The 64952-nt window shown below is 60.6% G+C and overlaps 4 protein-coding genes across 4 annotated transcripts in view; 2 read left to right on the top strand and 2 right to left on the bottom strand.

Moving 5' to 3' along the window:
- Positions 1-10925: 10925 nt before the first annotated feature.
- Positions 10926-28830, top strand: ANO9 (anoctamin 9). Its single transcript, XM_079928321.1, is given in 28 exon segments — positions 10926-11042; positions 11252-11326; positions 12578-12652; positions 12762-12887; positions 13077-13222; positions 14352-14398; positions 14513-14571; positions 14653-14726; positions 14960-15094; positions 15493-15589; positions 15704-15764; positions 15851-15933; positions 16066-16109; positions 16111-16156; positions 16237-16377; positions 16380-16400; positions 16486-16522; positions 16753-16811; positions 16815-16864; positions 24383-24440; positions 24541-24638; positions 24781-24908; positions 24983-24990; positions 24994-25135; positions 25866-26158; positions 26446-26666; positions 26738-26831; positions 26951-28830. Coding segments are annotated over 27 exon segments (2625 nt in total). The 5' UTR covers positions 10926-11042; positions 11252-11317; the 3' UTR covers positions 27224-28830.
- A 3220-nt stretch (positions 28831-32050) lies between these two features.
- On the top strand, positions 32051-36933 carry SIGIRR (single Ig and TIR domain containing). The gene is made up of 9 exons (XM_079929226.1): positions 32051-32374; positions 33250-33448; positions 33958-34091; positions 34191-34331; positions 34729-34872; positions 35162-35264; positions 35329-35479; positions 35667-35856; positions 36156-36933. The coding sequence occupies exons 1-9, from the start codon at positions 32368-32370 to the stop codon at positions 36317-36319; spliced, it is 1233 nt and encodes a 410-aa protein (XP_079785352.1). The 5' UTR covers positions 32051-32367; the 3' UTR covers positions 36320-36933.
- A 647-nt stretch (positions 36934-37580) lies between these two features.
- PKP3 (plakophilin 3) lies at positions 37581-45921 on the bottom strand. Its single transcript, XM_079928140.1, has 14 exons — positions 45708-45921; positions 44235-44430; positions 41985-42061; positions 41248-41879; positions 41036-41159; positions 40431-40635; positions 39967-40141; positions 39432-39549; positions 39187-39357; positions 38919-39104; positions 38470-38623; positions 38092-38284; positions 37913-38000; positions 37581-37741 (listed from the first exon to the last, which is right to left on the bottom strand). The coding sequence occupies exons 1-14, from the start codon at positions 45786-45788 to the stop codon at positions 37706-37708; spliced, it is 2436 nt and encodes an 811-aa protein (XP_079784266.1). The 5' UTR covers positions 45789-45921; the 3' UTR covers positions 37581-37705.
- A 6894-nt stretch (positions 45922-52815) lies between these two features.
- B4GALNT4 (beta-1,4-N-acetyl-galactosaminyltransferase 4) overlaps positions 52816-64952 on the bottom strand; it is a 12261-nt gene continuing 124 nt past the window's right edge. The window contains exons 1-20 of the mRNA XM_079929850.1: positions 64665-64952; positions 61635-61738; positions 61163-61258; positions 60989-61084; positions 60823-60913; positions 60646-60746; positions 60414-60481; positions 60142-60220; positions 58874-58940; positions 58607-58741; positions 58410-58519; positions 58191-58291; positions 58013-58113; positions 57041-57932; positions 54919-55220; positions 54598-54751; positions 54401-54473; positions 54147-54300; positions 53704-53830; positions 52816-53232 (exon numbers count right to left, since the gene is read on the bottom strand). The exon at positions 64665-64952 is cut by the window's right edge and continues 124 nt beyond it. Of these exons, the coding sequence (XP_079785976.1) occupies positions 53109-53232; positions 53704-53830; positions 54147-54300; positions 54401-54473; positions 54598-54751; positions 54919-55220; positions 57041-57932; positions 58013-58113; positions 58191-58291; positions 58410-58519; positions 58607-58741; positions 58874-58940; positions 60142-60220; positions 60414-60481; positions 60646-60746; positions 60823-60913; positions 60989-61084; positions 61163-61258; positions 61635-61738; positions 64665-64815 (3126 nt within the window). The 5' untranslated portion in view covers positions 64816-64952 and the 3' untranslated portion in view covers positions 52816-53108. The remainder of the gene's footprint in view (positions 53233-53703; positions 53831-54146; positions 54301-54400; positions 54474-54597; positions 54752-54918; positions 55221-57040; positions 57933-58012; positions 58114-58190; positions 58292-58409; positions 58520-58606; positions 58742-58873; positions 58941-60141; positions 60221-60413; positions 60482-60645; positions 60747-60822; positions 60914-60988; positions 61085-61162; positions 61259-61634; positions 61739-64664) is intronic.

The raw sequence follows: 64952 nt of genomic DNA, 5'->3' as shown, positions 1-64952 counted from the left end.
ACAAGGAGAATCCTGCTCACCGCAATGAAGAGTAGCCACCACTTGCCGCTACTAGAGAAAGCCTGCGCGCAGCAACGAAGACCCAACGCAGCCAAAAATAAAAAATAAATAAAATAAAATAAAAAAAGTCCGGCAGCTGCTCAAAGGGTGAAACAGAGAGTTACCATGTGACCCAGCAATTCGTATATACTCAAGAAATGAAAACATATGTCCATGCAGAACTGTACATGGCTATTGTCACCTTTAATAATAAAATAGCCAGTTATTTCACCAGCAAAGGCAGGCTTATTCAGGAATAGCAGAGGAATTGCAGCTCAATATCTCTGACCCCTGGTGGACCACTGGCAAATCCAGAGAACAAGGAGGGGGAACGTGCTATTATAGGGAAAAAAGGGAGCTGGGAGGGGCTGTGATATCCAGAGCCCATTGGAGGAGCTGGGGGTCCAAAGTAAGGAGGCTTCCCATGGACTGGGCCACTGCAGTCTCTGATTGGCTGGGCTGCCGTGGGAGGAGAGAAGTTTCCTTCCTCCGGCTGGGTGGTCCGTAGAGATGCCTTCCTTTCGGAGGTGTAGTGGGGGGGTTCTATTTCTGTTTGCATTACCAATGAAAATAAATATACCATTCGTTTTGTTTAATTTTAGAACTGCAGTCCTCCAATTTAATCTTAAGAAAAACGAGTTTGGGGAGATCAAAAGTTTCCCATAATGGCCATTGTAATTCTGGATTACTTTGGCCCACTTAGTTAAAAAATAGTCATGTAGGGCGGTCCCTAGATTTTAAACATGAAACCAGCTGGAGTCCCCAAAGGAGAGCTGCCCTCAGAGCATTTAGATGGCCAGGATCCCATTTCCCTAAGTCCTCCTGAAAACCCAAGAAAGTTGGTAGAGTCCTAACCCAGATTCCAAAGGGAATAAAACAAAACTCTTAGATCCCAATTAGCTCAGTCCCCAAAAGAGAACCTTGCTACCGTGCACCCCGGAAAACAGCTGAGTACTCACCAAGGATGAAACCACACCCCTGAAAGGACAAAGCCTCTGTCCTGAATAAAGTTGGAGAGCTCAAAACGCAAAAAGAGCAGAGCTCAGAATCCGAGAGGAGACTCACCAAACCAAAAGCTGGTGGCGACTCACAGAAGCAATAAGCACAAAGGGCTTGGTGCAATGCCTCAGTCAATTTCATCCCTTGGGGTTTGCCTCCAGACCCCACTACTGACACCACATGTGTCCACTTCAATAATATAAATACCTAGTTATTTTACTAGCAAAAGTGAGTTTATTCAGGAATAGCAGAGAAATTGCAATTTGAGATACGTGAACCATGGTGGACCACAGGCAAATACAGAGAACAAGGAGAGGGAACTTGCTTTTATAGGGAAAAGGGAGATTGGAAGGGGCTTTGATAGAGTCCACTGGAGGAGCTGGGGGTCCAAAGTAAGGAGGCTTCCCATAGGTTGGGCCACTGCAGTCTCTGATTGGCTGCAATCAGAGTGAAGCAGAGAGAAGTTTTCTTCTTTCTGCTAGGTAGTTAATAGAGATGCCTTCCTGTCAGAGGTGTAGGGGGACATCTCTTACTGTTTGGGGGTCATTGATGATGCATTGAGGGCATGAGAGCTTCCCCTACAGGCCTGTCCCCACTCCAGCTTTAGCTGGTTTCTTTCATTAGTTCCACAATGTTCATAGCAGCGTAATTCATGATAACCAAAGGGGAAGCAACTTAATGTCCACCAACTGAGGAATGCAAGCAAAAAACTGTGGTATATCCATGCAATGGAAAATTATTCAACTGTAAAAAGGAGTGAAGTTTTGACACATGCTACAACATGCGTTGTACATTATGCTTGAAAACTTTGTGCTAAGTGAAAGAAGTCAGTCACAAAAGACTATATACTGGGCTTCCCTGGTGGTGCAGGGGCTAAGAATCTGCCTGCCAATGCAGGAGACACAGGTTCGAGCCCTGCTCCGGGAAGATCCCACATGCCATGGAGCAACAAAGCCCGTGTGCCACAACTACTGAGCCTGTGCTCTACAGCCCGTGCTCTGCAACAAGAGAAGCCACCGCAATGAGAAGCCCGCGCACTGCAATGAAGAGTAAGTAGCCCCCCGCTCGCCACAACCAGAGAAAGCCTGCACGCAGCAATGAAGACCCAACGCAACCAAAAATAAACAAACAAATACATAAATTTTTTAAAAAAAGACTATATACTGTATGCTCCACTTATATGAGATGTCAATAGGCCAGAATAGGCAAATCATGGACACAGAATAGTGGTCACTACAGGCTGGGAAGGGAATGTGGAGTGACTGCTCAAGGGTACTGGGCTCCTTTTCAGGGACATGAAAATATTCTAAAATTGACTGTGGTGATGGTTGCATGTATCTATAAGTATACTAAAAACTACTGAACTGTTCACTCTAAATGCAGACAGTTCCCAACAGCTTCACAAATGGTACCTGTTGTGATCTTTACACCCCCAGGTTCTATTTTTATCTCTGGCTTAAAGAGGAGAAACTGAGGCACAGAAAGGTTGGTAACCCACTGGCCCAGCCTGTTCTTCCCCTGGAGCCTCTCCCCTGAAGCCCTGCACTCTGCAGAGACCCCTGCACCTGCAGCTTTGCTCCTGGGACCTGACGTCTGGGTCTCACCTCCGCCTAGTCCCATGACGCTTCACCCTGGACACCTTGAAGCCCCCTCACCCCTCCCACTGCGAGACTTGGAGACAGGCCAGAGGGGGAGGGGCAGGGCATCTGCAAGGCCCACCACACTTTGTGGCCCAGGTGGCCGGGTGGCAGGTGTGAAAATTAACAAAAGGAAACCTCATTTAAAATGGAGTCGGGAAACCCTGAAGGGGGAGCTCTCACACACACGTACCTTACTTTACATTCCTGGGCAGGAAGAAGCTTGCTTTACTACCCAGCAGAGGAAGGAGGTTTTTCTCCTTGCCCAGCAATAGCCAGCCAGAGAGAAGCTACCACCACTCAGCACACGAGAACCCATCACCACCCTGAGCTTTTCTCCATGGACTTCTGGTTCAAAGCAGCCCCTCCCAATAAAGTAACAGCTCCTCTCCTTTGTTCTCCAGTCTTGCCTGTGGTTGGCCATAGTCTGTGTTTCCTGAACAGCAGTTCCTCTGCCATCCCCAAATAAACTCACTTTGCTAGTGAAATAACTGGTTATTTCGTTTTAAAGTTGACACAGGTGTGAGGAGTTAGCAGAACAGCTTTGAGGACATGGCCCGCTGCGGTTCTGAGAACCTGTGGGGCTGCCCCTGGGACCCCATGTGGGGAGGGTGCAGAGGCCGTGACCTTCCTCAGCCAGGGCGGTGACTGTGGGAAGCCTCAGCACACTGGAGCAATTCAGGGGCTTTGACAGTGGCCAATTCTGGCCTTGCTCAGGGATTGCTGGTGTCCTGAGGCCACACCTCAAAGAACCAGGTCAAAGGTTACATGGGAGTGGCCTGGTCTCAGATCCCAAGGTTTCCTTAGGCCTGCAGGACACATTTATGGTGGTAAATGGTGAAAATATTGGCAGAAATGCTTTCCAAAACATTCTTGCAAGGAAGGCAGAGAAAAAGTTGCGAATTTGTAAAAGAACCATGGCTATCCTTTTCCACTGGAGTGGAAAACCTGCAAAGGTGAAGGGTTCCATAGAACTCTGCCCGCCACTCGCACACCTGCCGCCTGGGAGTTTTATCAGGGTTGATGGAAGGATCTGGGACAACAGGGCTGTAAACTCAGCCAAGAACAGCTCTCTGCTCCCTGAGAAAGAAAGCAGGGGACTTTCCTGGTGGCGCAGTGGTTAAGACTCCACGCTCCCAATGCAGGGGGCCCGGGTTGGATCCCTGGTCAGGGAACTAGATCCCACATGCATGCCGCAACTAAGGAGCCCGTGAGCCTCAACTAAGGAGCATGCCTGCCGCAACTAAGACCTGGCGCAACCAAATAAAAATAAATGAATAAATAAACAAATAAATGGCATTCACTATTTTAAAAAAAAAAGAAAGAAAACAGGAGCTGCTGAAATTTAAGGCCCAGAGGCATTGGTGGGGAGCAGCAGGGAGACAGAAGTGTTCCTGGGGTGAGGACATCAGGGGCCTGGGTCCCCACCCCAATGCCATCCTGGTGTGACAGGCACGGGCCAGCTTCCTGCAGACCGGAGGAGCAGAGGCCCAACCTGGGGGAGGGGTCTCTCCTGCAGGGGCCTGAGGCCAGCGAGGTCTATGGCCCAAGAGAGGCTCCATCAGCCAAAGAAGCCAGAGGGGGGTGGGGTGCCTGGGACCAGCCTGGAGAGGACTCGGGAGACCCCAACCTCAGCCGCCCTGCCTGTGCTGCCTCCGAGGAGCAGCCTCAGAAAGACCCCAGAGGGTCTTCGGCCACATCCAGGCCACTGGGGTTGGGAGGACAGATTCCCCCGGTGAGGATGAGCCTGGGGCACTCTTGGTAGACTTGTCATTCTGACCTCTTCCTGGGGGAGGCGCCCTAGAGACAGCGGGAATGGGGGGCCTGCGTCCTGCTGCACTTTGGCAGCAGGATTCACAGGGGAGGAGCTGGAGGCCCATGTGCACCTCGACTGGAGTTCTCCGCCCAAAACAGGGCAGGGTCAGCCTGCGGACAGCCGGGGTGGCCAGGCCACACTGCCTGAAGGGGTGCGGCTTCTTCACAAGATGTACTCGAAACCAAGGCAGAGAGTGAGGCTGAGATTGAACAAAGTTCCTAATAATAGACTTTAATATGACAACAAAGTGCATTTAATAATACAAAGTTTATAAAAGTGATGTGTGTCAAAGAAAGCAAACTGTAGGAAGAAAAGCACAATTCCACCATCCGCACGCAAATATGAATATCAAATATAAAAACTACTCTCCTGGGGCTTCCCTGGTGGCGCAGTGGTTGAGTCTGCCTGCCGATGCAGGGGACACGGGTTCGTGCCCCGGTCCGGGAAGATCCCACATGCCGCGGAGCAGCTGGGCCCGTAAGCCATGGCCGCTGAGCCTGCGCGTCCGGAGCCTGTGCTCCGCAACGGGAGAGGCCACAACAGTGAGAGGCCCGCGTGCCGCTAAGAAAGAAAAAAAAAAAAAAAAAAAAACTACTCTCCTGGTATTTTAATGCATTTTAACTTAGTTGAGATAAAGAAATGTATATATGTTTACAATCTATGTTTTTTTCACTTAACAGTATAACATAAGCATTTTCCTATGCTGTCATAAACTCTTTGAAAGCATCATTTTTAATGACTGCTTAATCAGCATATGAATATACCGTGTTTGCTCAGACATTTCCCTATTATTGATAATCCAGGTGGTTTATAATTTTTGCCTCAAAGGACATAGTAATACATATTTTCAATATTTTGGAGTTTTTCTTAGGATAGTTTAGAAAAAGTTAATTAATGGACCAAAGTATAAACAATTTTTAAGGCTTTAGATTCTTATTGCTGGACTGCTTTCCGAAAGGGCCGCACCCATTTCCTCTCCAGATAGGACTAGATGAGACCTGCCCTTTCCATCCTTCACTGAGAGAAGGGGAGCTTCCACTGTGGGGCGAGGCCAGGGCTCCTCTTCCCGCGCCGCTCCGCCCCCAGGCTGGAGATGCTGCGCTGCCTTCGCCCAAGGGGCCAAGGTGCAAGAGGCTCTTGGGCAGCGAGGCTGCTGGATATAATTTAGGTTCCCTCAGACCCTTGGAAGGTGGGAAAGAGAAGAAGCAGTGTTTCTGTGGCATTAAAAGTGGGAATGCCGAATAAAGACATTGAAAAAGGGAGCAGCTGTGTAGACACTTGGGGGGGAACTAGTGGACTCTTTTCACAGAATGAAAGTGCAAATGCAGACTGTCCTGAGCAGGTTGAGCTGGAGACTGGGGGAGATGGAGAGTCCAGGAGACGGCTGGTCATAGGGATCTTGAGTTTGGATTACTCATGCTCAGAATCTCTTGCTGACTCTGTTTGCTGAGCTCTAACACAGCGTTTGAGGCCCTCTCACCTGTGGCAGAGGCTGCTGGGTGCCCCCAGGGTCCATCTACCTTCTCCCTTAGGAAAAATGATCATACTTCCCGTGCTTCCTTGCAGTAAGGTGTGGCCAGGTGACTGGCCAGGTGACTAACCACATGCAGGATGGAATACCCCTCCTTCATCCTTTGCTCTTCCTGCTGTCTGGAATGTGGATGTGACGCCTGGAGCTTGAGCAGCCACTTTGAACTATGTGATGGGTCCACGCGCTTTCGGTGACAGAGCAACAAGTTAATAACCAGGCGTCTGGTAGGACCGCCTCCAGATGTCATTTATGGGAGAGAGAAGTAAACAGGCTTGTTTAAGCTGCTACTGTTTGGGGTTTCCATCACACCAACCTCAATGCATTTGTGCAGATTTGCTCCATCAGAGTTGCACAGGTTCTGTGCTGCCAGTTCACTCTCTTGTCTTTGCCACTTCGTAGTTCAGTCCCCGCTGCTGTCACAGCCTGCCATGGGGTCCCGCAAACAGAAATGTGGGTGGGGCCATGTTATCCCTGCGGGAACCTAGAGCAAACATGTCAACCATGGGTCTCCACTGCAGGTTTGCCTGGGCTGCACAATGCTGTATCGTGACATCGTGGGTGCCCCCTGTGACACTATGGGTGCCCCCTGCTCTCCTCCAGCTGCCCCCATACTGCTCAGTGTCTCCACCTGTCTTCCCTCCTGGCTCCTGCCCTGTGTCCTCAGCTTCCCAGCAGCTGTCACAGCCTGGATACCCCACCTCCCTATCCTGCAGGACAGTCCCTCTCAGGTGGCCCAGAGCCTCCTCCAGCTGCTGCCCGCTGGACCACAGGATGTCGTAGAACTGCCCTCTCAGTCCTTCATTCCCCACCCAGCCCAGCCAGCCACCTGTCCTCAGGACCCCAAGGGCTCCCCTCCCCCAGCTGGCGTCCACAGAGCAGGGGCTCAGGGAGCTGATTGTTTCTTGCTGGGGTTTGTCTCATCTTCAGTCCTCTGGGCCCGTTTCTCCTCTAAGGGAATCAACACTAGACTTGAAAGGGTCAGAGGTTGGGTGCTCTGGAAGGGCCTGGGGAAGGTGCGTCCTGGGGTCAGGGAGAGTGAAGGCGAGCAGGGAGCTGCGGTCATCATCGGGGAGGGCTCCCCTCCGCCTACCGGATGCCAGTCTAACCCCGTAGCGGAGGGGACACTCCCCTCTGCAGGTGAGGCCTCGGGCCTCGGGGCGGGGGCGGGCGCGACGGCGGCGTCCCCAGGAAGGTGCCCCAGGTCCGGGGGACTGGGGGGAGGGTGTGCCTTCTGGCCCGCGGGCCACTAGCTCCTCCCCGACGGCGCCGGGCGGCACAGGGGCCTGAGGAGGGAGGGGAGAGTCGCGCACGGAAGTCGGGAAGGAGCGCCGGGCGGCTTCGCAGCCACACTCGGGTTCCCACCGGCGCTGGGACTGCCGGTCCCTCCGACCCCTCCGAGCGCGGCGCCCAGCACCGCCACCAGCGTGCGGGTGAGTCCGCTCCGAGCCACGCCCACCCGGACGGGGTCCGAGCCGAGGCCCCTCCGGCCGGCCCTGCCCCCTCACCTGGAGGGTGCCTGGGGCGGCCGCGGGTGGGGTTCTGCCCAGCCCCGGCCGCGGGGAGGCTGGCCGGGCTGGGATTGGGGCGGGACAGAGGAGGGCGGCCCTTCGAGAGTGAAGGGCGTACGCGGGGAGGGCAAGTCCACCCCCTGGGCCCCGAGCCGGGGTTCTTGGGTCCCTCCGGCCCGGCTCTCACACTCACACAGAGTGTGCGGGAAGGCATATCCAGCCCTGGGCCCTGAGCCAGGAGGAAGACCCCAGACCTGCCGCTCTGCCCTGAGGGGAGGGGCTGTGGTCTCTAGGGTGGGCTGACCTGGGGATGGGGAGTCCCAGGGTGGCCAGCTGGGTCCTTGGCTCCCTGGGGGTTCTGCCTAGGCAGGGGTGGGAGCCCGCCGAGGGCTACTGGATTCTGATTCTGGGGGCAGAGCAGGAGGCCGTGGGGGCCCTGGGGAGGTAGGCGGGAACATCCTGGAAAGACTTCCTTCCTTCCCTCCCCAGGGAAGAGGTCGGTCTCCGGGGCGGGGGCCAGCCCTTGGGCAGCTGGCGGGGACCCGTGCTGAAGTGGAGAAGGAAAGCGGCCTCCCACTCAGCCGCCTCAGGGCGCTCCCAGGTGTGGGCCAAGCAGGCGGCCTCTCACTCTGCCCCTGCCCTTCCAGAGCCAGCTCTGGAGCCCCGGCTGCTAAGGCTGGCATGTGGGCATACGCTGGCCTGACCCCGAGCTCCCCTGGCTGCCCCTTCCTCCCATGCCAGCCCTGTGCTGGGGTGGAAGGGAGGCGGGGCTGGCAAGGGTGGGTGGGGAGGAAGCCCCTGGTTTGACTGAGGCAAGAGAATCAACCCTTGGAGAAAGACTGATGCACACGGCAGAGAACTCTGTGGCCCCAGCTGGATCTGAGCACACCCTTCCCTGCTCCAGTCCCTTCCATGGCTCCCTGCTGCCCCCAGCTGAAGTCCAGGCTCCCCAGCCGCTGAGAGGCCCTCTGGTCTGGCTTCTGCTAACCCCCAGTCTCACCTCCCGGCAGCTCCCTTCTTGCCCTTTATGCTTCTGCAGAGCTGAAGTGCTGAGTACCGAGTCCCTGGGAGGTAGCACTGAGCCCCTGGACACCAGTTGCCCGCTGCCCCTCGGGGCCTGTCCACACCACAAGGGCAAGCTCCCCTGCCAAGTAGGCACCTGCTCTCCGGGCCCGTGTCCACTTACACTACGCACCCGCCGTGAGGGCTGCACACAGAGCAAGCTGTGTCTGGGGGTGGATGACCGGACACATGAGACAGAGGGATGGCAGAAGGGAGTGGGTAGGCAGATGACAGGACTCGGAAGATGAGTCAGAGGAGGAAGCAGGGGCTTCCCCGGCGGTCCAGTGGCTATAGGACTCCTCGCTTCCACTGCAGGGGGTGCGGGTTCGATCCCTGGTTGGGGAACTAAGATCCCACATGCGAGGGGGTACGGCCAGGGGAAGGGGGCTGGGAAGGGAAGATGAGGAAGCAGAGCCAGCAGGTGGGGCATCCACTGGGGGGGTGGGGTCGGAGGCCGGACGAGCGAGGGCGGGCCTCTCCCTGTTCATGCTGGGCAGTGGGGCAGGAGGGTGCGGAGTGCCGGCAGGGCTGTGGTGTGACCCTGGGCGTGAGACGGGCCGTGGAGAGTGACGGAGGCCCACGTGTGCCACATGCAGCTGGGGTGGTGTCACACGGGTGCTCCCCGTAGCCCGCAGGGCCAGGACTGCTGGGAGCTGGGTGGCAGTCGCATTCGCCTCTCCGGTGACCTGGAGGCTGGCCTGGGAAGGGACAGACAGGGGCAGGACTCGCCCAGCTCTGGCTCCCAAGGCTGGGAAGGTCTCCCGGGAGCTGCAGCATCATAAGAAGTTTCCTCTTGCGGAGCCAGCGGGTGAGCCCGCTGGGACTCCAGTCTGTACCAAGCCCTGGGTGCATGGCCTGCAGGGGTGGGGGCTGGAGGGCCGAAGGGAGGACAACAGAGAGCCGGGTGCCCAGAGCCTGCCCCCGTCCAAGTGCAGGGACTTGCTGGGGGTCTGCACATGGCAGGGCTGGGATCCCTGAGGCCAAGAGTGCCAGGGTAGCCCCTGTAGGAACCCTGCAGGAGCCCTGGGGATTGGGAGCCTGATGGGCACACATGGCTTCCTGGGGGTGGGGTCTGATAGACAGGGACGCAGGGGCCCCAGACACCTCACTTCGGGTGCACCAAGCAGTCTGGTTGGCTGGACGTGGGGGTGACTTCAGGTGGACCTGGCTCCCATCTGTGAAGGCCTCTTTCCCTGGAGGACAGGTGGACAGATGGACAGCCTGATGCTGGAGGCTGTGTCTGTGACCACGGCCCAGAGAGGGGCCTTGCATGTGGCAGGTGGCCTGGGGATGGGGCTGGGGAGCCCAGAGTATACAGGAAGCTGATGCTCAGGACCTGGTCCCTTTGCGGCTGTGGGGTGTGGGGTGGCTAGACCAGGGCTGGGCAGGGGGCACTCAGACCTGGCCGCTCCTGTGACTGCTCGCCCATTGCCCAGGGGTGACCAGGGCAACCCTGAGGGGTGCATGTACCTTTGCCCTCGGTGGGGGGTGTCTCCCTGTCCAGTGGCCCGAATCAATGGTGGGGGTCAGTGCCCGCAGGACACCTCTGGTCCAGATCACACACTATCCTCCAGGGAAGGTTGCGTTCCCCTTTTCCAAGAGGCTCTGGGTAATGTCCCAAAGCTGTGTGATGTCTCTGGGGAGGGAGGGCTGTCTGGGACCCCAGAGCTGCACCAAGTCCAGCAGCTCAGTTCTGGCGCCGCCTGAGGGCCAGCCTCCCGCTGTCGTCTTGGCGGGTCCCTCACGGGCAGTCTTCCCCAGGCTCCCTCCTGCTGCCTCCTGCCAGGGTGGCTTCCCTGTGCCGTCCCTCCCCGTGCTGGGGTCCCGTCTTCCCGTTCTTCAGCCTCAGGCCGGTGCTCATGTGAGGGAGTCTCTCCTTTCAGCCTCTGTGGGACTGTCCACCAGGGACCCTCGAAGGGTCCTCCTGCAGGAGGTCCCGGGCCTGGGGAGAGGTGGGGCGAGCCCTCATCTTGGGTCTGAAGTCAAGCACGTGAGGATCCGTTTCACTTACGAATTTGTCCAACATGACACTTAGCCCCTAAGGCGGGCAAGTCAGAACCTGCTGTTTGCTCACTGGGAGTAAATGAAGCCTAAAGACCCCCCTCCACTCCCCGCCCCGCCCCCCCACCAACCTGGATGCCAATCCCAGAACCCTCCACTCCACTTGTGCAGTTTTTACAGGTCTGTGAGTTTTCGTAAAGAGTCACAAAGACGGTGCAGGGTCCCCCGTGCCCCGTCGCCTGGGGCGCTGGTCAAAGCTAAGAGCCCAACACGGCCGCCTTGACTCACGTCACCGGCTTTTCCGTGCGTGTCCTCTCCTGTTCCCGGCTCGTGCGGGACCCGCCACGGCATCATCGCCACGTCTCCACGGCCCCTCCTGTCTGTGATGGTCCCTCCGTCCTGCCTCATCCTTGGCCGCCTGCCTCTGGGGTCCGCTCACTCGGGCTCAGGTGAAAGGGCCTCCGGCGTCTTCTGCTGAGATGGGACTATAGGGGTTTTAGGGTGGGATCACGTACTATCGCATCACATGCTGTCAGGAGGTCCCCGACATCTCAGTTACATCACCGTGACCTTGACCTTCATCACCTGGGTGGGGGGCACCTGCCAGGTTTCTCCTCTGTAGGGTGACTCTTTTTCCCTTTCACGCTTCCTTCATTAGTCACTGAGTCCAGCCCACCCTCGAGAGGGCGGAGTCTGCACCATCCTCCGGAGGCAGTAGCATAGGATGTGTGAGGTTTGTTAATGCTGCCGCAACAGTTAACAAAGAATCGGGGAGACTCAGGGGCTCGGCACCATCCGCTTCCCCCTTAAGGTTCTGCCCGCTGGTTTTAGTGTCCGTCTGTCTGTCCGGGACGTGCCTGCAGCAGTCGCTCCTGCACAGTTCTCACTGGACTTACTTTTAGGAAACTCAGTACCGTGTCACACTGGTCCCCAACGCCCTGCGTGCAGCGGTGGCCCTCATGTTCCTGTTGTGTGTGCTCATGGCACAGTGTTTCCATCCATCTGCCTACCGATGGGAATTTGGGTTATTTCCACAATTCTGATATGAAATGTGCTGCTGTGAGCACCCTTGTCTGTCTCCAAAGGTGGCTGGCCCGGGGTGTAGTGTCTGGGACGGTCAACTTAGTTTCCCAAGTTCCAGCACCAATGTGTGAGCCACAGCAACACATGGGGATTCTGCTGAGTCACCGGGCTTTTTTTTTTTTTGACGTATAGTTGACTTACAACATTATAGTAGTTTCAGGTGATTTACAATATTATATTACATTCAATATTTTTATAGATCACCCGGGCTTTTTTTTTTTAATATTTATTTATTTATTATTTATTTTGGCTGCTCTGGGTCTTAGCTGCAGCAGATGGGATCTTCATTGCGGCATGTGGGATTTAGTTGTGGCATGCATGTGGGATCTAGTTCCCGGAGCAGGGATCGGACCCGGGCCCCCTGCACTGGGAGCGTGGAGGCTTAGCCACTGGACCACCAGGGAAGTCCCACCCAGGCTTTTTTTTTGGGGGGGGCGCACCAAGCGGCATTGGGGATCTCAGTTCCCCGACCACGGATTGAACCTGGGCCACAGCTGTGAAAGCACTGCATCCTAAACACTAGACAGCCAGGGAACTCCCACACCTGTGTTTTTAGAGCTGTCTGGCCGTAAAATGTTGGCTACCAAATGGTGGAAGGTGGTGCCTCTTGGTCACCTGGCCTGCGTTTCCAGATGGTTCCCTAGCTCCATGGTTTCAGCTTCTGAGTGCCCCTCTTTTGTGAAGTGTGCCCACTTTAAACTGGGCTGTCTGCCTTTTCTTATGAATTCTGGGAGCTCTTTGTATAGATTTCCAAACCAGCCTCTGCCGGCGGCTTGTGCTGTAGCCTCGGTGCACGCACTTAGCCCCACCCGGAACTACCCCTTTGCTACCAGAGCACCCAGCCCAGGAGGTGCTTGTCTGCTGCAATGAGCCCCATCCTCCGTCTGCTCTTCACCCCCAGGGAGAAGAGAGCCTCCGGATCCTGGTGGGGACCGAAGGGGACAGCCCCCTGCAGATGGACATCAATACCACTGAGGTGAGTCTCTGCTTGAGTCTCTCCTGGGCTTCGTCCCACCTACTGCCCCATGGCCCGCACCTGGCCCGCCCTGGTCCCCAGTCCCAGTCCCCACACCTCTTGCTTCTAGACTGAGGCCTCCGAGCCATGGGACTATGTCGTTGTGGCTGATCACTGCACCCAGAGAAACCCCAGGCAGGTCCAGCGGCAGCAGCAGTTCCTGGAAGAGCTCGAGAGGAAGGGCTTCTGCTACAGGGTGGGCGGGCTGAGGGCCTCGCCTGGGCGCAGGGGTCACGTGGGACTGGGCGGATCCCGGGGAGGTGTCTGGGAAGGTGGGCTGAGGCCTCGTGCAGGAGAAGGATACGAGGGGATAGGCCATTGGCTTTGGATGAAGGGGAGGGTCCCAATGTGGAGTAGAGGGTCCCTTGCTGTCCCCCACCCTCAGGCGAGGGAGGACCAGGCGAAGGTGTTCTTTGGGATCCGAGCTGACAACCGGGTCTTTGACCGGTACGGCAGACTTCTCATGGAGCCCGAGGCTACCGCCCCCAGAGGGGAGCTGGCCAGGCCAACTTCCATCCCAGCCACCACCAGGTGAGAGGCTGGCCCAGAGTGGGGCCAGGAGGACCCCTGCCCACCCACATGCCGGTCCAGACAGGCAGCAAGGCTCCCAGGAGTGGTCCCAGGGTGGAGGGCCCAGGGGGCAAGGGTCTGTGAGTCAGTTTCCATGTCTGTAATACGGGAAAATGACAGTTCTCACCTCTTGGAGTGTTTGAAGGTTACATGTGACTATGTCCCCCAGATGCAGAATAGAAACCAGCCTTAAAGGGTGGGCAGAATTTGGAGAGGCTGAGAGGATCCTCCCAGCTGTCCCTCCTAGGCTCTGAGGTCATCTCCCTGGATTCACATCCTGACTTCTTTCCTCCAGACCAAATGCCCCTCCCTGGACATCTATCCCCTGCTTCCCAGGCATCCAACACCTCCTCTCTCTCCAAGCACCTGCTTCTCCCCACCCCGATCCTCTAGGCCTCCAAGCCAGCCCACCTGCTCTCCCCACAGCCCTCCTCCATCATCTTCCTGGCTCCAGCCCCAGCCCCCTGAACTCATCTGGGGCCCGATCAGGGAGACTAGTGAAGAACACTCCTGGAATTTGGATACGAGGCAGTGGAGGGGGGCTTCCTGTGAACACAGAAGGACTGGCCGGTCTTGGGAGGACACATGAATAGAGGCATCTTGATGGGGCCTGAGAGGAGCAGGCTGTGGGGAGTCCCCTGGACACTCAGGGGGACTGTATAGTCAGATGCCCGAATGTGCCGCTTCCTGGCTGTGTGGCCTTGACCAAATTACTCACTCTCTCTGAGCTTCAGTCGCCCCATAGGCAAAATGGCTCACAGGGGTGCAAAGAGGATTTGTGCACATAAAGAGTGTGCTCTCGACGTGTGGGGGCTCCAGGTGGGACGGGTGATTGGAGGTGGGAGGTCTGGGAGGGATCTGGGAGAGACTACTGCAGGGCTGAGCATCGGGGCCCTGGGAAGAGAGAGACCACCCTGAGGGAGGCCCACCTTGGAACCATGGCACAGCTAGGCCCTGGGAGGATTTAAGGAGGTGGGCCCCCAGAAGAGTCCTGGATTCTGGGCTCTGGTCAGGTGGTCTGGGGGCTCTGCTAGGACACAGAGGACCTGGCCAGATAGAGGGCCATCCTGAGCCAGCTCTTGTGTTCCAGAATCCAAATTGTCAACTTTGTGCTGAACAGCAAGATGGCAGCTGGTGGTAAGGACTGGATGGCAGCAGCCCACCAGGAGGGGCAGTCACACGGGGAGAACGGGACAGGGTCCTCCCTCACCCCTCACTCCCTTCTGACCCGAGAATCCCTGTGACCACCAGACACGCTCCAGGATTTGGTGAAGGATGGGGTCTTTGAGGCCGTGTTTCCCCTACACAAGGTGAGTGGTGGGCCGGCTGGGAGAGGACCTGAGGGCAGGACCTGAGGCAAGAAGCTCTCACTGTCTGTCGCCTGTGCTCAGGGGGAGGAAGACCTAAAGAAGAAATGGGCCTGGTGGAGAAACATGTTCCAAGAGCAGCCAATTGGTGACATCAGGTACTACTGCCCCCCGCGGACACACCTGCGCCCCCGCAGGCAGGCTGCGCCCCCCGCGGTTATACCCACGCCTCCAGCAAACTGCTGTGCGGACTCCCATTTAGACACACGTTTAGATGCCCTCAGTACAGACGCTCCTTGCCCGCCCCGCATGTGGCATGCCTCACCCCGGCGTTGGCGGTGGACGGTCACCCCTGCTGGGAGTGGCCCTGACGGGACGGCTGTGCCCCTAGGAACTACTTCGGTGAGAAGGTGGCGCTGTACTTCGCCTGGCTCGGCTGGTACACCTACATGCTGGTGCCCGCCGCGGTGGTGGGCCTCATCATCTTCCTGAGCGGGTTTGCCCATTTCGAAGCCAGCCAGATCAGGTGGGGCGGAGTCAGGCAAGGGACGGGACTGGGGGGGTCAGGGAAGGGGCAGGACCGGGGTGGCGGAGGTCACGGAAGGGGCGGGGTTACGGCGGGGTCGTGAAAGGGAGGGACTGAGGGTGGGGAGGAGTCAGGGAATGAACGGGACAGGGGTGTGTAGGGTCATGGAGGGGGCGGGGTTGGGGTGGAGTCACGTAAGGGGGTGGGACTGAGTGGGCTGGGTGGAGTCAGAAAGGGGGCGTGACTGGGGTGGGGTCGTGGAGGGGCGGGACTGAGGGTGGGGCGGAGTCAGGGAAGGGGCGGAGTCAGGGAAGGGGCGGCCTGGGGTGGGGTCCCCCAGGGGCCACAGGAGGGGCCACAGGTAAGCGCCGCCGACAACCCGGTCCCTGCACCCGCAGCAGGGAGATCTGTGATGCCCACGACGTCTACATGTGCCCTCGCGGCGACCACAGCCCCAGGTACCAGCGGCTCTCAGAAACCTGCGCCTTCGCCAAGGTATGCGCCGTGGGAGGGGGGGGCACTGCGGCTGCTCGCCCGCGGGGAAGAGGGCCCAGGGGGTCCTCCCAGGGAAGGGAAGGCCGCCCCAGCCCCACGCGCCGCTCTCCCCAGCTCACCCACCTCTTCGACAACGAGGGCACCGTGCTGTTCGCCGTGTTCACGGCGCTGTGGGGTGAGTCGCTGCGGCACCTGGGGGGCAGCCGAGCTCCACACGCAGCGGGGACACGCCGTGAGGCCTCTGCTTTCTCCCGGCTGCAGCCACCGTGTTCCTGGAGTTGTGGAAGCGGGAGCGAGTCCGTGTGGTCCTGCAATGGGACCTGTACGGGTGGGACGAGGACCAGGTGAGGCTGAGCCAGGTGACCAGGCCCAGGGCCCACACGAGTCTGCTGTGTCTGAGGGGGTCCCCATGTATGAATCGCGGTTCCCGTGGGTGAGGAGTCCCGTGTCTCAGGCGTGTCCGGTGCCGTCCACAGGAGGAAATGGTGCTGGGGCTCATTGCCTGCCCTGACTACCAGCCCCGGCTACGCGCGGAGTACCGTCATCCTCCTGCTGCCTCTGTTGATGGTACTCCTGGGGCGCCCCTGGAGAGCAGGTGGGGCGGCCCCCGGAGGCCTGCCCATCCTGGCCTCCCCGACCCCCGCCAGATCTGCCTGATGATAGGCATGGCCCACGTCCTGGTGATCTGCCGCGTCCTGCTCGCTGCCCTTTTCAGCTCCGCCTTGCCCTTCCTGGGAGAGCAGGTGACCACGGCCGTGGTGGTGACCGGGGCCCTGGTTCACTATGTGAGAGCATCCTCGTCATGACCAAGGCAGGGGTCGGGGCAGGGCGAGGGTGCCGGTGGGGGTGCGGCTCTGCTGAGGTCCGAGGTGAGCCCTCCGTCTCCCCTCCCACAGATCAACAAATATGTGGCACTGAAGCTTTGTGACTTTGGTGAGAGGAGGGCCCCCCGAGCCCCTCTCTGGCTACTGGAGGGAGGATTCAGGGCGGGGATCTTGGAGCCCTGGGGTGGGGGAAGGGGGCCTACGAGAGGGCAGGGGCTCGCACCTGGGAGACAGGTGGGGGTCGCAGGTGTCCCGGAGTTGTCAGGATAGGGACAGGCTGGGCGCGGGCTGTCATCGGGGTGAAGGATGGGGGAGGGACGGCCCCACATCTCATTCCAGAGAAGCCCAGGACCTTCTCAGAGCGAGAGAGCAAGTTCACCATCAAGTTCTTCACTCTGTAGTTCTTTGCTCACTTCTCCTCCCTTATCTACATCGCCTTCATCCTGGGCAGGTAAGGGCCACCTGCTCCCACATGCCTCCCTCTAACTCCTTTCTCCCCACCTTGAAAATAGAAATACCTGTTCTTTTTAATTTTTAAAGTAAATCATGCTCAGAACACCTGGAAACCCAGTGAAGAAATATGTGAAGGAAGCCCACAGCGAACCCCCAACTGTCCAATCCTCGTCCTCAGAGATGACACTGTAACTGTTTGTTGGGTCTTCCCAAACTTTTTCACACATTTAAGTACACACACATACACCTATTGACATGAGTGATTTTGTCGTGTAAATAATTGTATCTGCCTTACACTGAAGACGTACTATGGGCATTTTCCATGTCTGCATGGGCGGTAAGGCTTTGCTTTTAAAAACATACTATGGGCGTTCTTTTGTGGGATGCCCTTGAATTTATTTAACCACTTCAGTTGGTGGACATTCGGGTTAATTCCAGTTTTGAGGTTTATAAATAAAGCTGCAGTGGGCATCCCATGTAACACACATGCACGTGCACATGCACACACTTCCCCGCACCTTCCTAATTAATGAAATGAACAGTTTGCGTTCAATCAACATATCTTTTCTTGTCTTTTCTGAAGAAAATAAATCCTCTATGTGTTCTCTATGTTTGTTCAAATGTTGTAAGTTACACATATACTGCCAATTAATCCCAAACTCTCTAGCAGAACTTTATTTATTTGCAAAATTTATTTATTCAGTTATTTATTTATTTTTGGCTGCGTTGTGTCTTCGATGCTGCGTGCGGGCTTTCTCTAGCTGTGGCGAGTGGGGGCTACTCTTCGTTGAGGTACCCGGGCTTCTCATTTCTCATTGCGGTGGCTTCTCTTGTTGCTGAGCACGGGCTCTAGGCGTGCGGGCTTCAGTAGTTGCGGCACACGGGCTCAGTAGTTGTGGCTCGTGGGCTCAAGAGCGCAGGCTCAGTAGTTGTGGCGCACGGGCTTAGTTGCTCCATGGCATGTGGGATCTTCCCGGACCAGGGCTCAAACCCGTGTCCCCGGCACTGGCGGGTGGATTTTTAACCACTGTGCCACCAGGGAAGTCCCTCTAGAAGAACTTTAGAAGAAACCAACTCCTGCCAGTATGTTCAAAGACATCATGAGGTCCTTGGAGACGCCCTCGTGGCATCTGTCCCCTTCTCTTGGGGCTGTGCTTGGCCCTTTCATCCTGGGAAGCCCCTCACTCTCTGCCGTGTAGGATCCCAAGTTTTCCAGTGGCTTCCTGTGAAAGGGTACATGGGAAATCATATGTGCTGAGTTTCCTCTTTATTGGGGGCCTGACTGAGCGTCTGCTGGAGAGAGTTCTAAGTTGGATATGGTTTTCCTCAGACTTCCGAAGGGTATTTTGGTTTCCGGCTTCCAGCGTTCTGTTCCGCAAGTCTGGCGTTAGTGTTCTTCCAACTCTCTGTGCATCTTCTCACTGTCCCCCGTCTTCTGGAATTTCTCAGCCGTGTGACTTGGTGGGTCTTTTTCAGTCGACGTGCTTCGGTAATTCACATCTCTCTCCTCCACACGCCAGCTTTCCTCTCTCTGCCGGCTGATTTCCACCATCACACAAACATGCTGTCACAGTTCTTTCCGGAAGTCTTCTCATCGGCGAACCTGGTTTCTGGTTCTCCCGCCTCGCACTTCTGCCTCCCCGGTACTCTCACTGCCTCCTGGCGCTGACCTTTGCTCTCCTGCTGACCTCGGAACGTCGCCTGGCCCCGAACCCTGGTCCCTCAGACTCCGCTCTTCCCTTGCTCCCCCTCCATAGCCGTCGCCACCCAGGACGTGACGCACATTTATGTGTTCACTGTCTCTCTCAGAAATGGCAGCTCCCCAGGGCGGAGGGTAGGGCGCTTGTCCTTTGCTGAATGCTCAGCTCCTGCAGCCGGCCACGCGTGCAGAATCAGTGCTGGTCAAATGGAAAGAAATTACCGGGTACTCACTGGGCCTGGAGCCTCAGGGCCTTCAGTTTTGAGAGATTTTCTCATGTACCTGATAGTCTCCTGCTTCAGCTCCCTCTCCTCCCTTCTGAGGAATTCTTTTTGTTTGGAAATTGGACCTTCTGAATTGATCATCTACTTTTCTTGGCTTTTTTTCTCCCATTCTGTTCCAGTTTCTTGGAGTTTTTCTCAGCTGTTTTCCAACCCTTCTACTGAACGCTTCACTTCTGCTTATGTTCTCAATTTCAGAGCACTCCTTTTGACATGTGCAGATTCTTCACAGCCCCCTCTTCATGTCACCTGGACACCAGGGCTTTGCTTTTCTGAGGATGTGGCCTCTCTTTTTCCCTTCTACTCTGGCATTTCTTCTGTTCCTTTCGAGTTTCTTTGATGCTCTTTCTTTGATTGGTCTCTGATTCTGGTGTTAGAGACCCCCCGCCCCCGCCTGAGATGTCTTTTATTCTTGGCCACCTGTCTGTAATTGAGAAAGGCGTGTGCCAGTGGCTTTGCTCTGGACTATGTGTCTCCTGTCGGGACCTCTTGCTGTGTCGGTTCCTGAAGGGGAATCCCTGGTCTCCTGCCTGGAGGCAGAAGGATGCCCGTCAGTATGCTGGGAGCCCAGCTGGGGAAGGGACACTGTGGGGTCTCAGTGTCCATTGGCCCAACCCTGTGATCTGAATCTTTGGTTGTTCAACCCCCTAGAAATGTCTTTGTCTTCTTGTGTGTGTCTCTTGTGTGTGTGTGGGGGTGGATTAGGGGTTGGGTAGGAGGCCCAGAGGTTCAGCCGGGCCTGCCTCCCACCCAGTGGGTGCTCCCAAGCTACCAGAGGTGCCCAAGTCCTGGGGTGTTCCAGGCTCTGGGCAGGGTTGTGTTGCTATTCAGACGTCTTCCCTGCAGGCTTAGATCCAGCCTGATGTCTCAAGTGGGCCGCAGGCCTCCCCAGTTCCCCTCCACCTCCGGGGTGATGCCTGGCAGTGGGTGTGGGCGGCCACAGCCGTTTTAACTGGGAGTCGGCAGTGCACATTTAAATTGGGAGGCGTTGCTAAAGCACCCCCCAAAATGCTGTGCTGACTCACAGAGCCACACACTGTGTGCGCGACTGCACACTCCACGTTGGTCTGATGAACAAAGACCTTAAGGGTGCGTTATTAAAACCTATTAGTGAGAACCCAGCATCTTTCCAGATATTCTTTGGCCATTACGTTTCTTTTCCTATAAGTTGTTCATATCATCTGAGCATTTTTATAACATCAAGGTCAAGTGGATTCTCCTCTGACTCATCATGTCACACTTTACTGTGCTTATCTGACCGTTTCTTTGTTGTGCAGCTCTTTATTTTTCCTGTTGTTTTTAATTGCCTTTTTTCCTCCTTGCCTGTCTTTATCTTATCAAGGTTATCCAGCCTCTCCATGTCAAACTGCCTATCGCATGGCGTCCCTTTTCTCCCAGAGACCCTCCATTCTCCCACTGGGCTGGTGGCGCTCCGTTCCGCCTGCATACCTGTCTCCCTGGGACTTCGATCTGCTGCTTTCCTGGGTTAGGGCCATCATTTCCTGGACTCCCAAGCCTCCTTCTTTCTTGATTTTTGCTTTCATTTATTTTGAGAAGGTATATCGGAGAGGTAAACTCTCTGAATTCATGTATGTCTAAAGGTGTCATGTTCTACTGTTGCACAAGATTGACATGGCTGGGTATAGAAATCTAACTTCAAAACACTTTTCCCTTCTAGAACTTTAAAGACATTGCTCCGTTGTCTTTGAACATGCAAAATGGATGATAAGAAATGTGCAGAAAATCTGATTTTTGTTTCTTCCTAGTTGACCTAGAAGCTTTAGGATCTTCTCTTTAAACAGGGGAACAATCTAGGGCGGGTCTTTTCTTCACGCACTGTGCTGGGCAATTGTTGGCACCTTCCGATGAAACAGCCCGTGTCCTGCTTAGGCTCACTACGTTTTCTTCTGTTTTTCCTTAGGTTGTTTTTAATTTTTATTGGAGTATATGGTTGGTTTACAATGTTGTGTTAGCCTCCACTGCACAACAAAATGAATCAGCCATACACATACAGATACCCCGTCCCTTTTGGACCTCCCTCCCATTTAGGTCACCACAGTGCATTGGGTAGAGTTCCCTGTGCTCTGCAGTATGTTCCCATCAGCTGTCTATTTTATACATAGTGTCGATAGTGCGTATGTGTCAGTCCCAGTCTCCCAGTTTCTCCCACCCCACCCCTTTCCCCCTTGGTATCCATACATTTGTTCTCTACGTCTGTGTCTCTGTTTCTGCTTTGCATATAAGATCACCTATACCATTTTTCTAGATTCCACATATATGTGTTATCATATGATGTTTTTCTCTTTCTGACTTACTTCACTCTGTGTGCCACTCTCTAGGTCCATCCACGTCTCCACAAATGACCGCATTTCATTCCTTTTTATGGCTGAGTACTTTTCCATTGTATGTATGTACCACATCTTCTTTATCCATTCCTCTGTTGATGGACATTTAGGTTGCTTCCGTGTCCTGGCTATTGTAAATAGTGCTGCTGTGAACATTGGGGTGCATGTGCTTTTTTGAATTGTGGTTTTCTCTGGGTATATGCCCAGTAGTGGGATTGTTGGTTCAGGTGGTAGTTTTATTTTTAGTTTTTTTTGGTTTTTTTCCTTAGGTTTTTAAAAATATTTTTTTCCCCTCTGCTGTCTATGGAACGCCTGGTCCTCTTGGGTTTCTTATCTTTTTCTCTCATATATTCCATCTCTGTGTCTTTACATTCCACATCTGGAAAGATATCCTTCACTTTGTCTTTTTGCCTTTTTTTTTTTAAATGTTTGTTTATTTATTTATTTGGCTGCACTGGGTTTTAGTTGTGGCACGTGGGCTCTTTAGTTGCAGCATGCGAACTCTTAGTTGCGGCATGTGGGATCTAGTTCCCTGACCAGGGATTGAACCCAGGCCCCCTGCATTGGGAATGTGGAGTCTTAGCCACTGGACCACTAGGGAAGTCCCTGTTTTCTTTTTTTAAGTTTAACAGTTAAAGTCTTAATTTCCAAGAGGGTTTTTATTTTTTTATCCTTTTATTTTTTTAAAGTGTCCTTTTCTTGTTTCCACAGATACAGTACTTTCTTGAGGATATCAATGTTCTTTTTTCCCCTTAAGTTCTCATCTGTTTCCTCATTATCTCATTTCCTAAAGGGTCCATCTTCCTGTTCCTTTATCGTAGTCCTTCTCTTTTGTACAGCTGGTTTTCCTCGTGGCTGAAGATTTGTAGCTGTCCGTTCATACTGAAGAACGAAGGACTGAGTAGGTTTTCCCTGGCGGGATGGGATATGTCTTTATAATAACTCACGTCTGCTGACACTCACCCGTTCTATCCTAAGGGCCTCACATTCATCAGCTCTAATCTGCACAACAGCCCTATGGGGTAGGGACTCTCTAAACCCCATTTCACAGATGAGTAGACCGAGGCACAGAAAGGTTAAGTCGCACAGTCAGCAGGCGGTGGGGCAGATGGAAGCCTGAGTCTGGCGCCTTTCGTGTACTGGCCCTGCATGTGGCATCCCTGGGAGGAGAGGGCAGGAGCCTGTGCAGCCACTCGTGTTTCTCTGGAGGCGGTTCCTGTTTCGTCACGAAGGTTATCAGTGTGTCTGTTTATAGTTCCTGTTTTTCATGCCGTGCTCAAAAAGGCCTCCCCTCCTCAACATTAAAAACATGTTCAGGGGCTTCCCTGGTGGTGCAGTGGTTCAGAGTCCGCCTGCCAACGCAGGGGACGCGAGTTCGTGCCCCGGTCCGGGAGGATCCCACATGCCGCGGAGCGGCTGGGCCCGTGAGCCATGGCCACTGAGCCTCGCGTCCGGAGCAAAACAAAAAAAAACAAAAAAAACGTTCAGCTGTGATTTCCCTTAGATGCTTATGGTTTCAACATTTTAAACATTTAAATCTTTGATTCACAAGGAATTTGTTTTGCTGCAGGCGGCAAAGGAGGGAAGCCTGTTTTGTTGTTTTCCAAGTGACAGCCAGTTGTCCCCAAACCATTTGTTGACTGTTCCATCGCCACCACCACCCTTCTGTCACACAGTAAGTTCCATCATGCACTTGACTGTTTTGGCGCTCCGTGGATTCTGATGACTCTGGTCTAGTTCCATCATGCACTTGACTGTTTTGGCGCTCCGTGGATTCTGATGATTCTGGTCTAGTACATTTCTGTGTCATTACTACTGTAATGCTTTCCTGTCAGATAGGTCTGGCGTTAATTTTCTTTTTCTCTTTTTCACTTTTCCTTTTTTGTAGTTATTTACGTGTTTATTCTTCTAGGTGAACTTTAAAATAATGTTTGCCAAACTCCATCAAAATTCTGTGGGATTTAGCTTAAGACTGCAGTGAAATTATACATTCTTTTAGGGAGAACTGACATAGATACTGTATTAATTTTCTGTTGCTGACCACAACTTAGTGGCTTTAAACAACACACGTTACATACAGTTCTCGAGGCCAAGAGTCCAAAATGGGTCTCACTGGGCTAAAATCAGGGTGTCAGCAGGGCTGTGTTCTGTCTGCAGGCCCTCAGGGAGAGCCCACACTCTTGTTTTTTTCAGCTTCTAGAGGCTGCCTGGCCCGCTCCGTCCTGTGTCTGCAAAGCCAGTGGTGTCAGGCTGGGTCCTTCTCATCCTGCCATCTCTCTGGCTCTCCCTCTTACTCATTTAAGGACTCTGGTGATTACAGTGGGCACACCCAGATAACCCAGGATTCTCTCTCCATTTTAAGGTCAGCTGATTAGCAACCTTAATACCACCTGCCATGTCAGATAACATATTCACAGGTTCCAGGAATTAGGATGTGGTATCTTTGGGGGCCTGACATTCCACCTGTCACAAAAATACAAGCGTAAGTTTTTCTATCGAAGAACAAGTTTCCTCTATTCAAGTCTTGTTTTAATGTTCTTTAGCTGTGTTACAGTTTTCTTCTTATGGGTCCCCCGTATTTCCTGTGAATTTCACTCTGTTTTATAGTTTCTGCCGCTATCTGCGACAGATATGTCCTCCTGCTACATTTCTCTGTGGTTTTGTTGCACCTAGGAAAGCAAAAGGGAGTTGAGCTTGATATCAATTTTATATCCACTCTGAGCATTTTTCAGATTTACCTGCCCAATCGTTCAGTTGATTTATTTTGGTTTCCCAGATATATAATCGTATTTTCTACAACAAGTTTTCCCTTTGCAAAGTTACACCATTCTGGAATAGTAGTTGTCATGAACTGTAGTGTAACAGGAGTGCTTGTAGGACTTCACCATTGAGCATAATAAGCCCAACGTTTGGTTAAATATACCTTTTTTATCATGGAAATCAGGTGATTTAAACACAAAGTAGCCCTGTGTGCACAGTTACCTGGGGAGAAACTGAGGCCCCTCCTCACAGCCTTTCCTGAGCTTGTGAACAGCTGAGAGGTCCCCGGCGGTCCTGCGCGCACGCAGGCCTGTCTGGGTTAGCCTCTGCTCACCTGTGGGGCGGGTCTCCTTCCTTCCCCTCCAGGCCCCACTGCTCCCCGACTCCCACTCCTGTCCTGCCCCCTCTCTCAGCCTCGCTGCCCTTCCCAGGATCAACGGTAACCCCGGGAAGTTGGTGCGCCTGGCAGGGCTGTGGAAGCTGGAGGAGGTCAGTCTGTCCGGAGGCCTTACTGCCCTCTTCCTGAACTGCCCCAACCCCCTGGTCACCCCCAGGCCCCGTGCCTGACCTCTCACCCTTGCCCCCGCAGGGCCATCTCAGCGGCTGCATGACGGACCTGTTCGTGCAGGTGGCCATCATCATGGGTCTGAAACAAACGCTCAGCAACTGCATGGAGTACCTGGGCCCGTGAGGACCACCCTCCCTCCCGGGGCGCCACTCTCACCACAGGGAGCCCCCGAACCCACAGGACCCCACCTCCCAGAGCCAGCAGTCCCGAGGGGTCCTCAGCCCCCCTCCCCGTCCCCCACCCGGTCCTCCTCGCTCGCAGATGCCTGGCCCACAAGTGTCGCTCGATGCGAGCCACGTCCCAGGACCCCGAGCTGAGGCACTGGCGGCGCAACTACCGCCTGAACCCGGTCAACACCTTCAGCCTGTTCGAGGAGTTCATGGAGATGAGTACGCAGGGCGGGGCTGCTGGGCGGAGGGGCGGGCACCGCGCGGGGGCCCACGGTGACGACCCCCACCCCCAGGGATCCAGTAGGGCTTCACCACCGTCTTCGTGGCCGCCTTCCCGCTTGCCCTGCTGCTGGCGCTCTTCAGCAACCTCGTGGAGATCCGCCTGGACGCCATCAAGATGGTCCAGGTGCAGCGGCGCCTGGTGCCCCGCAAGGCCAAGGACATCAGTCAGGGGCCCGACGGGGCGGCCTGAGGGCGGGCGCTCCAGCCATGGGGGCATGAGCCGCGAGGCGCGCTGGGGCCACGCCAGTCCCCTTGAAACCACCGCTCTGAGCCATGGGGGCAGGGCTCAGGCCCCAGGAAGAGGCGGGGCTGGCAGGCACCTCGCAGGTCTTTCCCCCCCAGGGGTCCCATTGAAGGGCCAGCTGCCGCCCTGCGGAGGCCGTGCAGAACGGCTTGACTCTCAGGGAGCTGAGGGAGAGGGGTCCAGCAGCTGGGCACAGGGACTGAGAGCAGGTGGCCTTAGTCACCTTGACTGGCCTCGCTGAGGTGGACAGGTGTCAGGGATGAAGCCAGGAGTTGTGGCGTTGGACATAGGCAGTGGGAGAGAGAAGTGTGAGGGAGACTTGGGACCAGGTTAAGGGGGTCTGCCCTGGGGAGGGGACCCAGGAGGTGGAGCAGGCCTGGGGGCAGCCGAAAGGTTCAGGCATAAGATGGGGGGCGGAGACCTGAGCCCCTCCCTGTCCACGTCAAGAAGAGGGGTGCAGGAGAGTGGAGGCTGCTCTCTGTTGGCCCTGGCCCAGGTCTTCCTCATCAGGGACCTGGCCCTGCGGCTGCCACAAGCAGAGACATGATGAGGCCCTTGACCATCCAGGCTCCCAGCTTCAGGGGATCACCAGAGGTGGGGGGGCAGGGGGCGGGGAGACAGTGCAGGCCTCACCCCCTGCCATGGCCCAGGGACCTGGCTGCAGGTGCTGGCGATAATCGGCGTGCTGGCCGTCACTGCCGACGGGATGGTCATCGCCTTCACATCTGAGTTCATCCCCCGAGTGGTGTACAAGTACCGCTATGGCCCGTGCCGACAGGGGGCCCACCCTGCAGTCGAGGAAGGGGACACCGCCACACAGACCCTGTCCAGAGACCCCTGGGAAACTGGCCCAACCATGGCCCAGCCCCAGGGGACCCCAGGGAAGGGCTCAATGCTAACAGTATTGCCTGGGGTGGGCTGCCCTCCCACAGCAACCTGCAGACCCTGAGTGGACCCCGGGAGTGCTGACTGGGACCCCAGTAGGGGATTAACGTCCCAGAACCAGCTGTTTTCTGAGCAAGTGATACTGGAATGGCTCCCCTTCCAAAGGCAGACCCTTAGTGGTCTGCATGCTGTCCTCATCCAGTTCCTCCAGCCCTGCAGGGGGGCAGGTCTCCAGGGGTAGGTCTCCCCCAGGAAGGCTGGCAAGGAAGCCTCGGCCCCTGGCAAGGAAGGCAGGTGGTGGCCTTCAGCCTCCCCCAGGGGCCCCTCTCCCATGTACAGAGATGAAGGAGGGGGGTCTGCACTGTGGCCCACCCTGATGGCCCCCACCAGGCAGGGGTCGGTTACAAGCCAGCACCCCAGAAGCCTGAAGGGACCACACCAAACTCCTCTCCCCCTCCCCCCAGCTGCCTCACGGGCTACGTCAACCACAGCCTGTCCGTGTTCTACACCAAGGACTCCCAGAATCCTGTTGAAACAGAGGGCTCAGAGAATGTGACTGAGTGCAGGTTTGGACCCCCATCCCCTGTGAGCACCCTCTGAACTCCTGACTCCTGACCTCAGGTGCTCCCCACCCCAGGTACTGGGACTGTGGCACCGCTCAGAACTCCAACTTCACTGAGCAGCCCTGGTTCCTCCTGGCCGTCCGTCTGACCTTCCTCATCCTCTTCGAGGTGAGCCAACACTGGGGACAGGCCCCAGGGCGGGGCAGCTCTCTGCAGCCCTCCCTGGGCCCCTGCCCCCTAAAGTCCCTGCTCAGCGCACCCTGACCTCCCCACTCTGGCCCTCCCAGCACGTGGCCTTATGCGTCAAGCTCATTGCTGGCTGGTTTGTGCCTGATGTGCCTCAGTGGGTGAAGAATGAAGTCCTGAAGAGGAAGCACCAGAGACTTGGGGAGGCGTGGCTGCCGGGGCCTGGCCCCGAGTCCCGAAGTACCAGAGACTCCGGCCGAGAGCACAGACATGGAGCAGGCCCGGAGCCGGTCAAGAGGCCAAGTTGCAGAGCTGCTGCCACCACCGCCCACCCCAGCCCCGGCTGTGTGTGTGTGTGGGCGGGCTTTAATTAGACCCGCGTATATGTGGGGGTCCTGGGAGTCCCTGTATGTTTGGGGTGTCTGTGAGCTGCACACCTGTCCATGGTCTGGGAGGCCTGTTCCACCTGTGAGGGCTCAGGCTTGGTACTGCCTGACTTGAACTCTGAGTGACCCCTGCCACCCAGAGAACTGGGGCGGGGTTGGGGGGGGAACAGTGCAGGCCTGTCCTGTCTTCTCTCGCCGTCTCGACAGGAAAACTGGCCCAGTTTCCTGGGCCCCAGATCCTGCCCCACCCCACTGGCTCCCCTCAACCAGCAGAGTTTTCTCTAATAAAATAAAACTGCTTTGTGTTAATTTCTGGGCTTCTGGCCGATTACGTCTGCCCTCAGGGCTAGCTGGGAAACTGAGGCCGTGACGGGGAGAGGCCCGGAATGTGGTAGCCTCCGCCCCGCTCTGGTTTTCCGTGGGCTTCCAAGTGAGGGGTGCCTTACAGAGGTCACAGAGGTCTTACCCTCCCTGCACCTCGGGTTTAGGAGCGGGAGTCAAGGCAGGCTTCCTAGAGGAAGACAAAGAGCTTGGGAGGAGGAGCAGAACCGCACCAGGTGCTCCTGGGGACGGTGGAATTTCCGAGGAGTTCCTGGGGCACCGAGACTCTCGGGGCTGGTCGGGCCGGTTTGGCCTCTGCCCCCAGGCGCGGCGGCCGCGGCTCCAGGGGGCCGAGCGCAGGACCATCTTGAACACCAGCCTGAGGCTCGAAGCAGGACAGTTGGGTCCGCCCTCGCCCCGGCTGCTGGGCGGGGCTGCACCTGCCACCGTCGCTGGGGCTGTCGCCGCTGCGCACCTGGCCCAGGTGAGCCGCTCCACCCTCGCGGCCGCGCAAGCCCCGGGTCTTGTCAGCAGGTGAGTGCCGATCGCGGCTCCTACCTGCGGAGGTGAGTGGAGGTCGCCGGCTCCCGGGAGCCAGAACCGGGCCTGGAGCTTGGGCGGCCGAGGCGCCTTTTGCCCCGGGGAGCCTCTGGGCCGTGGCGGGTGCGGTTCCGCAGGAAGCGCCTCGGAGCCGAGCCCGTTGCCCGCGTCGCCCGGAAGCCTCAGCTCACCCTCGTTCCGGCCCCTCCGGCCTTGCGGGGGCGAGGGCCACTCTTCCCGCTCCGCCCGACTTGGCCCTCGGCCAGGAGAGGGAAGAGGAGCGCCGAGGCGCTGAGGGACCCCGCCTCCGCCCCAAAGTCCGAGCCCAGCCCCGAGGCCTCCCAGAGCGCCGGGGGCGGACGGAGAAACCTGCTGGAACCGCTGCGCACCTGTGTCCGGGCGGCGCTACAGCTGTCCGCGCACCCCGCCCTTCCGTGCGCGCCCCCGACCTGCCCGTCCCCGCGCCCCCCAAATGTGCGCGCCCTGCCTGGCTCACCCCACCCGGAGGAAGGGGGTACTAACGCCCCTCCGGGAAGGCGGAGCGCGGGTGTGGGGTGCGTGGCGGGCCCGGGGGTGCAGGACGGGGCCTCTCGGCTCGCGGGGCCACAGCGCTTTGTGCAAGTTCTTTCCTTCGGGACAGACGCGCCAGGCGCAGAGGGGCCGCCGGTCCCAGATGAGGGGGAGTCGCTCAGAGACTGGGGTGCTGAGCAGCAAATCAGACGGCTGGGCGCCTGGAGACAAGGCGCGGGCGCGCGCCCGGCGGCCAGGCCGACGCCGAGGCTCCGGGGAGGCGGAGAGCCAGCGTGAGGCCGGCGGGTGGGAGGGGCTAGGGCTTCCTAGGAACCGCGCGGGTGCAGCCGAGCGCGGTGGGCGGTGCAGGGGGCGGGCTCGGATTCGGAAGGGCTGTTCTCGAGAGTGCCTGAGGCGACGTGGGGTTTTCTGCTCATTTTGTGGAGTGGGCCTGGGGGACAAGGGAGGGTGAGGGTGGGCGTTAGCAAAGGGTGGACGGGCGCCCAGTCGCGGCTGTGAGGTGGTGGTGCGGGTGGGCATGCCGAGAGGCAGGCAGTCTGGCAGGAGCTTTGAGAGGCAGCAAAGCAGGTGGGGACACCAGGGAGAACCTAGCTCTTTGCCTCCTGCCTGGGCTCTCCCGGGCAGGTCACTGACTGCTGGCGGCCACCAGCCTGTCCATCAGGTGCTTACGCTGTTCACTCAGCCTCAGGGCCCACTGGGGCTCCTTGGAGGAGCTGCGGCTCGGTGGGGAAGGCGTGCAGTCAGGACTTCTTCCAGTTCTATTGGACCCTGAGCCCAAGATGCACCATCGTCCAAGGGTCTTGGAGGCCACGGGGGGGGCGGGCGTTGTGCAGGGTGCCTTGGACAGGGTCAGATTAAGGATGTAGGAAAGCTGACGCTGCAGTGAGGATGCTCTGCCCCTGGAGGGTGAGGGGAGGGACAGGGACCACAGGGGACCCTGCCCGATTGCTATGAGCAGCGCCATCAGCCACCAGTGCTGGGCCCTGAGTTCCAGGTCAGTCCGGGATGGTGGTGCAGGGGGGTCTGTTGTGACTCCAGGAGATGTCGGCTCTCCACCACCTGGGCTCAGAGCTGGGAGCCTCGCTGAGGCCTCCTGTTCGCTCCCTTATCTAGAAGAGGGGGCTTAAGGTCCATGTGATACCCCAGCCCCCTTGTAACTGCTCACCATTTGGGGGCTACACCTGGGAGGTGGGCAGGGAGGGGGCCAGAGAGCCCTGTTCAAGGGCCCGTTATTGGTGAGAGTTTCCACAGGAGCCCCACCCATCACCCTGGCAGGTCAGAGGTCAGAGATACATCGGGGCTGCTCACTGGGGCCCGGAGAGCGACGTGGAGACACCCGCGCCCCGCCCCGTCTCCTGGGTGTTGGGACCATAGGGAGTGTCCGGGAAGCAGGCCATACTGCCCAGCTCCTCAGGCGTGTGCAGGACGGCCCTGACTGGGGGTCCGCTGGCCAGGACCCCCACATATCACCGTGGCCCCCAGCCCTTCTGCCACCTCCCTGCTCACCCAGGCCTGGCCTTGGGAAGGGAAGGACGGTGCCGGTGCCGGTGCCCGGGTGGGCTGGGGCGGGCCCTAGAGGAAGGAGCTGCTTGACTCAGAGTTACAGGAAGAGTGGGGCAGGCGGGGCTGCGGGGAGAACCACCAACTGCCCGCCCGCCCGCCAGCCCGCTGGGGAGGAGGGTGGGTGCCTGGGTGGGGTTTAGGTTGAGGAGAGGATGTGACTGCAAAGCCAGGAAGCTACGGGGAAAGTTCTTATTAAAACGCACAAACAAAAGCCAGGTCCTCGCCGTGCTTGGCGATGCGTCTGGGGCAGCCTTGGTGATTTGGACTGGGCCGGGGGCCCAGCCGAGCAAACAGTTTGCTCCCAAGCACACGTGAATGACCTCAGTGACGGACATCCCCTCCTCAGGAGGAAAGAGCTGGAACCAGGTGACTTCGTGTTCTCGCTGCTCAGCGTGAGCCTGTGTTCTCGTCCTTGGATGCCTTTTCCGGCCTGAGCCCTCTCCTCGAAATCAGGCCTGGCTGAGGGGAGGCCCGCAAAGCACGTGGCTTGCGTGTGCACGTGTGTGCGTGGTGCGTGTGTGCCAGTGAGAGAGCGAGGGGTGATGGGAGGCTGAGGGTGGGTGTGAGGTGCAGTGTGTGTGGTGTGGGGTGTGCCAGGTGTGTGGACTGCCGGAGTGTCGGAGGTGTGGGGAGTGTGCACGTGCAGGCATGTGTGGGGCGTGCAGGGGGTGGTCGTACAACACAGAGACGATACAGAGGACGGGGAGGGTTGCAGCGGAGGGTGTGCAGGGGGACACCTGTCGCCTGGCCATGTGGTTTGGCCTGAATTTCCAGGAGGGTCCGAGGTTGCCTTTCCAGGGGTAGGAGGTCTTCTGAGGTTACAGAGGCCAAGGGGCCACTGTAGGAGTTGCCCTGGGACCCGCTGGGCTGGGGGAGGGGGCTTGAGCCGCCCAGCCTCCCATAGCCCTCAGTGGGCTTGTCCTCCTGCTTCAAGGGCCTTCCCAGGACTGCCCTCCACTCCAAAGGACTTCTGGAAGGACCCTCCGCACCAGCCCCCCGGGAACGAGCCTGCCGCTCCACCGATTTCTGAGGAAATTCCAGCCCAGCCAAACCAGGGGCTTCCAGCTGATCACGGGGCCACATCGGGTCACCCGTGCCGAAGGAATGGGGGGCAGGCTAAGACTCGTCCCTGCACAGCCTCAGGGGCCCTACGGGTGGGGGGAGGGCCTGAAGGAGCCGGGGCCCTGGTGTGTCCACTTAGCAGGGAGCAGGGGGAGGACTAGGTGCCCAATAAATACCCGCTGGGCACCAGGGAGGAGGTGCCCAGGGCCCGGCTGCCAAGGAGTCTTCCTCAAAGGCTCTGCCACTGGGGCTTCGTGCCCCGCCGTTCAGCCCAGGTCACTGGAGAGCTTTTTGGGTCAAGAGGCGTGTGGCTGCTGCCAGTCTGGCCGGGAGTGGTCCCAGACGCCGCGGAGGAGAGAAAGGTCACCGTGGGCGGGTGGGGGCTTCCCTTGGACAACTATACGGACAGTGTGGACAAAAGTGTCTGGGTCTGAAGATGACAAATGGGTGGAGGCGCCAGCACGGGACCCAGAAGGAGGGCTGCCCCGTGAGACCAGCCTGACCCCCGCTCACCCCTCCTGCCTCGACACCTCGGCCCAGTGCAGCCTCAAGTGCAGGGTTCACGCGTGCGTGGTGCACCCAGGACGGCGTCCAGAACAAAACCCCATGGCTGGGAGCGAGGCTCAGTCAGGCAGCCCAGCACTCGAGAACCCCGAGCCCCCCGGAGCCTCGGTCCAGGCTGAGTGCGGCTGTACTGCAGCCCCCCTGCCTGTGGGTGGCAGCCCTGTCCCAGGGGACCTGGGAACGAGGCCAACTCCTGGGCTCACGAGGTGTGCCGGGAGCGCTGTCCCACCCTGGGCTGTCACCGCGTCCCCGGGGCAGATGACGTGCAGTCTAGGCTGTGCCTGGTGCTCTGGGGCCTCCACGCGGCAGCTGGGGCAGAGGCAGTGCTTCAGTGGCCAGAGTTACACGTTAACTTATCCTGTTCTTGTTTAACTTGCTTCCGGGGATGGCGGCAGCCTCTGACCCATCCTGGTGCCCTGACTGACTGGCCACAAGGACAGAGAGTGAATCCTGCCCAGCCCTTGCGGGATCAGTCTGCTCGGCCAAGGAGCCCCGGGGAGCCGTGGGTGGCACAAGTGTCCAGCCTGCCTTGAGGAGGCCCCGGCCAGACCATGGCAGGTAGACGGCCAGAGAGGGATGGGCATGGGCTCCACTCCCACCTCCTGCCCCTCAGGCTGGCTCCACGCTGCAGTGTGGCCTGGCCTCTCTGCTTGGCCTCAAGCCAGGGGTACAAAGACCTCTGTTTGCCCCTCCCCTATGGCCCGGGGTCCTGAGCCCATGGTTAGGATGGGCCCACACCGTCTCCTGCCCAAGGCCTCTAGACCAGGCTCGGGGGGGTCAGTAAAGCCCAGGGATACTGGGAGTGGGCGCGGTGGGCGGCCATGGGGGGTGGGCTGCTGGGAGACCACACTACCAAGATGATGGCAGGCTTCTATGACTCCCGGCTCCGGCTCATCACCCCAATTAAAAGATCTTGGGGAGGTGAGAAGGCTTGCCTGTAGCCAGGAGTAGAGGGTCCTGGAACCCCCAGCTCCCATACCAGGTGGAAGGTGCTGACGCCCAATCCCTGACTCCCCCAAACCACTGGTGTCCAGCAGAGGGGCCGGGGCCTGGGCATCAGAGCAGCGGGCGACAGGTGCACACAGGAAATGAGTGCTGGCTCACGTCCTGGGTAGACAGGCAGCTAGGCGGGCCCTGCTGAGCTGGAGGGCGGTGCTGGGCCAGCTCAGCCAGGACCCCGTGCTAACATCTTCTCTGGGGACGGGCAGCCACATCTGGGGCAGGCAGAACACATACGAACCGGCTGCTGCTGGGGTTAGATGTGCCAAATGCCAGGCCGTGTCCCCCGTGGGACGTGTGGACAGACGTGATGCAGTTACCAAGCAGCACATGCCACTGGCCACCGTGGTTTTCTCCTGGCCCACAGACCGTCTGTGGACAGTGGGAGGCTGGCATCGTGGGCACAGCTAACCCACTCGGTCCTCTCTCTGCAGGAGCCTGCGACAGGGCCCCTGACTTCCTCTCCCCATCTGGAAACCAGGTCCTGTGGCCTGCCCTGGGCAGTGTGGTCACTCTGAACTGCACGGCCTCAGTGGCCTCTGGGCCCCACTGCCCCTTGCCCTCGGTCCAGTGGCTGAGAGATGGGCTGCTGCTGGGCAATGGAAGCCACTATGACCTCCACGAGGACTCCTGGTAAGCGATGAGGGTGTCCAGGGCCAGGTGACCACGCTGGATATGCCCCGCCCCCCCAGTGGCCTCTCTGACCTACATCCTGGTCTGTAATGACCTGGACACGGGCTGGGGAGTGACTGGCCAGACATGCCATGGGCAGAGTGCCACTCTGGACGCACACTAAGAGTCAGTGACTGCAGGGACAGATGGCCCCTCTAGACACTCACCTTGTAGACCACCCAGGGCCATGGGTGCCAGCAGAGTCCTACAGCTTGACTTACTCACTGACCGTCGGGCCAAGCCTAGGATCTGAGGACCCCCAGGACCCAGACGCAGGATTAGGGTGACTGTCCCAAAAGAGATCCACACCCCCTTCATGTTCTGGCCATTTCTCTTAGCTTAGGGCCCAAGGACTGCCCAGGAGGCCCAAATCTGCAGCCTCTCTGGGTGAGTCCCAGACAAGTGGGGCTCTGGGGCATCCGGTGATGCTGTCGAGCCCCAGGTGAGGGGGTGGGGCCTGGTCTCCCCAGGGTCAAGGCCAACTGGTCAGAGGTGCTTGTGTCCAGTGTCCTGGGGATCAACCTGACCAGTACTGAAGACTTCAGGACCTTCACCTGCTCCGTCCAGAACATCAGCTCCTCTTCCTTCACTCTTTGGAGAGCTGGTGAGTGGGGTCCAGTGGGGCAGAAGGTAGGAGGGAGGCCTGGGGAGCCTTTAGGCTTGGAGGGTGCTGGGCTGGCTCAGTCAGTGGCTCCGTCCCCAGGCCTGGCTGGACACGTGGCCGCGGTGCTGGCCTCACTTCTGGTCCTGCTGGTCCTGCTGCTGGCAGCGCTGCTATACGCGAAGTGTCGACTCAATGTACTGCTCTGGTACCAAGACACGTATGGGGAGGTGGAGATGAACGGTGCGTGGGGCGCGGATGCATGGGGAGGCGGAGTCAGCCACGGGGCCTCCCTAGGCTCAGCTCTGGGTGGGGAGGATTGGCTCTGGAGGTGGGGGCGAGGAGGCATCCGTCCCTGGAGGGCACTGGAGAGATCCCAGTCCAGGAAAGGGGGGTGTCTCTGTGCAGCCCAGGAGGGCACAGGGCCGGCAGAAGGGGGCCACGGTAGCCTGGTTCCAGGGCTCCACTCGGAATCCTGTGCTGAGGAGGGGTCTAAGCGGGGCCCGGGGCCGAGATCTGCTGGATCTGCGTCTGGGGGGCTGGCCTGGACCCTGGGGCACAAGGGGGGAGGTTTAGGGGGCCCCGAGGGTGGCAAGCCTAGGCCTGGAAAGCGGCCGCGCTGACCCGCCGCCGTCCGCAGACGGGAAGCTCTACGACGCCTACGTCTCCTACAGCGACAGCCCCGAGGACCGGAAGTTCGTGAACTTCATCCTGAAGCCGCAGCTGGAGCGGCGTCGGGGTTACAAGCTCTTTCTGGACGACCGCGACCTCCTGCCTCGCGCGGGTACGGCGGCGCCCTGCCCCTTTCCGCTCGGGCCCAGCCCCGATGCGGGGCGCAGGCCCCGCCCCTGTTCCGGCCCAGACCCCGCCTTTCCAGGGCCACGCCCCTCAAAGCCCGCCTCCTCCCCGTGCAGGGCCCAGCCCCATCTCTACTTGGTCCCCGCCCCTGTTCCGGCCCAGATCCCGCCTTCCTAGGGCCACGCCCCCTCGGGTCCTCCTCAGGCCCCGGCTAGGGCCCCGCCCCTTCTAGGGCCCCGTCCGCACCGCCCCCGCCGATACCCGGGTTCCCGCAGAGCCGTCGGCCGACCTCCTGGTGAACCTGAGCCGCTGCCGGCGCCTCGTCGTGGTGTTGTCCGACGCCTTCCTCGGCCGGGCCTGGTGCAGTCACAGCTTCCGGTGGGTCCCGCGCGGGGCTGGGTGGGCCCCAACTGCGCCCCCCCTGACTGTGCCGCCCTCGCAGGGAGGGCCTGTGCCGGCTGCTGGAGCTCACGCGCAGACCCATCTTCATCACTTTCGAGGGCCAGCGGCGCGACCCCGCACACCCTGCGCTCCGCCTGCTGCGCCAGCATCGCCACCTGGTGACCCTGCTGCTCTGGAGGCCCGGTTCCGTGGTGCGGAGGGGCAGGGGGCGGGGAGGGAGGGGGCTTGTGGATGGGAGCCCGTGGGTGGAGGTGCCATGGTCAGCCGCCCAGAGGAGTGGGCTCTTTGGGGCCAAGGAGACCAGGGTCTTTCCGTGTTGGCACCCCCTCACCCCCCCCAATTGTTCACGCTCGCTAACTGCCCCACCTTGGCCTCCAGACACCTTCCTCCGATTTTTGGAAAGAGCTACAGTTGGCATTGCCACGGAAGGTGCAGTACAGAGCGATGGAGGGAGACCCCCAGACCCGGCTGCAGGATGACAAGGACCCCATGCTGATTGTGCGAGGCCGGGTCCCAGAGGGTCGGACCCTGGACCCGGAGCTGGACCCTGACCCTGAGGGGGACTTGGGTATGCCCACCGGCCCCACCCCTGACCCTGAGAAGCTCAGCCTGAGTTGGAGGGGGGCTGCATAAGGTGGAGCCCCAAAAAGGGTCCAGGTGGCAGGGACTGCTCCCTGCAGCCCGTGGGTGGGCTTAATTCCCAGCACCTCCCACTGCCTCTTCCCATGAAGGTGGTCGGGCCCGGGGCCTGACTGGGAACCTCCAGGATCTCAAATGCCACCATGCAGGAGGGGCAGCAGGGAGTGACCCTGGCAGAAGGCAGGCTGTGGGCGGCCCAGCCTCAGGCCTGGCGGTACCCCTCCCCAGGTGTACGAGGGCCTGTCTTTGGGGAGCCGGCAGCTCCACCGCATGCAAGTGGGGTCTCGCTTGGAGAGGGCCAAGGCAGTGAAGTGGATGTGTCGGACCTTGGCTCCCGAAACTACAGTGCCCGCACGGACTTCTACTGCCTGGTGTCGGAGGATGACGTGTAGCCCCTGCGCCGTGGAGCAGCAGGTTCACCAGGACAGCTGGGGCAGGGCTGGGGTGGGTTTTTTCCCACTCAGCAGGACCACGAGCCCTGCCTCCCTGCAGCCTTGGGGCCTCGGGGAAGGAGAGTGGGCCCAGCGGCCCTCCTCGTGCCAGGAATAAAGTCCTCTGGAATCCCGCCCGGGTCTCGGCCTCTGCTCCCCTGGGGCAGGAGGGGGTGCAGTGTTCTGAGCGGACACCCCACCCCTCACTTCCGTCTCGGGCACTCCAGGGCCCTGGATCCCTTCCTTTTCTCGCTCCATGGCCACCTGGTCACCGCACCTGGGTGTCCCCTCAAGCCCACCCTCTCCCCATCCTCCTCCGTCCTGAGCCAGCTGAGGCGTGTCTCTTGCAGCGGCCTCCTCAGGTCTCCCTGCTTGGGGCCGTGACTGTTCCCAGTCCCACTGTGATCCAGACAGTCCCTGGGGGGCAGGCCCCTTAGAGACTTCAGGTTCTGAGCTTTGCAGAAAAAGCCTGTTGTTGTAAAAAATGTCAGTGGGAACTTTACAACCAACGGGCCTGGCTTGGTGAGATGGAGAGGTCCCAGAACCTACTGGACCCCAAGCCTCATACAGCATGAGTATACCTATGAGGGCACCTCCAGGCCCAGGAAGGCAGGGCAGGGACAGGTGTTGGACGCATCTGCCGCGTGAGCACAGCCCGGCAGGGCAGCACCGAGGCCAGTAGGAGTCACAGCTGCCCCAGAAGTGCTCGTTCCTCTACACACCAGGTCCCCAGCTCTGCTGCTTCTGCGTCTCACTTGGCTTGAGGCTGCCTCTGCTGTCTGCCCCATCTCCTCCATTCTCTCCGCCAGCTCTCCTACTGCTGGACACGCCCTCCTCCCTGTCCTGGGTCCCCTGACCTGGAGAGGCCTGCGTATGGGCCCAGGGGGGAGTGTCCTAAGGGGCAGGCATGGTTGCAGGCATGGTTGCTCTTGGAGACATTGCTGAGTCCTTGGGTCCGACCCCCAAGTCTGACCAACCAAAGAAGCATGAGGGGCTGTGGCTGCGGTGTTCACGGCCACCTTTATTCCCATTGCTGGCTGTCCCGAGGCACTGCTGGGCCACAGCCAGAGCCACCTCTGCCAGTGTGACCTGGCCACCACCCCACGCATCAGAGCAGCCTCAAGCCCTGCCCCACCCCCTGCCCTGCAGAAGCCAATCCCCAGCCGCAAGCCCCTGTCCCCTCCCCCGTGGCCCAGGCCTTCAAGTTGCACGTGGATGGGGCTCCAGCGAGAGCCCCTGGGCCGTCATCAACCTTCTCCTCCAGGCCAGCTGGCGAGCAGCCCTGAGCTGAGCCCTTCCCTTGGAGGCGGGTCACATCGCACGCTCCTTCTCCAAGGGAGGCTTCGCCTACGGGCCCAGGAAGTCTTCCTTTCGGTAGCCCTTCTGCGGCGGAGAGGGGCCTGGAGTCAGGGCGCCGCTGCTCTGCATCCCGCCCCCCCAGGCCCCTGGTCTTACGGGTGCCCTGGGCCACGCGGGTTTCCGTGTCCTCCCCTGCCGTCCCGTGCCCGCGCCCCGCGCTCGCAGCCCCGCCTGCCCTGGGCCGCGGGAACATACCGCCCGGAAGTCCCGGTGGAGCTGCTTGTACTGCCACAGGTTGGCCAGGAGGCTGGAGGCTGCCCGGGAGGACTTCTCGCTGTCAGGGCTGGGGTAGGGGGCGGGGGTCAGTGGGGTGACGGGCTTGGCCAGGAGGCAGGGCGAGCCGGGGGCGGGGGGCGCGGGGCTCGGGCCCTCACCTGTCCCGCGTCTTCTTGATGAAGAACAGCTTGTGGAGCCCGTCGAAGTAGAGTAGGTCTCGGGCGGCCACGGGACTGGCCGCCAGCAGGTTGTTGAGGATGGCTATGATGTTCACCAGCACGTCGGCCGGGGGAGAGTCCTCAGCCGGGCTGCCGGGCAGCTTCTCCATCAGGTGGCTCACCAGCTTGGTGGCTGCCAGCAGGTCGGGGTGGTCAGTCTCCATTGCCCGCCCCCTGCCCCGCCCCCTCGGCGCCTGTCTGTCCACCAGCTCTGGCTTCCCAGAAGCCGGCCGGAGAAGCAGCAGTACAGACAGAGTCCAGGCACGCGCCCGGCCCCCAGGGGAGGCAGAACCCAGGCCTCGGGACGGCTGGACTCACACAGCTCATCCTTGTTCCTGGCATTCCGAGACAGGTTTCGGATGAGGCCGGTCAGCGAGCGCAGCTGGTGGTGGTCAGCCGTCCGAACTCGGTCCAGCAGCGGGTTCAGGATGCGTTCCTGCTCCAGAGCCAGCCGGCTCAGCACGCCCGCCCACTGCCGGCAGGAGAGGGGCCTGTGAGAATGGGTGCTGGTGCCCCGTGGAGGCCCCGGGTCTGCTCCCTCCTGACCCAACCCTCCCGGCACCTTCCTTAAACTCAGTGCAGACCCCGGGGGCCGAGGTGGCATCCTCCAGCCGCATCCTGCCTGCCTTCCTCTCTCGCTCTGAAGTTCTGGCCCCCCGATGCACCATAAAGTCCGGGAGAGCGGGCTCCTGTCCCCCGTTCACCCCTCGCGTCCCCAGTGCCTCGCGCCCCAGCGCGTGGCCAGGTGTGGTCCCAGGCCACCTCACCCTGCGGTCGCCTGCGGTGATGTTCTGCAGCGCGCCGGCAGCCGCTTCCGTCGTGTGCCGGTTGAGCTCACAGCGCTGCAGCAGCCGGTTGTACAGCGCCACGACCTGGGGGCTCCACAGCCACTCCAGGCCCTTGGGGTCCTTAGACACCTCGGTGAAGGTGAGTGCGTCGGCCGTGAGGGGCAGCTGGGCAGGAGGGCGTGGAGGTCAGCCGAGGTCACCCGGGATCCCTGCTTCCGCCCGCCCCCCTGCCCAGGCCCGCACCCACCTCTCGGAGCCGCCGGCTCTGTGGCGTGAAGCAGCCCACTGCCTCGCCTGGCAGCGCCCCTGCCGTATCCCGGCGGCCTCGGCCCTCCAGCCGCTGCAGGGCCGACGGTGGCATCTCGTCGTACAGGCGGTAGGACAGGTTCCTGAGCACGCACACGGCGTTCTCCACGCTCTGTGGACAGAGGGCGGACCTCGGTCAGAGCAGGCTGGAGCCCCTCGGGCCCCGGGGCACTGGCTGAGCCTCACCTTATCCTCGCACTTGCCCACGTCCAGAGCGTGGTTGATATAGGTGACCAGGGAGTCCACGAGCCCGTGGCACTCACGCATCTTCTGGCGAGTGGCCTGGGAGGCCGAGCTGAGGTTCCTTTGGATGGAGGCAGATCAGAGACCCCCACTGGGACCACAGGCAGAGCCCACCCCTCAGGGACCCACCCAATGCTGAGATCCTGAGCACCAATCCCCTCCTCCCCCGAGCTGGGCTCTGCCCCTCGGCACCTCCGCATGCCCATCCCCCATCCACCTCTCAAAGTGTCCGGGGCTCTGGGGAGGTTATAAATATCAGATCAAATCCCTGATTTAAAGAAATTTGAGCCTGCAGCCCCCAGTCTGTTGACGTCTGGCCGGGGGCCACACCTGGCGGCCCGTTCCACTCCCGCGTCAGCGCCTCTGCCTCTCTGTCCACTTCTCCCAGACCCCCACCCCCGGTGGCCCCGCCTTGTCATTCAGATCTCAGATCCTAACGCCCCTTCTCTGGGCCTCCCCTGCTTGCTGCCCGTCGCACCTGAGGAAGCCCGTGGCATTGTAGAAGATCTCCGCTTCCGAGGCGTTCTGCTGGGTGAGGAGCGGTCCCCTGGCCCCTGAGAAGGGGCTCAGCACCAGGTCTGTGAGCTGCTCCAGCGTGTCTCGGGCCAGACGGTCCTTCAGGTGGTCACTGGAGGACAAGTTCCACAGGATCCCTGTGGCAGGTGGGGCGAGGCCGTGGTCAGGGACGGCCCTCCAGCCCCTCTGCCTCTTCCGGGGACGGTGCCCAGGGCCCCGCCTGGCACTTCGAGCCTCACCCAAGAGCCTCGCTGGGGAGAGCCTGAGTGTGACATGTAGGGTCACGGGGCCGCAACAGCGCAGAGAGGAGGACGCTTGGGGACACGGGGCCTGGGGCTGGAGTCCAACTCCAAAGAGACATGCCACAGGGATGGCCGTGGGGACCGAGGGAAGGGTGGCAGAGTGGCGGGCGGGGAGCAGGGCCACCTGTGACATTCTTGCGCAGCTCGTCGTCCTGCTCACGCAGCGAACGCAGCAGCTCGAATATGCCGTTCTCCTCCACCAGGGCCAGCTTGTTGTCCGCGTTGTCGTAGACAAGGTTGCGCATGGCGCCCGTGGCGTGGCGCTGCACCTCCTGGTTGGCGTGGTTGAAGAGCTTCACCAGCCTAGCCACAGCTTGCAGGCTGCGGGCCTGTGGGCATAGCCACACGGGTGTTAGCGGTTGTGCACACGCTGCATAGGTAAGTGCAAACGTATGCAGGTGTATATGGATGTGTGAGTACATATGCAGGTGTATGGAGATGGATGCGGAGGTGTGCAGAAACATGCAGGTGTGTGCAAGTGTGTGCAGGTATATGGAGACGTGTGCATACACGTACAGGTGTATGGAGATGTACGCAGGTGTGTGCAGAAGCGTGCAGGTGTATTCAGATTTGTGCAAGTCAGTCCCTCCTGCTCCTCCTCTGCTGAGGAGGCCCTGGGTAGATGGGGTCTGCCCAGGCAGCTTGGGGATCAGTGAGGGGTGGTCAGGGACCAGACAGAGGACAGTGAGTGAAGGGGGGCCCGTGAGGGTGGTAAGCAGGGGTGGTCACCTGCTTCTTGGCTGCTGTGTCACTGTAGCACTTGTGCTGAATGTAGGCTGCTCCCAGCACCTGCAGGTTGGGATCTGAGGCCATGAGGTACTTGACTGCCGAGGGCAGGTCAATGTCATCAAAGCTGCGGAGAAAAGAGGCAGGTCAGGCTGAGCCTGGGGACAGGCCAGGGTTAGGGCAGAAGCCCCCTCCCCGAGCCAGGCCCAGCTCACCCGCTGCTGAGCCTCTGCAAAGTGCGGTGGCCACCGTAGCTGTCCAGCCCACGCGTGTCCGGCAGGTGGCCCGAGTTGCCCAGGCTGAGGCTGAGGCTGCGCACAGATGGCGCCCGGGTCACGGGCTCCAGGACGCCCCCTGGCACTCCCCCAGCTGCCACACGGCTGCGGTGGCCGCTCTGGAACCGCTGCAGGGTCCGCACGGCGGGGGCACGGATGGTCCGGCTGGGCGGCCCCTCGGCAGCCTCCAGCCAGCCCAGGCCCCCAGCCCGGCCAGAGCTGGAGCTGGCCCGGCGCTCAGAGGCAGAGGCCCTGTAGGGGGAGGCGGCCGCCGGCTCCAGCCACTCCTCCACCACTCCGTAGCGGTCATCCGGGCCCCCGGCCCCCAGGCTGAGCGAGTGCAGGGACAAGGTGTCGTGATCCGCCCAGCTCCCCACCCCGCCACGCTCGTGGAAGGACGTGGGCCGGGTGGGCGGGGGCGCGGCGGGCCGGGCACCCCCATACCCTGCGGCACCAAGGGCGCTGCCCCTGCTCTGGGCTGAGCTCAGCCTTCGGCCGGAGCTCAGGTCCACGACCGAGCGGGAAGACCAGGAGACAGGGCTGCAGGCAGGCCTGGCGATGGGCCGGAAGATCTGTGGGGCAGGGAGGGGAGGGCAGTGAGGGCCGCTGGGCTTCCTGACGCTGGAGCCCCCAGAGCCCCCAGAACCTCCCTCACGGGACTCCGGGCTGTCACTCACCGAGGTGTCCCCACTCCGGCCTTGGGAGCGGGAGCTGAAACCGGCCTGCAAGGTGTGGTACTGAGCCCGGCACGCACCTGCGGACAGGGACAGCGCAGCCTGGCTGGGCCGATGGCAAGGCACTGGCCTCCTGCCTCCCCTCCTGCCCTGAGCCCTGGTGGGGAGGCCAGTGGACTCTGGCGCAGGTACCTTGGCTTCCGGTCCCTGCCGTCACCTTGTCATCCCTCCCACAGCCCCCGTCCCTTCCAGCTGTGCCCCTCAGCGGGGGACGGATGTGCTCACCCTGCTGACCTCCCGGCTACCTAGTGTGCCAGGGCCTCCTTCCTCAGCTCCCCGATCCCTGCCAGGGCACAACGCCTGGCCACTGCCCCCAGGAAGCCACACTGACCTCCCGGGAGCCCATCCTGTGCTGTTGGTCACTCGCCGCGGACACAGTCTCCCTGGACCAGTGCCCTGAGGCGCAGTGCCCTGACCCACCTGGCCGAGCCACACCCACCCCTAGCCACACACAAGCCGGGGGCACCGGCGCCAGCCCACCTGCATGGCGAGTGGACAGACGGGCAGGTGGATGGAAGGTGGAGGGGGGAGCGATGGGGGGAGGGCGGGTTGGACCATCGGAAGGGTGGGTTGGATGAGCAGGCTGACTGGTGTGTGACTGGTGTGTGAAGGGGTGTCTAAGCCGGGAGGATGGATGCTGAAGGGACAACGGAATGATGTGTGGGTGACAGGTGGCGCGGTGTGGTCGGTCGGGTGTATAGGAAGAGCTGAGAACACCCGGAGAAGAGTTGGGCAAAGGTCAAACCAAGGCAGAGCAGTGGGAACGGACTGGGGGGCGCATCACCTGGGCAATGCCAGGGGCGGGGTCTTTGGGTTGGGGGGGTGTTCCTGGAGTGGTCAGCCTCTGCTAGAGCCCCTGCTGTGGTCACACCTGGAGGGGGAAGAGTCCCATCCCCCGAAGGCCAGGGTAGAGTGACTGGGCTGAAGGGATTCAGGGTGAGGGTGAAGGGGAGGAGGGACCTTGGACGCTCCCACAACCTCTGCCTCAGTTAGGTCTGGGGGGACTCCCCCACCCAGCACGCTCCCCAGACAGGCCCTGGTTAATGAGGTTTCTGGGCAGGGGCTATTAACCCTTTGACGCTAGTGAGGCCCGGCCTTGAGGGGGCACGGCCCCCACCCCCAAATTCTAATCCTCTTTCCCCTAATTAACCCCTCCCCGCTCCCTTCTCTACCCCATGACCCCTGGGCACCCAACTTGGCCACCAGCAAGGCTGAGGCCCAGGGAGGGGAGGACGCAGGAATCCAGCCAGCCCTGGCGGCCCCTGTGCTGGCTGAGCCGCTTATCCCCCGACCAGCAGCTGGTGGCCAGCACTGGGAAGGGCCCTCTGGAGATCACGCGAGCCACCGTGGAGCGGGGTCTTGGCCCCGGACATCCTGGAGGCTCCTTTTACTGTCTGACCTTGGTCCCTGCGGCTGCAGCTGGCAAGGGAGGAAGTGGCATTTCTAGAAGTGCCCTGAACTCGCTGCACACACTCATGCACACACACATACACACTCACGTACACCCGTGCACGTGCCCCATGCACGAACCGGGGTTCCTACACAGGGAGCTGCCTGGCCCTGAGGGGCATTCCCCCACCCGCTGCTCTCATGGAGAGTATCCGGGTCACCCCAGCAGGGCCTCCCCCCCGCAATTCCGCAGGGAGACCCTGGCCCAGACAGGCCGTGGCTCTCCTCCAGGAGTCCCAGACCCCGCCCCTCACCTTTCTGTCTGCTTATTCCTGTGGGGCATGGGGGGTGGACGCTACAGTCTGGGCGTCTGTGTCTCTGCGTTTGTGTCTCCAGGGGAGTGACGTGTGTGTCTGCGTGTCTCTGAGACCATGTGTGAGCCCGTGGGGTGTGGGACCGGACGCGTGCGTGTTCCGGGTTTGCCGACAGAGACAGACCTGGCCGGCCACATGCCGCTTCTCCCGTGCCCCCCTGGGGGGGTGGGAGGCTCAGGGCCCGGTGGGCAGGTGAGGCCCAACCCGACTTGCAGGGAGGACCCCGGGGTCCCTGCCAGGAGGTGGAGGCCTCACCTCTGGCTTCTCCCACGCCTGCAGGGGTAGGGCGGTGACTCAAGGCGGGCCTGGGTGAGTCAGGGAGCTGAGTCCGGAGTGGCCCCACCGCGGCCTCTGGCCCTCGCACCACCATGCCTGCTGGGGCCACCTCCACCCGCCACCCATCGTGGGCACCCGGCCAGCGTCTGCCTACCTGTGGCCGCCCTGGCCGCGCCGTCGGGCTGGGCCGGCCCGTTCTGCCAAGGCTGCTGCCCCAGCTGCAGGAGGCGAGCGCGGACCTGCTCCTGGACACGAGCTGCACGCAGCCTCTCGGCCTCTGGCCCTTCGGTGCCCCGGCGGTCCAACTGTAGGTCCGAGGGCAGCGCCAGGGAGCACACACCCATCTCGGGCTGCAGGGCCGACAGTAGGAAGTTACCGTCCTGCATGGCGGCAGGCACGGGGGCCGGGATTTGTCTCCGCTGTCTCTTCCCGCGCGGCCCTGTCCCCGAAGTCCCCTCCCCGCTGGCTTTGCCCAGGGCTGGCCCGGAGACCGACCCCGCCCAGCCCTGAGCTCAGCTAGGGGCGGGGACACCTGGGCCAGGTGGGAGGGAGGGGCCCCGCTTAAGGTGGAATTTGGGCGGAAGAACAGGCCCTGCGTGACCAGGCACTGCAGCCATGGTTGGAGTGAGGCCTAGCAGGGGTCAAGTGCTAAGGGACAGCGTTGAGGATAGAAGGCTTGGAGTGGAGCTTCAGGGTGGAAAGGGGCTCTATGGGGCCCTCGTCCTGGTCCTTGGTGCCCAAGAGACCCCAGAAGCAAGAGGCGAGACGGGCCCACCCCAGGCTCATGACCCTCCAGACCTCCATCCTGCAGACTCCGGAAGTGCTCCCAGCACCCCCACCCCCACCCCGGCCTCTGCAGAGCCCTCCAAGGGGCTGGCTAGCCCTCCTGGGCTCCCGCCCCCTGTGGAGGTGGGAGGCCTCTCCCAAGCCATGAGTCAAGGCTCAGCTCAGCAGGCGCAGGCGGGGCTGCCCCAGGGGGTTGACTCAGAGGGGCCCTCCTGCCCTGGCTGGGGGCTCAGGATCTGGCGTGCTCCAGGGAGAGCCCAGGAGTCCAGGCGAGCAGGGTCGGAGTTGTGTGGGGAGGGGAGGCCCAGCAGTCGGAGGTGGGAGGGGAAGGGCCAGGCTTAGCAGTGCTCGCCCCAAGAAGGTCTCCCTGGAGCGCCACCGCCAGCTGGACCGGCACGCTCCAAGGCCTCCCGGGTAGGCCTGGCTTGGATCCAGGACAGGCCCCTGGCGGACTGAGTGGGGGCTGAGCCCAGGAGGGCTGGAGGGGTGTGGGCTGAGTGGCCTCATGTACCTCCTGGGTTCCCCTGGAAAAGTCTCCTGGGGCCACCCTCACAGGCCTTCCCTCCCATGGGAGGCCCTGACCCTGGGCCCTGGCCCCCTGAAGGCAGGGGACGTGAGCCCCAGGTGGGAATGGTGGCTGGGGGCAGTGGCCTGGGGTGAGGCGGGGTCGAGGTCAGAAGGCAGCCCTAGGGGTGAGGTCAGTGCTGGGGAGGGGACTGGGGGTGGGAGTCAGAGGTCAACGTTGGGGGTGAGAGAGGGAGGGGAGGGTCCCCGGAAAGGACAAGGTGAACCCTGGGGTGGAGCCTCCCGGCTCAGGGGATGTGCACAGTGGGCGACCTACCCTTCTGGTGGTCCAGATACTGCCAGCCCCCGGGCTCATCCCAGAGGCCTCTGCTGCCGGCTGAGGAGTCCTGGGCTGCATCCTGGGCCCAGCACTGCCGTCAGGGCCTCCGTGTGGGACAGGACTACCGGGGCACCGGGAGGGCGGAGTGGGAACGCCCGCACGCCCAGCGAGCTCATCAGACCGGTTGCTTCCCTGGGAAATGTGTTTTGTGTGGAGAAATCCCGGGATACAAGTTTGTACAGCGCTGAGTGTGCCTGGAGGCCCGCCCTTCACTCGAGTCCGCCTGGGCCCACCTGGCAGGGCAGCGGGCCTCGAGGGGCAGACTGCAGGTGGGGTCCAGAGGCCCTGGGTGGTGGGACAGGGCCGCAGAGGGATGGAAGGGGCTTTGGTGGGGTCGGAGCCGCGCGATGGAGAGGAGGCGCCAGGCAGATACCCCCTAGGTCCGGTTTTCCACAGCCTGCGGGGCTTCCCCCTCCTCTTGGCAGGGAGGGCTGCGGGGGCCCCCAGGCTGTGCAGAGCCTGCCTGAGGACCTGTGGACCCCTCCACCTCCCCACCTCGGATCTCCTGCCTTTGTGGCTCAGTGCCCAGGGAAACCCTGGGGATCCCGGGCGAGACTTCTCTAACCACTGCAGGGCCTGAGGGACTGGCTGTGGCTTGGAACCTGTGTCCATGTGAAGCTCAGAGCCCAGTCCAACCCCTGCGACCAGCCTTCTGCTCCGTCCTCCCTGAGAGCCCCCTCTTCCTGGAGCCGGTGTGTAGGGAGAGAGCACGAGAAGGATTTTGTGCCGGCTTGAGGGTGAACTTCCTGGGGGAGGGGACTCTGTGGCAGATGGGGGAAGATTCACCCAGGGAGCTTAGAGAACAGGCGGTAGGTCCTGGGAGTCTGCGTTGGTGCACTTTCGGGTTTGAGATCCCGGGATCTGAGGGCCTGCAAGGGTGAGTGATGCTCTTACTTGGGAGGTGGGGGGATGGGGGAGCCTGGACTCTGCCCTGGGGCCTGGGAAGGAAGGGCTACGGGGGCCCAAGAGGGGCAGGTTAGCATTTACAACCCCGACAGCTTAGAGGTCGGGCTGGGGTATTTACTGGAGGCGGGGGACCCCAGGCAGTTGTTACAAAAGTCTCTGGAGGAGGGGTAGCGGATGGGGGGCGATATGGGGTGGTTTTCAGGTACGAGGGCCAGAGTAGGGGGCGGGTGGAAGGACGGATGCCCTCCTAGTGCTGGCTTTGGTGACCTGAGAGGCGCTCACTGTGAAGGGGCTAGGGGCTGCCCGGTGTGTGCGGCCGGAGCTGGAGGAGGGGTACAGAGGGCGCCCCACCCCACCTCTGTGGGGAGTCTGGAGTGGGGCTATTGGGGGCAGGAATGGAAGAGAAAAGCTTGAAGATGTAGACAGCAAAATAATATTCAAAACAAGATTCAGGAGCGCGCTGGAGCACAGAGAAGTTAGGTAGATTGTCCGGGGCCACGGAGCCTGCAGGGAGCGGGATGGATCAGCGCGAGGGCGCGTACCAGGCGTGAGGGCGCAGCGCGCCGCGGGGGCCGTGGAGGTGCGGGTCTTGCTGCTAGGGCTCCAGCCGTGCGCGTCCCGGCGTTTCCTGTCAGCAAACTCGCGAGCGTTCCCACGTCCCGAGGGCTGGGCTCCCGCCAAACCCAGCCCAGCCCAGCCCAGGGTTAGGGTTAGGGTCCCTCCTCCATGAACCCTACCTGGACTTGCGCGTCGGGCGCTGCCCCGGATCCCCCTGGGGCGGGGCATCCTCTGCGCCCCCTGGCGCCTCGCCCCTTTGGCGGGGAAGGTCGCCAACGGTTACAGCCCCACCGCCACCCGTCCACCCCCTCCCCTCAGGTCTTCCGTCCACCTTGCCGGTTCTGCGCTCTTCCATGCGCTGGCGCTGCTCCGGGGCAGGTGTGTGACCAAGACAGACGCAGCTTCTCGCGGGAGCGCTCCTTCTGGGGTCGCGGGGTTGGGGGGACACAGACACAGAGGCCCGCACGTAATGATGCTGGTCTGGGTGGCGGGGCAGCTGAGGGCCTCTGGGACAGAGGGGGCGCCTTGCAGAGGCCCCAGAGAGGACCCTAAAGGGAACGGGGTGGCCGGAGCCCATGGTTGGGGGTGCTGCAGCAGGGGAGGAGGATGAATTGACTAAGGGGAGGGCCCCAGGGCGGGGAGGGCGGAGAGAAAGCTGCGTCGCGTCCCTGGAGGGGTGCAGGATGGTGCTTCCTCCCTCCTGAGGCCCGTCTCGGGTCCTGGAGAAACTCGTCACCACCCATGGGCACTGTTTGCGAGGGCTCGGCGGTGGAGGCTGGATGGTGGGTGCTCTGTTTGCGTTCTGTCCTTAATCTACACAGGAGCGCCGGGAGGCAGAGCTGCGACGCGGCTCCATTTCACAGACCGGCAAACAAGTTCCCCAGGCGAAATAAGCTTGCACGAGTTACGAAGCAAGTGAGGGTGCGTAGGGAAAGGTCTCCCTGAGCGGGACAGGGCTGAGCTTGGGGACTGGCGCTGGCTGGTGGGTGGGCGTCTTGGTAGTAGTCCCCCAGCTAGGTCTGGGCCGCTTTCTCCACTGAGGGTAAGAGGGCGTTCGTTTGCCTTCCTCCCGGTGGTTTAGCTTCAGTCTTGTTCTCAAAGGGGTTCCCGCTCCCCTGGGCCCTTTCCCATCGCTGCCTGAGGAGCCCTTTGCTCTCACCATCTGCTCCGCTCCGAGACCTGCTGTTGCCTTTTTGGTTGAACAGCATCAGAGCTGGATAACCCTTCAGGCTCCAGCTTCCTTTCCCGAAGGACCTCCGTCCCCTGGAGCTGTCAGAACCGGCCCAACCCGGGGGCCGGGGGTGGGGTGGGGGGCAACCAGGGATCTTGTCGGTGTCTGGATTTTGGCCATTCTTATAGGTGTGTAGAGGTATCTCGTTCTTTTATCATATGCATTTCTCCAATGACATAGGATGTGGAGCATCTTCCCATGTGCTCATTTGCCATCTGTATTTCTTCTCTGGTGAGGGGTCTATTAATGTCATTTGACCATTTTTCAGTTGGGTTACTCATTTTATTGTTGAGTTTTAAGAGTTCTTTCTATATTTTGGATAACAGTCATTTCTCAGATGTGTCTTTTGCAAATATTTTCTCTTAGTCTGCGATTTATCTTCTCATTCTTTTGACATTGTCTTTTGCAGAGAAGAGGTTTTTCATTTTAATGAAGTTCTGCTTATCAATTCTCTCTTTCACGGATCAGCCTTTGGTGTTGTGTCCACAGAGTCATCAGCACACCCAAGGTCATCTAGGTTTTCTCCTGTGCTCTCTTCTAGGAATTTTACAGTTTTGTGTTTTACATTTCGGTCTATGATTGATCTTGAGTTATTTTTTGTAAAGGGTGTAAGGTCTGGGTCTAGATTCATTTTTTGCATGTGGATGTCCAGTTGTACCAGCACCATTTGTTGAAAAGACCATCTTTGCTCCATTGTATTGCCTTCGCTTCTTTGTCAAAGATCAGTTGACTGCATTTATGTGGGTCTATTTCTGAGCTCTCTACTCTGCCCCGCTCATCTATTTTGTCTGATCTTTTGCGCATACCACACCGTCTCGATTGCTGTAGCTCTATAGTAAGCCTTGAAGTTGGATACTATCAGTCTTCCAAGTTTATTCTTCTTGAATATTATGTTGGCTATTCTGGGTCTTTTGCCTCTCCAGAAAAGAATCAATTAGTTGATTGGTGGGGGTTTTGATTAGGATTGCATTGAATCTACAGATCAAGTTGGGAAAAACTGACATTGGGACAATATTGAGTCTTCCCATCCATCAACATGGACTATCTCGCCATTGATTTAGGTCTTTGATTTCTTTCATCACAGTTTTGTAGTTTTCCTCATATAGATCTTACACATATTTTGTTAGATTTTAACCTAAGTATTTATTTATTTATTTTGGTGCTAATGTAAATGGTATTGTGTTTTAAATTTCAAATTCCAATAGTTCACTGCTAGTATATAGGAAAGCAATTGACTTCTGTATATTAACCTTGTATCCTGCAACCTTGCTATAACTGATTATTATTATTTTTAAATATTCATTTATTTTGGCTGTGCCAGGTCTTAGCTGCGGCATGCGGACTCTTAGTTGCAGCATGCGTGCGGGATCTAGTTCCCTGACCAGGGATCGAACCTGGGCCCTCTGCATTGGGAGCGCAGAATCTTACCCACTGGACCATCAGGGAAGTCCTTATAATTGATTATTAGTTCCAGAAGTTTCTTTTTTTTTTTCTTTTCTTTTCCTTTTTTTTAGGCTAATTCTTTTGGATTTTCTCCATAGATGATTATGTCATCTGCAAACTAAAACAATGTTTCTTCCTCCTCAATCTGTATACTTTTTATTTCCTTTTCTTGTCTTGTTGCGTTAACTAGTACTTCCAGTATAATATTGAAAAGATGTGATGAGAAGTGTTTATCATTGATTTCTAAAAATGTCTTCAAATGTCACCTCGGACCTCCTCCCCTTCCCCATCTGTGTCCTTGGCAGCCTCATCAGCACCTCAGGGCTTTGCTGGGATGTCACCTTCTCAGGTCAGGCTTTTTCTTTAATAAAAATTTTGCCCATATTTTCTTCCAGAATTTTTTTTTTTTAATTTTTGGCCGCGTTGGGCCTTTGTTGCTGCGAGCGGGCTTTCTCTAGCTGTGGCGAGCAGGGCCTACTCTTCGTTGTGGTGCGCAGGCTTCTCATTGTGGTGGCTCCCCTTGTTGTGGAGCACGGGCTCTAGATGTGCGGGCTTCAGTACTTGTGGCACGTGGGCTCAGTAGTTGTGGCACACGGGCTTAGTTCCTCCGCGGCATGTGGGATCTTCCCGGACCAGGGCTCGAACCCGTGTCCCCTGCACTGGCAGGCGGATTCTTTAACCACCGCACCACCAGGGAAGCCTGGTCAGGCTTTTTCTGACCACTGTTTACAGTGGCAGCCACGCTCAGACTCGCTGTTCTCTTTCCGGCTTTACTTTTCTTTACAAGCGCTGCCACCAGCTGATACACCGGATATGGCTTTACCGTGTCTGTCGTCTGCTTCTCCTCACGCTTCACTAGAATGTAAGTTCTACGAGGCAGGGATTCTTGTCTGTTTTGTTCACCACTTCTTCCACAGTGTCTGGCACATAGTGGGTGCTCAATAAACAGTTGTTAAAGTGGATTAATAAATTATGGTATACGTATAGTCCACATTAGATGAAATGTTGTCTGACATTTTTTTCTGCTTCCAGAGGTAGTTATTTTTCTGATGTGCATGCTTCCCCTACCTGTTACACTCCCCCCGCCCCAATTTTTGGAAGTATATATTCTTTTTTTTTTTTTGCGGTACACGGGCCTCTCACTGTTGTGGCCTCTCCCGTTGCGGAGCACAGGCTCCGGACGCGCAGACTCAGCGGCCATGGCTCACGGGCCCAGCCGCTTCGCGGCATGTGGGATCCTCCCGGACCGGGGCACGAACCCGTGTCCCCTGCATCGGCAGGCGGACTCTCAACCACTGTGCCACCAGGGAAGCCCTGGAGTATATATTCTTAATTCCAGTGCTAGTTCTTTTCTTGTTACTAACATCTGTATCTGGGGATCATTTCTTCCGAACTAGATACTTAGGGAGGAGTGGGCAGTATGAGCTGGGGCATCTGGTAACTTCTGAGTAGGTGTGTGGCAGGTTAGCTGTGTCCTCCACCCTGCGGGCACCAGCAGGACTCACGTCACGAGTGACTTAGTGTTCACAGACACCCGCGGGCTGCCCTGGTCAGCAGCCACAGAGCTGAATGCCCCGGGCCATCTCTAGGGTCTTCTCAGGGCCCGACTGGAGTGTCCATCTGGTTTCTCTTTCCCTGAAATCCTCCCTGCTGCCCTGTGTTCATGGCAAGGTAAACCTTGCGAGGATTGTGTGGAGTGCTGGGCGGACGTGCTGCCTTCCCACAGAAGGAGGCAGTACAGAGTAAAAGCCCCAAAGATGTCCATGCCCTAATGCCCAGGACCTGTGGCTGTCACCTCCACGGCAGGACGGACTTCGCAGATTAAGTAAAGGATGTTGCTTGGGATGGAGCGATTATCCTCGGTTATGTGGGTGGGTCCAGGGTCATCCCAGGGGTCCTTATAAGAGGGAGGCAGGAGGGTCAGAGCCAGAGAAGGAGATGTGATGATGGTAGTAGAGGTGTGAGAGAGACAGGGAGAGTGATATGAAAATGGTAAGCTGCTGGCTTTGAGGATGGAGGAAGAGGTCATGAGCAAGGAAGTCCAGGTGGCGGCCTCCAGGAGCTGGGGAAGGAGGGAAGCAGATTCAGTCCTAAAGGCCCCAGAAGGGGCGCAAGCCTGTGGAAACCTCGATTTTAGGACTTCCGACCTCCAGAGCCATAAGACAGGAAATTCCATTTTGTTTGTGGAAATCTGTTACAGCAGCTGCAAGGAACTCATATGGGCAGGCGCGCCCAGTGCCAGGCAGAGCACTGGCCTCCCTGCCGTGACTGGGACCCCAGGGAAGGGGGGGCCCTCGACAGCATCATGCAGCCCGTCTGACTCTCCAGAGGGCTCCTGACCCCGGACTTCCGCGAGACAAGTCAAGCAAACCCCCCGTTGTGTTTAAACCAGCGTGCATTGGGCTTTCCATTTATGGCAACTGAGTCCTAACTATACCCCAACCTGGTTGTAGCATGTCACCCGCCACCCCGGGGTGCCTAGTGTTCCCACATCCTTGAGGGTGGCGCAGGACTGACATCCAAGGTCTGTTTTCACAACAAAGGGGACTAAGCAGACGGTCGCAGGTGGAAAGGCCTCATGCCACGCTGGTGACTGGCGGCTCCACGCACAGGGTGGTGAGGAAGGGTCCGCAACCCCCTTGCCTCCAGGGCCCGATACAGAAGCTCAAAGGGAAAGTGCGGGAAGAGGTGAGTGGTCTCGAGGGTGGAGAAAGGTGCGGTCAGCACGGCGGCTGCAGCTCAGGTCAGGAAAGGGAGTCAGCAGCAGGCAGTGCCCAGGGCCACTGCGGGTGCAGGGTCTCTTGCTGCCGCCCAGGCCCACCTCTGCCCTCCCAAGAGAACCAGGCCCAGAGGATGAGTCAGAACTAAAAAAAATATTTCATTTCATTCTGAATAAAAAACGGAACAGACAGAACTCTTGGAAATCCCGAAACAATGTCATTGCTACGGCAAAATTTCACAGAAATCATCGCACAGGGCGTGGGGGGCAAGCCCAGGCCCCGCCGGCTACGACGGCCGCCTCTCTGGGGGGGGGGGGCGGCCACAGAGGGGGCAGCAGCCTGGGGGGCCAGAGAGGGGCAGGCACGGGTGGTGGCTGTGCCCCCGGATGAGCCCCGCTGGGTCCCCAGGGTCCAGGCTCAGAGCCCGGCCTCCAGCTGCCACGGCAGGACAGCAGCCGGGGCGGGGAGGGTCGCTGGTCCTCAAGGGGCCTCCTTGCGGGCGGCCTTGCGGCTGTGCACGCCCCACATCCCGCGCTTGGAGTGGAAGTGGTGGTAGAAGTTCCGCACTCGGAGCCGCTCCACCTCCAGCCCTGCCTGCAGGACCCTGGGCGGGGAGGGCGAGTCAGGGCTGCCCCTCGGCCCAGAGGACCTCTGGGGGGTGATCCAGACTGGGGGTACGGGGGTGAATGGGGCTGCAGGGGGAGAGCATGCCTGTCAGGGCTGCCCCTAGACTACAGAGCCCTGGGGGTGGGCTGGAATGGAAGAGCTCACGCCCCTGGCCCAGGGCCTGGGGTGTCAGGGCTTCCACTACTGTCCAAGCCCAGCAAGAGGAGAGGGACCCAGGAGAGGCCTGCAGGGTCTGGGGGCAGAGCTGGTTCAAGGGCTTCCCTGAGTCTGTAGGATCCTGGAGCTGGGAAGGGGTTTAGGGGAGTGGGGTGGGGTCCAAGGAGCTCTCTAGGCCCAGATCTGGGGGTCGGAGGGGGAGGAAAGCAGAGTCCCGTCAGCACGTGAGGCCCCTCCCACCCACAGGCGGAGGATGTGGAAGTCGCAGTCTCCGCTGGGGGGAGGTGGTCACCTGTCCAAAAGTTCCCAGTCCTCGCCTCCCCACTGGTCCCGGAACTCCTCGGTGTTCATGCCGCCAACGCGGTCGAAGTCGGACTTGTAGATCCCGAAGAGGCCGAAGCCGTTCACCTCCCAGTAACCTGGCGGGGATGGGGTGCCCTTCAGACGCCAGGTCCTGCAAGCCCTTCCTCAGGAGGGCTCCTGGGGTCACTCCCATGTGTTGGTCATAACCTGGGAGGCCTGTGCATGACTTGGGTGTTGGAGAAGGTTCCTAGGGGCCGAGCACGGTCCTCGGCACTCTGGGGGTCCTAGAGGCCACAAGGAGTCCCAGGCGTTATAAGGGGCATTGATGGGGCCCTAGGCCTCCCTTGCGGGTTGGGAGGCCCCCGGGGGCCTGGGTTTTGCCCTGGCATGGGTGGGACCCCTGACGTTACCGAGGGGCATTCAGGGCATTACCGTGAGGGTCCCCTGGCGAGCTCCCGCAGCCCAGCCGCATGACCACAGGCGCAAAGGCCAGCTTGCCCTCCACGCAGTGCTTGCGGATGCCATCCAGGATGCTGGGGGGGAAGTGGATGTGCAGGTCGCAGAGGAAAACGATGCTGCTGGCGTCCTGGAGACAGCGGGGAGGTCTGAGCCTCGCCCTCTCCTCCGGAAGGGCCCCCCCCGCCCCCCATCTCATTCTCTCCACCCACACCATCCTGCCCACGCACCTCCACCGCGGCCACTCCAGCTTGCAACCCCGCGGAGCGCTCAAAGTTCCCGCTTCGCCTTAGGTATTGGTATCTGGGGGAGGAAGGGGATATGGGGTGGGAAGTCATAGCCACCCGTTTCTGGGGCAGGAAAACCCATGCCTGTCCGGGAGGAGGGAAGCTGCACCTGGCCCGCCCCGGGAGGTGGGGGCCGTTACCTGGGCAGTGGCGCCGCGCGGAGGGCCCTCTCCACATCCATGTCATCGCTCTCAAAGTCCACCAGGATGACACTGAAGCGAGAGTCCCCTGTACGGATGTGCAGCGCAGCCATGTCTGCCAGGAACTGTACCACCCAGCGCGCCTGGTTCTTCACTGGAGGAGGATGGGGATACTGAACCCACCTGGACCCGACCTGGCGGTACCCTGCCCAGGACCGGTGGCACTCCCCCCCTCCCCATAAGGCCTGCTGGACAAGGCCCCCCACCCCCCACCCCCCCACAATCCCAGGTGGCTGGCCGGCCAGCCCCACTCCCACGCACCTGGCACGATGAAGTGCACCATCACATCCTGGCGCCAGGCCAGGCGCAGTGGCCGGCACAGCTCCGGGCGGCCGTCGGGGTGCACGGAGGCGGCTGGGGAGACAGCTGGAGCGGGCTCAGGACTCTCCCCGTCTCCATCTGTGTCGCCGGCACGTACCCGGGGCAGGCGCAGGAAGACGTACTCAGACAGGCGCAGCCGGCGCCCACCGCGCTCCTGGAGCTCCAGCTCCAGGAGGAAACGGCTTCCCCGCGCCGAGTCCCGGCGCTTCTCCACGTTCACGATGCGCAGAAGAGCGTACCGCCTGCGGGGCGGGACCCAGTCAGCCCCCTCGGGCTCCGAGGCTGCGCCCACGACTCCAACCCCATTCTTCCCACAAGCCGCCCCCAGCCGCAGAAACGAGGTGGCCACTCAGGTGACTTGGGGTGGGGTGCCGCACGCCCCCCGTCCCCCACCACGCCACAAGGCCTGCTGGGGAGCTCCCTTCTCAGAAGGCAGGCCCACACACCGGGGCTCCCTCGCCGTGGGGCAGCCCACAAGGGAGGCGTCCCCAAGCCCAGGCCAGTCCTCTCCTCGGTGCCACCACCCCTGTCCACAGCTGCACGCTCAGAAACCTTCAGGGGCGCCCACGGCCCACAGGCCGAGGCTCAGACGTCTGAATTCTAAGCCGGTAAACGGTGTCTACCTTGTGGCCTCGATACCCCGTCAGGTTAGATACGCAAGCTGCCCCTTCCCGTGGGGTCTTTGCCCTAGGTGTCCCCTGCCTGGATGCTCGCCCCAGGCTCCCCGCCCTCCTCTCCAAGGTCCTGGGTGCCTCCTCTGAGAAGCCTCATTTTTGCCCCCCGAGCACCAGCGCAGGGGCTGCCCTGATCTCTGGGGAAGAAGCCTCCGGGCCTTCCGCCGCTGGCTCTTCCCCAGCCCTGGCCTGGGAAGATAGGGCCCTGCCCTTGACTAGGTCACTCTCCCTTCTGCCGCACGTCCCCCCCATCCACCTTTGCAGCCAGTATCCCTCACCCTCGGAGCCTACCGGTGTGACCTCCCAGGGGTCTAGATTCCTCCCTTCACCCCCTGCCCATCCCCACCATGCTCTCAAGTATCAGGGACTTTCTGCCCCAAACGCTCCGGGTCTGTGCTCTCATTCCTTGGGGCCACCCACACCCTTGCACGGCTCAGGGAAGGTGGGGCTGCAGCCATGACCTTTCTGCTGGACAGGCCCCCTCATGCCCATGGGACGATGAGCTGCTCTCAGGAAGCTCAGAGCCAAGCGCAGGCTTGCCTTCTCAGCCACCTAGAATCAATCTACCCCAGCCCCTGCCAAGGGTCCAGGCCATCCCATTGCTGCCCTGGACCAAGCCTGTCAGTCATGGGCTCCCCCTTCCACCCCCTCCTCTCCAACACAGCCACATGCTTGTCTATGAACCAGATGGGCCAAACCTGCGTCCTGCTCCAAATTGTGCGTATCGGAGGCAAGAAGAATGACTCCTGCACCTGGCCTTCAAGGCCCATGAGGCCTGTCCTCTGCCCACCAGCCTCCTGGCCAGCCTTTGCCTGTCTCTGAAGGTCCTGCCCCTACTTAAGGACTCAGCACAGCTCTGAGAACCCCTCAGGGCCTCCCCTCAGGTCAAATTGGGGCCTCCACTCTCCAACCCCCATACCTGCTTGGGGTGGAGACAAGACTGGATTCCTGGGGCCTGGGGGAGACCAGAAGGGCCAGTGGGGCAGGAACCCTGAGCCCTCCCCTGAGGACCAAGACCCCAGCCAGCGAGGTGCCAGTGGGGAGAGGGATCCAGGGGTTCTTAGCTTGACCTTCGTGCGTGTCTCTATCTGCAAGAGACCTGGGTGGCTCAGATCCATCCTCAGGTCCAGGTCCAAGGTAACAGGTGTGGGGTTTGGAGGTGCAGGACAAGGGAGCCAGCCCTGGGTGATGGGAGAAAGGCTCCTAGCACAGGACGGGGGCCCTGAGCAGTAAGGGGCCCCAGAAGGGTGAGAAGACACTTCCGGGGGGGCGGGGGGGGAGGGGAGCGTGTACCATTCCCAGAGCAGTGCCCCATTAAACCCTGGGGAAGTCTGAGAGTCCCATGGAGGCCAAGGCCGTCCATTTCCATGCGCGCCCCTCCCTCGTACCCTCCATGGCGCGCGTTGAGACGCTCCATGTACTGAGCCACCACGTCCACGGCCTCGGCCTCCTGCAGCTGCAGATTCCCGGACACATTGCAGCGCAGGTCGTTCCAGTCCGAGCGCAGCACCTCGAAGTCCACGCTGCCCACGCTGAACGTGCGCTGCCAGTTGACAGCGTCCTCCCGCCAGCGGCCGCGCACCGCGCCGGCCTTCTCTTCGCTGTCCTCCAACGCAGCCTCTTCGCCCTGCGCCCCTTCCTCGTCGTCCCCTTCCTCCTCTTCCTCATTCTCCCCGGGCACCTGGGACAAGCTCAGGAAGGAGGTCACGGGCTGCGCTTCGGACGAATAGTTCGAGTCCGTGGTGGGGGCCGTGAGTCCCGGCTCGCGTGCCTGGCCCTCTCGGCTCCCCTGGGTGGTCGGCGCCGGGGCCGGGGGCCTCAGCTTTGCAGCCTGGGGGCCGCCGGTCCTGCGGCCTCGAGCCCGGGGTGGGCGTGGGCGCGCGCGCAGCTGCACCCTGGGTAGGGGTCTGGGGCGCAGGAAGACGCCAGGGAAAGGTGGCCGGGGAGGGCCGCGTGGGCTGAGCGGTGCCGGGGCCTGGGGCGGGACCCGCAGTCCCGGCCGCACCCGCGTGACATACACCTTCGGGGGCCGCTCGGCCGCGGCTGCTGGGCGGGGGGGAGGTGCACGTCCCCAGAAGAGGGGAAGGGGGCGGGCGGCCCAGCTCAGCGCCCGTGAGCGCCGGGGGGTCGGCCGGCCCAGGGGGGCGGGAGGCGTTGGCAGGGCGGGAGTGGCCGGGGCCTCGGTGGGGGCCGCGAGCCGGCGGCCGCCCTGCGTTCCGGGCGCCTCGGTGGGCTCCAGACCGTCGAGCAGCTCCCCATCGTCCTCGTCGTCCAGGAAGTCTGTGGGCAGCGCGGGTGGGGTGAGCTGCTGCGCCAGGGCGGGCCCAGCCGAGGGGGTGGGGGGCGCGGGGGGCACTCACCGTCTGGGTTGAGGAAGAGGAAGGCTCGGCGCTGCACCTCCTCCTCTTCGTCTTCCTCCCCCTCCTCCCGGTCCATCTTCATGTATTTGTAGAACCCAAACCTGGGGCAGGGGCGGGGCGTCAGAGACCAGGCTCGGCCAAGGCCCCGCCCATTCTTCCTTGGGCACCACCCACCCACCTTTCCAGATACAGCGGCGACTCGCGGTAGAAGCACTTGTTGTCCGTCTCCATGTGAGTCAGGCGTGTGTGGTCATTGGGATAAACGAAGGACAGGTACACCTGGGGCGGGCAGAGGGCTCAGGTTGGGGCGTCTTCCAGAGGGCCTGGAGGAGGCTCCGGGGACCCTGGGAAGAGGGAGGCCTGGGTCTCAGGGAAGACCTTGGTGAGGGGCACTTACAAACTGCAGTCCCTGGTATCTTGCGATGGGAAAGTCCTTGACGACGTAGGTGGGGGCGTAGGTGCAGGGCTCCAGCACATTCTCCAGACTCCAGGGCTCCACCCGAGGCGCTACGGGAGGCGTGGTCACATTGTGACCTGGAACCCCTGCCCTGCCCCACCCCGCCCCCCACCCCACCCCGGGGGTCCTCCTCTCACTGAGGAAGAAGGTGTCTCGGGGATCGGGCCGCAGCATGTCAGCTCTGGGCTCCTCCTGCAGCAGGCGCCCCCCAACGTGGCTGGCTGGAGACTGGGGCACGTGGGCCACGTGGTCCATCTTCAGGGCTGACTCATCTAGGGGCAGAGGATGTGTGGGGACCCCAGGAGTTCCTAGAGATCCCTCCTCACCCATATCCAGACACCACCCCAAAGAGACCGCCCATCAGGAGCCCTCCCCTTTCCCCACAGAGGCACTGGGCTCCGCACCTGTATACAGGGAGATGTGAGCAGAGCCTATGACCTCGAACTTCAGACCCGGCAGGAAGGCTCGCCACTGGGGGTTGGAGAGGGTGGTCAGGGCCAAAGGATGGGGGTCAAGGTGGGAACACAGCTGGGTCAGGGAGGAGTGAATCTTCCCTGACGTGGGGCTGGGGAACTAGTAGGGGCAACCCCTTCACGGACGCAGGAAGCTTGGGGTGGGGGGGGGTGGATGGGAGAGCAGTCCTGAGAAGGCACAGCAGGGAAGCTGGAGAGGCCTAGAAGGCTGGGGTCCCTGGAGGCAGGTGAGGATGCCTTTCCTGACACCCTGGGTGCTTCCGGACCTTCTGGTTATGGCCTCTGCCCCCACCTCCCCCCGGTTCTGCAGACACTGCCCTTCTGGAGGTCAGAGCTGGCCCCCCAGCTCCCCGCTGGACCTCCCCATCCCCACTTCCCCCACTTCTGTGGCTGTGCCTTCCCAGTCTCCCTTGCAGACTCTCCCTCCCCCACCGCTCTCATGTTGGGCTTCCTGGGGGCTGTCCCAGGCCCTCTTCCCTTCCCAGCTCATCCTCGGCCCTTAGTCACTCCCCCGGCTTCCACAAGATCACCCCAAATCTGCATCTGCAGTCTGGGCCCTCTGCTAAGCTGAGCTGGGGTGATACCCACCACACACAAACTAGACACCTGCAACCTCCCACCACCCCCTAGCCCACCCTGGTCATCACCCCACACCCAGCCAGGCTCAGGCTCTCAGTCGCTGGGCATCTCCCCCCGCCGCCCCCCCACCCTCCCCCGGACCTTCCACTTCTTCTATTCCCACCTCCCTGGTTCAGGGACCGATGGATGGCCACCCACGAAAATCCCTCCCAACAGGCAGTGGCCAGAGGGTTTTCCCTGAAATGCAGATCCAGTTGCCTCATCCTTAGGAGGAAGCCCTGCTGGATCTGGCCACCAGACTGCTTGGAGTTCCAGAAGACTCCAGGTGGTTCCATTCCTCTGCTGTTCTCGAGACCTGGAATTCATCTTTGCACCCCAGATTCTCTCCCCACTGGTCTCCCTGTGAACGTCTCTCAGCTCTCGAGAATCCGCTCAAGGGTCGCTTCCTCTGTGAGCACAAGCCCCGCCCCTGAGCACCTGCTTTGTCAGCTAGATGGGAAGCTTCTCTGGGGGGGCGGGCGGGGTCCACATCGTTGTCCTGCGGGGGAGTGGCCGGAAAGAGGAGGGCAGGGCAGGGGAGGTGGGGTCTCCAGAAGCCCTCAGAGGGCAGCCGCACTCACGCCCACTTCCACGTGGTCCGAGCCGCGGTCATCCTGCTTGTGCAGTAGCTCAAAGTAGTACCTCCGGGAGGCCATGAGCCTGGGGACAGGAGGAGTGAGGGGGGGGGCCCGCCGTGCCCCAGAAGCCCCAAACAGATGGGGAGCCTACAGGAGGCGGGGCTTGAGGGGGCAGCATAGCAACAGCGGCTTCACGCATGCACGTGTCACCCAGTCCTCACACACAGACGCACACACGGGTACGCACTCATGCACACACTCCCACAGTCACTCACCGCCTGGGCTTGGACACCTGGGAGCTGAACTTGGTGAATTCTCCAGGTGCTGTCCACTCCGAACCAGTCTGGAGGGTAACAGAGAAGGGGCAGGGGGCTCACCCTCTCCTTGGGGCACCAGCCCCATCCAGTCCCCACTCCTGAGAAGCTGGAGGGGACAGGTGACCAAGCCGCAGGAGGCCCACGAAGACAAGGGGTGTGGATGGAGGGGCTGGGCTGCGCGTGGGGGTACCTTGCCCACAAAGGCCACCAGCTGGGCACCCGCCGGGCTCTCGGTTGGGCTCAGCCAGAACTCAGAGTTGTCATCCGAAGCCACGGAGAACTGGACATCTCCTAGGCCACAGGACAGGGCTCAGGGGTCGGTGGGGGCTTCGTGACACCCTGCCCCCCAACACCCCCGTCCCCGCACCATCTCTCGCCGGGTGGATGAAGCCGAAAATCCGGAGGCCGTAGTTCTTCCACTTGGGGGACACAGCCAGCTTCTTCACGGTGGTGCGAGTCTGGGGGGGCAGCGGCCTCTGACGTCAAGGCCCCCGCCCGCCTGCGGGCCAGCCGCCCCCCACCCCCGCACTCACATGAGGGAAGAGCGGGAAGTGCAAGTTCCTCCTCAGATGGCCCACGGCGCCCCCGCACCAGTCCTCGAACACGTGCAGGTTCACCTGCCCCTTGTACTGGGGGTGGGAGGAGGGCTTACCTTCTGCACAGCGGCCCCCGCCCTCCCCAAGGCCGAGCCGCTGAGCAGAGCTCACCTCCTCCCGCCACGAGGGCGCCTGACGGGTGAGGTTCAGCGACAGTGGCCTTCCAGCCCCCCAGGGAAACAGCGCGTCTGGCTCCCGACCTTCGGGCTACGGGAGAGAAGGGGCACCAGGGTCAAAGCTGAGGAACGTGAGGGCAGGAAGAAGCCCCACAGCCACACGCACGCGCACCAGACACAGCGCGCGACACAGCCCGCCGCACCCGCCGGCTCACTTCACAGAGATCCCTTCCACGTGCAGCCACGAAGCCCTGACTCCATCACGCCCCGGCCGTGCACACCCACCCGAGCAGACCCTTGGCCACCCCACGTGCACCAGATGCGTCCACCCAGGCTGGGGCCACGCTCCGTGGTGGAGCACAGCGTGCTGCTGTGTCCTCACGGCCTACAGGTCCTGAGGCCACCGGCACAGGACTGGCCTTGGGTCTCGTTTGTGCTGTGGTGCTCTTCCCCGCAGCCCTGCTCACCACCCGCTCCTCCTCACGGCTCTCGCTGGAGTCCTCTGCCCTCTGTGTGGACAGTGCAGCCCGGATGCCCCGGCCATCTGTCACACCGCTCAGCTTCTCACCATCTGTGGGCGGCACATGAGGCGGGGCCGGGGTCAGGCTCTCCAAGGCCACAGCCCCTGCCGCTGGGGTCAGCTGGGGTCAGGATGGCCAGTGGTGTCTCCACTGAAGCCCTCCCTCCCCACGTCTGCCCCTTCGTGCTGCCCGATGCCCCACCCTACAGCTGGAAGTGCTCTCGGCTGGGCCCTTCTCCCACATCGCCCCTCCGTGGGGACGGCCCCTGCCTGAGCCCCCCCGGCCTCTCCCAGCCCCCCCGGCATGAGGGAGCGGCCATGTGTGCACATGCCAGCGCATATGCTTGCACACACACACCCGTGGGGCTGTTGTCATCAGTGACTCTGCCTCCAGGAAGGCCCCCAGGATTGCTCTGTGCCCTCAGCACTTTTCCTGTGTGCTGGAGTGTTTGGTGTCTGACTCCTTTACCAGAACTGAGAGCCAAAGGTTAGTGCTGGAGTTTGTTGTCAGGTGAGCTGGCACTGTGGTCTTGAGGCTACGCCAGCCCCGGCCCATGGCACGTGTGCCACCTGCTGCCCTTGAGGCCAGGGCTCAGGACCAAAGGAGCCCTGGTACCCACCTGGGCAGAGGAGGGATTGGCACTCTGGTCCAGCTTCCAGAGGACATGGGGCCAAGGCGGCCCCGGAGGGAGACTGTCCCCCTGCGGATCCCTTCTGTGGACACCTCTAGAGCTTGGCACCCCCCTAACTCCCCACGCCTGGGGCAGACCACCTTCACACCCCTGCCTCCCTCTGCTTCCCAGACCTCCTCCCTAAGCTGTGGGCCTGGGGTTCCATACCCTGGGATCTGAGCCTCCGAAGGCAAGGCTTCACTGTGCGCCACGTCTGCCTCCCCTGGTGCTCCCATCCGGGGACCCCCCCGTCCAGGAACCCCTCTCCTCCAGGGCCAAGCCTGGCCTTCAAAGTCTATGCCCGTCCCTCGATCCAGACCCCAGGAGCTAGATTCCCGGACTGACACAGTTGGCCTGGGCCCTTTCTCTGGGGGAGGGGGCTGCCCGCGGTCTCGTGCCTGTGAGGCTCTGGTGGTGCCTGCCCACTTGCTTCTCCCCCCCAGTCACTGTCACCTGTCCAGCTGGGAGGTGAGCCCCTAACAGGCTCCCGGCCAAATCCCCACAGCCTGGCCCTGATGCTCCCTGCCCACAAAGGTAACTCTGTGGGTACTGGGAACCTTCCACAGTGGGGTCCCAAGCCAGGATGCCATCACTGCCCTGCAGGGGCTGAGCCCCAGCACAGCGAGATCCACACGGGCCTCCCGCCTCCTGGCTGCCAGCACCTCTGCCTGCGCAGGCTGCTGGACCCCGGGAAGGTAGCCTTTCTGGTGGGAGTGAACACAGTGCTGACAGGACAGTCAGAAGGGCCTCAGACATGTCCAGCTGCTCAGCTTCCCACAAGCCCTGCCCTGGTGGGAGCCCAGGTAGCGGGACAGGAGGCGGGGCTGCAGCCCCAGGGGCGAGAGCCCCGGCTGGGTCTGCTCCTGGCAGGAGCTGCTTGAGGGTTTGATCTTCCATAACCTTGAACAGCTCCTGCCCACCGAGGAGCAGCAAGGACAGCTTCCTCGCTGGTCCAGCTGAGAGCAGAGGAGGCCTCAGAAGTGGGGTTCCCACACCTCCGCCCCCTCGCGGTTGCCGAGTTAGGCTCCCCGGCTGCCCAGGAAGTCAGGCTAGGGAGGACTGTGTTTGCTCAGAAAACACAGGGCAGCTGAGCAGGAGGCTGGTCACGTCTGTGTCACTGGGTCACGCTCCGGGGTCCTGCCTTATTTGATGGTAGCTGGGGGGCCTCTATGAGGGACTGAACAGTGCTGGGGGCCCCTAGAGGGTGTGGTAGCTGTGAGATGCGTGGACTCTGGGGGTGGGGTGGGGTGGGACAAGCCTGTGACCCCTGGCCTGGGGTGTCTGTGGTGCCAGCTGTGGGGCTGAACAGGGAACTCTGGACCCCTTGGTGGGGTGGGCCAGGACTTCATGGGGCAAGATCATGGTTCTGAGTCTTTGGGAAGCAAGATTCTCACCACCCATCCTAAGGACACCTCTCTTCCTAGAGAAGGGCCAGGAGCAGCTTGGCTGGGACCATCCCTGCCCTGAGGTGCTTCCTTCTCTCTCTCATCACCGCCCCCCCGCCCCTCCCCAGCACTCTACTCCTCCTCTTCCAAGTGTGTGTCAAAAGTCACCACCTCCAAGAGGCCCTCTGGGATCCCCCTAGCTAAAGTGGCAGGACTCCTCCCCAACTCTTCCCCACATCGCTCACCAGGACCTGATTTGTGGGTTCACTGTCTGTCCCCACTAGAGCGTGAGCTCGAGGAGCCTGGGAGAGTTCACTCCAGGCCGTTCGGTGCTCCCCAAGCTGGATCCCTATCCCTATGCCTCACCCCGCCTCAACACACAAGCGTCTCAGTCCCTGATCACAGGTTTACCTAGGGCACCTCCTCCAGGAAGCGTTCCAACTGCAAGGGTCAGCTCCCTCCCGCCAGTCCCCTCTCTCTCCGTCCTGAGGTTGGGTCTCTGCCCCTCCCCAGCAGATGCGAAAACCGAGGCTCTGCTAAGCAGGCACGTGTCGGAGGCGCAGCCAGACTTGGCCTCTCGGAAATCCCAGCATGCAGGGCCCGGTAGCGGAGATCTCCCCAGGAGCCCACCGTTAACCCCGTCACTCACTACCCGCTCCAGGCCAGACCCCGGCATCCGCCGGGGTTCGGGGACGCTCCCCAAGAGGGTCGCGCACGTCACTGCTGACGTCATCGGCGTTCTGGCCGGGCTGAGCCGAACCGCGCCCCCTGCCCCAATGTCGCCGAGCTGGGAAGGGCGGACGGGGTCTCCGGGCGGGTCTGACCCACGCCGAGGCCTGGGCGCAATGGGAGGGCCCGGGACCCGCGTTGCTCGCGACCCTCACCGCCCCCCGCCCCCAGGGCGCGCGCCCCCTCCCGTACCTCGCCCGTAGCCCAGCCGCTGGCGCAGCGCGCGGCCCTGGCGCACCAGGCTCAGGTGCACGTACGTGAGCCACGCGGCGCAGGTGAGCAGCAGCAGCAAAAGCAGCAGCTTGATCTGTTTGCGGATCTTCTTCACCGGGAACCACGGCATCGCGGCCGTCTCCGCCCCGGGCCGCGCTCAGCGGCGCCGCCGCGGCCCCCCGCTCCAGCGCGCCCCGCGCCGCGTCCCCCGGCCCTGCATGGCCCTTTGTCCGCCGCCCGCGGCCCCAGGGTGCGGCCGCGGCCCCG

This window comes from Stenella coeruleoalba, assembly GCF_951394435.1.
Source record: "Stenella coeruleoalba genome assembly, chromosome: 8".
In the NCBI taxonomy this organism is placed as follows: domain Eukaryota; kingdom Metazoa; phylum Chordata; class Mammalia; order Artiodactyla; family Delphinidae; genus Stenella; species Stenella coeruleoalba.
The sequence above is the reverse complement of the archived record's forward strand: the minus strand, read 5'-3'. Positions and strand labels throughout refer to the sequence as shown.

Excerpts from the sequence above, each read along its gene's own strand:
- SIGIRR (XM_079929226.1), top strand. Across the intron at positions 33,449-33,957 it reads GACCTCCACGAGGACTCCTG|GGTCAAGGCCAACTGGTCAG; the intron begins GTAAGCGATGAG and ends TGGTCTCCCCAG. Across the intron at positions 35,857-36,155 it reads TGACCCTGAGGGGGACTTGG|GTGTACGAGGGCCTGTCTTT; the intron begins GTATGCCCACCG and ends ACCCCTCCCCAG.
- PKP3 (XM_079928140.1), bottom strand. The coding sequence starts at position 45,788 with ATGCAGCCCAGGACTCCTCAGCCGGCAGCAGAGGCCTCTGGGATGAGC. Across the intron at positions 44,431-45,707 it reads GTATCTGGACCACCAGAAGG|CCCGAGATGGGTGTGTGCTC; the intron begins GTAGGTCGCCCA and ends TCGGCCCTGCAG. Across the intron at positions 42,062-44,234 it reads CGCGGCCAGGGCGGCCACAG|GTGCGTGCCGGGCTCAGTAC; the intron begins GTAGGCAGACGC and ends CCCTGTCCGCAG.